The sequence below is a fragment of the Osmerus eperlanus genome, chromosome 4 (genome assembly GCF_963692335.1).
Source record: "Osmerus eperlanus chromosome 4, fOsmEpe2.1, whole genome shotgun sequence".
Classification (NCBI taxonomy): domain Eukaryota; kingdom Metazoa; phylum Chordata; class Actinopteri; order Osmeriformes; family Osmeridae; genus Osmerus; species Osmerus eperlanus.
Genome location: NC_085021.1, coordinates 4209947 through 4282035, shown reverse-complemented (window position 1 = coordinate 4282035; position 72089 = coordinate 4209947). Strand labels below are relative to the sequence as shown.

At 43.1% G+C, this 72089-nt stretch overlaps 3 protein-coding genes and 1 long non-coding RNA gene across 7 annotated transcripts; 3 read left to right on the top strand and 1 right to left on the bottom strand.

Annotated features, from left to right (window-relative positions):
• Nucleotides 1–20792: 20792 nt before the first annotated feature.
• On the bottom strand, nucleotides 20793–22636 carry LOC134018199 (troponin I, slow skeletal muscle-like). The gene is made up of 4 exons (XM_062458084.1): nucleotides 22535–22636; nucleotides 22349–22438; nucleotides 22028–22204; nucleotides 20793–20923 (listed from the first exon to the last, which is right to left on the bottom strand). The coding sequence occupies exons 1-4, from the start codon at nucleotides 22553–22555 to the stop codon at nucleotides 20819–20821; spliced, it is 393 nt and encodes a 130-aa protein (XP_062314068.1). The 5' UTR covers nucleotides 22556–22636; the 3' UTR covers nucleotides 20793–20818.
• A 4535-nt stretch (nucleotides 22637–27171) lies between these two features.
• Nucleotides 27172–28351, top strand: LOC134018198 (uncharacterized). Of its 2 annotated transcripts, none has more exons than XR_009929890.1 (3): nucleotides 27172–27451; nucleotides 27609–27744; nucleotides 27857–28351. It is a non-coding gene; the product is annotated as an uncharacterized LOC134018198 (long non-coding RNA). The 2 variants fall into 2 exon arrangements; XR_009929889.1 differs by having other exon boundaries at nucleotides 27854–28351.
• Nucleotides 28352–50906: 22555 nt separating this feature from the next.
• On the top strand, nucleotides 50907–52082 carry LOC134019519 (zinc finger BED domain-containing protein 5-like). The gene has a single exon (XM_062460478.1). It carries the CDS (start codon nucleotides 50907–50909, stop codon nucleotides 52080–52082), a length of 1176 nt encoding a protein of 391 aa, XP_062316462.1.
• A 6484-nt stretch (nucleotides 52083–58566) lies between these two features.
• LOC134018197 (uncharacterized) lies at nucleotides 58567–61521 on the top strand. Of its 3 annotated transcripts, XM_062458081.1 has the most exons (6): nucleotides 58567–58944; nucleotides 59194–59327; nucleotides 59456–59603; nucleotides 59863–60113; nucleotides 60850–61111; nucleotides 61373–61521. In XM_062458081.1, the coding sequence occupies exons 1-5, from the start codon at nucleotides 58577–58579 to the stop codon at nucleotides 61092–61094; spliced, it is 1146 nt and encodes a 381-aa protein (XP_062314065.1). In that variant the 5' UTR covers nucleotides 58567–58576; the 3' UTR covers nucleotides 61095–61111; nucleotides 61373–61521. The 3 variants fall into 3 exon arrangements, with proteins under 3 accessions (XP_062314065.1, XP_062314064.1, XP_062314066.1); XM_062458080.1 differs by having other exon boundaries at nucleotides 60850–61521; XM_062458082.1 differs by having other exon boundaries at nucleotides 58569–58944; nucleotides 59863–60064; nucleotides 60850–61521.
• Nucleotides 61522–72089: the final 10568 nt, after the last annotated feature.

Below are 72089 nucleotides of genomic sequence, written 5' to 3'. Positions count from 1 at the left end.
GGAAGATGGAGACATTGGAGGAGAACCAGCGAGAGGCTCTCCTATTCAGGCGACTACAGGGAAGACACACTGAAGAGGTGCCAGTGATGGACCTAACACAGGCTGAACTCCAAGACCTTGAGGAGTGCCTTAAGGTGCTGGAGTTGCGAAAGAGAGTGGGAAGTGTTTGGAGATGCCATGAACTATGGCTTATACGCAGCGTTCAACGTTCACATTGGTGCTGACAATAAGTTCTTGACTTCTAATTCCAGACACTGTGATGAAGTGGAAGACGGGACTGGGAGAGAAAGCTGTGGAGCTCCTCATAGAGGAGACACTCAAACACACCCCGGCAGCCCATTCAAAACAAGCCAGGTGAATGAATCATGATTGCAGCTTCCATATCCAACCTTTCACATGGCTATGTGACAAAAATCTAGAATCACATCTTTTTTTGATGATGTATATTATTTTAGATGTGATTTTTTTATGACTTGTATAGCGCCTTTTTACACGTGCAATTATGTTGATAGAACACTAACTTATTTTGTGCTTCATTGTCAGGGCCAACAGACAGGACTTGTAGCGGGGACTGGCAGAAGATTTTAATTCACTGTTTGGCACTTTGTTTGAAATAAAATGACAATGTTACATGGAAATGCTGCCTTGTTTATGATTAGCTGGAGTTAGGCTACACATCACACAAACATAGTCCTCCTAAAGTTGGCTACCATGTAGCCTATTATACAAGAACAAGTAGCATTTTGTGCAAATGAGGTCTGCATATGAACCGCCCCAATATAAGCAGTAGAATTGAGAAATATAGGTTACTTAGTTAACGTTGCAGTTACGGACTGGCAACGTCACAAAATTACGTTGCTAGGAGGTCGCGGTTACGGACTGGCAACGTCGGAAAATGACGTTGCTAGGAGGTCGCGGTTACAGACTGGCAACGTCGGAAAATAACGTTGCTAGGAGGTCGTGGTTACAGACTGGCAACGTCGGAAAATGACGTTGCTAGGAGGTCGCGGTTACAGACTGGCAACGTCGGAAAATAACGTTGCCACGACATCGCGGTTACGGACTCGCAACGTCACAAGATTACGTTGCGGTTACGTTCTGGTGTCCCACAGATGCACGGTCCGTATGTTTGGTCATCGAGTGACGTTGCGGCAACATAAGGGCAACGTAACTGTGTTAGCTGGGTAGCTGACGTTATTGCTAATGTTAGCACACTCAAATATGTTAGGTGCAAGCTAAATTAAGATTTTACTGTTAAACATTATCTATGCATTTTACAAGTAACTGACGCCAGCTAGCTGTTACTTTACTTTACATTCTATGATGCTTTTATATTCGATTTAACAAATCGTTTTTAAATGAGTAATAAAGGTGGAGAGCTCCTTGCTGCATGCTTTCAGTTTTAAATGTTTATAATTTGGAAAACCAGGATAAGAAACGTAAGGGTGGGGCTGAAGCATTAAGAGACAAAAATACATCACCTTCACTAGACAAGGTTTTACCAATTGAAAAACGGCTGTTTATTTTACATGAAGCTGAAAAATTATTTTGCGCTCAAATAAAGGCCAAAACTTTTCGCTCGCGCGTGTTGCGCGCTCGCATTACGTTGGGAACTCCATAACTAGCATCACATCAAACACAGAATGTGGATGCATTGGCAGGGCAGCTGTGGTCTCGTATACGGGGGCCAGTTCTGGTGGGCCAGTCTGGATCAAAGTCCAGGGCCTATTTTCACTCCCAGTCCATCCCTGCCAAGCCCTGATCAACCACCCTCAACCAGCTGTTTAGGGACAGATACACAGCAGAGAACCACCACCTCTCAATAGGTGTTACATTGTGATGCTGCTGTTGTGTTAGGCTATTGGTATTGAGTTATATGTTTGGTAATAAAAAGTTAAACTGGCAAAAACAATCAGTTTTTTTTAGGGGGGGGGGGGCATCATAAAGGAATTATGCTTAGGGCACCAAAATGGCTAGCAGCGGCACTGCGTGTGTGTGTGTCTACAATCGCACCTTCTTTAATAGGTCTTCAACAATTTTCTTGTATTTTTCATTATAACTTCACCAACATGTCAATTGCACACTAATTAATACTCAGCATAACCCGCCAATGGCTTCTTTGATTTAGATTAAGGTTCCATGAAACAAGCAATGAAGCAGTCCTTAGCACTCTTGTGCTGATGGTAATTTGCAAATAGTAGAAACAGAGTGCTTGTATGATGTAGTTATTTGGTCAATAATTAGTTATTAATGATCGGAATTTGTTGGGTAGTTGGCAGTAAAACTGACAGCGTGCATAGTAATAAAGTGCTGTTTAGGGTTAGGGTTTAGGGTCATATTATCTGCTTTGAAGACAGCTACGGTCCGCATTCATCTTCAGCATGCAACTTTGCGCTTTTTCATGCAGGCCATGTTGTTATTGGCCAACAGTCATCAATTATCTGAGACGTACTGGTTAAAACAGTCGGATACGACAGCTGGCGACATGCAGCTTTAGCTATAGTGGAGAACTCTAGAGAGCGCGCAAGTCATCTGACTTTTACGCACGCTTTACGGTTGCCAATGGGTCGACCCGGGCCGCCATTTGAGGAACCCTGCCATAGACTGTAAAAAAGAATGGACGACGCGTCTCTGTTTCCTCCGAATGTACAGCCCAGCCCATTCGTACTTATGAAGGCTAATGAAAGTCTATGAAAGGCTTCCCAAGCCTAATCGTTCGATATGTTTTCGTAATGTTTTTGAATTGAATCACACTTTTTTTGTTCTTCTAATGTAGGCTAGACTTTGCGCTCAATATAAGTGGGGCTCACGCTCCGATCTTGCGGGGACACACAATCATTTCCTGCTGCCAATTAATATTATTTCTGAACCTTAATTAAAACAAGATAGGTTGAGTGTGGAATTGTTTTTTCTCTTGCAATGATCGTTATCTGGTTTCCCCTCGGAAACGAATGAAGTGGCAGCAGGGCCGGCCCAATCCTTTTTGGGGCCTTCAGCAGAATTGATTTGGGGGCCCCTCGGCGTCGCCAATTATTATAATTTTTTCTTTATTGCCGTATTTCTTCGATTAAACTTAGATGTATTATACATTGTTCATTTTTGTGCGCCGTTTATTCGAGGGCGGCGTTTATTTGAAGGCAACGTTTAATCGAAGAAATACGGTATTTTAGGCTAGCTGCGCTAGCATGCTAACGTGTTAGTTCGCTACAGTAATGTTCTTAGATAGTTTGAAAAGTACGGTTTTCTAAATCACCGATTAAGCAAAGAGAAAATGTCAATGTTAGTTAGACTAGCTAGCTCTATCTAATCTGCTTTTTATTAACGCTGATTTGCAAGGAATGCAAGAACAGTTAGATAGCAAAAACACCTATACTAACTACTGTACTGTAACCATGTAAACTAGTTTAGCTTGCTAACGCAAGAGCACCTGCTTCTCTCCAGTTCTTTCAATAGATAATCTAGACAGGCGTTAGCAATAGGCTAGACTGCTATTCGTTTTCTGGCTATTTTTTCGTAAGCTTCCCTTCTAATGCCGACTAACAGCTAGTCTCTAGCTAGCTAGAGTCATTTGCTAAGTAAGGTATGTTGATGTGATATTTGAAACGTATTTAGCTAGCAGTGCACTAGTGGGCGTTTAATCGAGGGCAGTGTTCAATCAAAGAAAAACGGTACATTAAACTGTAATTTCATGTTCTCTTGGTCATTTAGCAGACGCTCTTTTCCTGAGCGACTTACAGTAAGTACAGGGACATTCCCCCGAGGTGAAGTGCCTTGCCCAAGGACACAACGTCATTTGGCACGGTTAGGAATCGCACATTCAAACTTCTGATTAATAGCCCGATTCCCTAACCGCTCAGCCATCTGACCCCTATGAAGTAGGTTTTGGCACATGGCTTTGCATAGTGGAACAGCATATAACCTACCACCAAAATCACATATTCACATTTAGTCATTTAGCAGACACTCTTATCCAGAGCTTATTCACATGCCTACTTTAGATTAGATTACTGTTAATACAGAATATTGTTTTTGGATCTTTATGTAACTTAAACATTACTACATTGGACTCATATTGTTATTCTGTGCATTCAGACATGAATTTGTAAGTTTGTTACATTTAGCCTATGTCTGGTTTGTTACTATGCAATTCAGTGGGAGAGTGCTGGGGGGCTGATATGAATGCAAACTTTAAAGCTATTATGTGTAATCCTGTCACACCCTGATTCGTTTCACCTGTTGGTTTGTCTCCACCCCTCACCAGGTGTTCCCTATTGTCTTCTGTATTTAACCTCTGTTCTGGCAGTTGCCAGATCGTCTTGTGTCTCACAGTTGTTTCCAGCGTTCAGTGTTACTAATGTAGCGGGGTTTGCTCGTTTAAGATTAGCAATACTTAATTTATAATAAAGTATGTAGTTCTTGGGGGCACCACCTCTTATTTGTTAAAGGGACAGAGGAAACCTCATTGAATAATATTGAATAATAGCCTTTGTAATAATCAGTCTAATCTTAAGTAGTGGATTCTATGAAAGTAGGGCAGATCAGATAACGTGAGAGATACGCGAATATTATACACAATGATTTATTTAGGAAAATGTAATTATAATGAACAAATACCAGATAAGTTATGGGTTAGTCAGAGTAGTACAGTGGCTGGATGCTAATGAGGGCGAGCAACACAATGGCTGTGTAAAGCGCGTGTGAAGGGGGGAGGGAGAGAGAGAGTGGGAGAGAGGTAGAGAGGGAAAGGTAGGCCTTTCTAGTAACAATGGACGATGAAGGGCAACTGACTTAACGAGGGTTAAGTTAAAATCATTTGTAAACTACAATCAAACATCAACAATTAAATCACAACATGCCAATATGTCACAAGTAAGAAATATTGCAAATCGCAGTTACTTTTGTCGGTTTGAAGAAAGGAGTCAAAGATCCGTTATGTCCAACGAAATAGAAAACGGAATCTCTTGTCAAGTTCCGGGCGCTCAGTGAATGTGCCGATTGAGAGGAATAGGTTAGAGAGTGACACGTTCACCTCAGTTTAATCCTACGAACAAGCAGGGGTGATTGTACGTTTGGGGGTTTTATGCTCCAAAGAACAGGGGGGGTCCCTGTGAAGGTGACCTCTTTCATTGGTCAGTTACTCCCCACCTGGGCGTCGTCCTGAGATCTGCTCAGGTGTGAAGTGGCTAGAGCCATGAGTTCCGTTATTTGTCCATGGAATGCTTAAACTTCAGAATATAACAATACATGGTTTTGTTAGTATGGTACAATCATTTTGATATCAAGATTGGCTCCGTAACCAGCACAGGCCTTGGCCAAGGCCGTTGCTGGAAAACAACTCCCCTGGAGAGCGCTGAAGCGAGACTATCTTGCTCTTCCCTTCCCCCCCCCCACCGACATCTGTGGTTTGGTCTCTGCCCGGGTCATGACCAAGGATGTCTCCTTGCCAACACAATCTGCATAGGGAGAATCGGACTGATTGTGGCCTAGGTCGAGGGCGCCAACCCAGACCTACTCACACTACAGAGACCTACTCACCTACTACAGATATCACCACTCCCCCATCCAACGCCTTCGCCTGCTTGTTTCCCCAGGGTGGCTGGCGGGTCTGTGTCCAGCGCCTACCATGGCTGCAGGTCCAGATGCTGCTTGTCTACCCCCTCCCCCACTCCCCGTTGCAAGTCTTGTAAATGTTGTTGGGCTTATGTGCTGAGGTTTTTGACTGTTCCCACACTGTACTCCTCTAGGAGCATTGTCTGGGGGTTGCCTTTTTCTCTCCTCCTCTCTCATGTTATGCTGTAACTTTCTAGTTGGCGCCGAAAATGGCTGCCTAGGTAGGCTCTCCTGCCAAAGTAAATTCCTTGTCTGTGCAAACTTTCATGGCGAATAAACACCGATTCTGATTCTGACTTAACTATACCTGAAGGAAAGTTATAATCAAACCTCAATTAAACAACGTTCTAAGTAAATGAGAAAAGCACACATTATAACACATCAACTACTGTCATTGAAATAGTGTCCATGAGCCATGAGCCGTCCTTGAGAATATGTTTGTAAATCCAGAACAGAAAAGTTCTTCCTCAGAAATCCTTTGTCTGAATTCAGAGAATACTGTGGGCCGTGTGGCCTCTGTTTCTGACCCCATGCTGGGCCAGAAGCTTTGAAGCTTCTCCTCTGGGAGATAAGGACAAGGGGGAAAACCCTTTCCTTGTCGGGGGTAGGAGAAGGTGTGATGGTACCGTGTTGGTCTGTTGACTGTGCTACACTAAGTATTCCTGTTTCTAGTTTCCGTTTTTTTTTCTGTCTTCACTGTTTTGATCTCTGCCTGTTTAGCCTCCCGACCACGAACCTGCCTGTCCCAGTGTACCTCTGCTATTCGGCCTGATACCGACCTCTGACCGCCCACCGCCCACGAAGCTGCCTGCCCCAGTGTACCCCTGCCATTCGGCCCCGATACCGACCGCCCACCGACCAACGAGCCTGCCTGCCCCAGTGTAACTCTGCCTTGCTACTCTGTTGCCACCTGTGTTTGCCCCTGGACTACGAGATTGCTTTGTGAACAAATAAACTGTTCTACTACAAACCACCCCGCTTCCTGTTCGCATTTGGGTCCACTATCCTGCCTTTTGTCAGAACGATCTGGCCATGACAGACCCAGCGGAGTTCGATCGCCTACAGCATGCCGTAGCCCACCAAGGGGTTGTTGTGGGTCGTCACAAAGAGGGTCTACGTGCCTCGATGGAGGAGCTTCGGGCACAGAGAGCGCACCAGAGGCTAGCTACTGAGAGTCTCGATCACCACCTGGAGAGGCTAACCCAATAGCTGCCTGTCCCGAGTCAGCCGCCTCTCAACCCCCCATACTACATCAACGGGAGCCCCACTTACCTCCCTTATCTTTGATCTCCAGCCATTGTCCTTTCCCACTGAACAGTCTAGAGTTGCATATCTCATTACCCTGATGTCCGTGAGAGCTCTGGACTGGGCTACCGCTGTCAAGGAACAGCACTCACCCGTCTGTCATAGCCTGGAGGCATTTACAACAGAGCTAAAAAAGGTGTTCAACGTTCCACAATCCAGCAGAGAGGCAGGACATCAACTGTTGCTGCTAAAACAAGGGTCCAGCAGTGTCGCCGACTATGCGATTAGGTTCCGAACCCTCGCTGCAGACAGTTTGTGGAATCCTGAGTCCTTGTTTGATGCTTTCCTCTTTGAATTATCCGGGCCTATTAAGGACGAGCTGGAGTGTTTTATGGATTCTGCTCTTCTCAAACAACTGGGAATACCTACTCGCCCTCTCCAGACACCGATTGAAGCAACAGCCTTGGACGGTCATTCTGTTGTTCGTATAGCTCACATGACCAGGGGTGCGTTTCCCGACGTCGTAAGCCTAAGTTGATCGTAGAGTCCATCGTACGATGGATCTGAGTTGTACGGGCCGTTTCCCGAAGCCATCGTAGCTAAAGAAGCACTTGAAAATCCTCGGAGATTAACGAGAGCTCCAGACCAGTCGTAGATCGCTAAGTGCATCGTAGCAAAGAGACTCAGTGGATATCCACCCCCAATGTGATTCCATCAGTGGAAGTGACACCAATGATGTTTATTGCCCTCTCCTCCTCTGGTGTCAGAGATGTGGCAGAGCTTGGGCCAACACCAGTTTGGCTCAGAGAAACCCTCACTGCTGCAGCCTTTCTTTTTGAAAGACTGGCGAAGTCTTGCCATTTTTTCCTGACGTCAGTTCCCCCTCTCCTGACCCCACTGACTGCTGTCAATGTTTGGGCAATTTCCTCCCACACCTTGATTTTTTCTTTGTTGGTGTGGGCACCTTTGAACCTAGAAAATAGAATTTCGTTGTTTTTTTCAATTTCTTCAATAAGAATGCTAATTTCTTCGGGCTTGAAGCCAGCCTTTCTTTTCTTATCAGACGCCATTGGTCTTTCATAGAATGGTTTGGGCTTTACCTGAGCATTTTTATACTCGTCACGCTGATTGCAGGGAACTGACACCGGTGTAAAACTTAGATGCAGCATAGTTTGCACGTTCACCTTATTGTCTTTGTCTTCATGTAGCATCATACAATGTACATTGAAAAGTACTAAAATAAGTACACTATAATAAATGTAAAGTTTTCTGTAGCGACAGAAAATATTTTTTGTGTGTACCGTAATTCGTCAATTATTTTGGTTAACGCTTACATTTTAAAGTCTTAAATTTGCGTCGGAAGAATCACATTTCAGTACAATGGACAGCGTCTTGTTAAGCGCAACTTAAGAGACACGTACGATGGTTCTCCTTACGAGCATGTTCAGGAAATGCACGTAAGAAATAACGATGGATCGTTATTTTGATCATAGAGAACCCTCGTAACAGCTACGATCCATCGTTATCGGGAAACGCAACCCAGGACACTACACTGCGACCGAAATGGTTGCATTTGCGACCTTTTGAAATGCCATTGCGACCGTAATGGGGCGCAAATGTATCACTGATTATTTTTGTGCTAACCGTAGGTTTTAGGCAATATGCTATGATTTATTATGAGCATTTGTTAAAACGGTAATGTGTATTTTAAGAATACGTTTTAAGACATTCTCTGAGCATTCAACACATCAAGTTGGCTTTAGCCCCGCGACCCCCCCCCGCCCCCCTCCCGGAATGGTGTAGCCTAATGTTGATAAAAAAAAATCAACCTCTCGTCAAGACGCACGCAGCAATCGCATATAGGCTACTCAATCTGATGTGTTAAAATGAAGCGGACAATTCACCATGTACGGAGCATGTGAGTGAGAATGATATGGACATATGAATTTCGACACCAGTGGCTCGAAGAATACCAGTGGTCATCGGTGCCATCACCAGTGTATCAGTAGTATTGCCAAACTTTTTCGCCAGTGCAAGGCGCAACGTGTAGGCTGTTGAAAGGTCTAATGTTTTCGTATCGCTTCAGATTCCTCACTACAGGCAAATGAGGGAATACTTGTTTCAAAAGTAGTATTGCCATGGCAATACTGGCAATACTGATGGCGGCGGAAGTCGGGTGAAGTACAGAGTTAATGTTTATTTGACGTAGATTTAAACATAATAACGTTCATCGACACACAAACATAAGACAATAACACAAAGACAATTCCATACAGCTCCATCTAGCATTCTAGAATGGAACCGGGAGAATCCAGCCCACCAGCACTACCCAGCTGATGGCCCTGAACCCCCAGAACATTCTTCAACAGACCATTTTATAGATACGACAGTTCTCAAAAGTCATTGGTCCATCCTACAGACATGCAGCTATACCAAATCTCTTCTGTCATTGTTTAAATCCTTATCCAATACAGTTGAATCCACATTGTCTTCAGACCAACTGTCTCTTCCCCCCAGGTGACAAGAACTCTCTCAGGTCACCCAGACTTCCCGTCTCTTAGACTTCACGTCTCCTAGTTAGGTGTCATAAAACTGCAAATGGCATCTCTACCAAATGGAGTTGAATCAACATTCATTGTATCAAGCTTCTTAACCAACTGTAAACTTCTCCTAAAACACATTCATTGTACATAGGCCCAAAATTTATTTCACAGGCGGCAATGGTTAAGGAACCAAGACGGAGCAATGCACTGTGTGTACTGTATATTATGTGGGCCTTCAATTGCAGGACTGTCCACAATTTTAACAGCGTCAAAACAATTCAAACACAAAACATTTGAAGCAACACTCAAGCTCACGACGTGCGAACACGGAACACCCCTGAAATCTCGTCTCGGGGGTGGGTTGGGTTGCGCAGCTAAATTTTGGTTGGCCTTGTCACGGGGTGGAACGGGAGAGGGTGGGTTTCGACGCACCGGTTGCTAATCAGGCTGAGGGGGGCTGGAGATGCTTGTTTTTACTAAATAATAAAATTGATTGATTTGGGTGTTGACAATGGTCATTTACATGTGAAAGGATTGTAAAACTAGTTATTCAAGTCAATTGTAGCAAACCATAGTCAACTTTAATCAAATAAAACTTAATTTCCCAACAACAAAATTGTGGCTAATGAAATTACTGATTGGCTAGTAACTTTGGAAAACCACTAGCCACAGTGGCTGGTGAGCAAAAATGTTAATGTGAAGAGCTGCTCTGGGGTATTGAAAAGGAGGTCCACCGAGCGCAGCTGCTGCAACCTGATCCCGGAGGCGGCCCACCTGGTCGTCTGTTTGTACCTGGCCCAGCAAGGGCCAGGGTCCTGAAATGGGGTCACTCCTCTAACCTCATCTGCCATCCTGGCGCAACCCGAACCTTGGACTTTATCCGTCTGCGTTTCTGGTAGTCCACCATGGGGGTCGATGTTCCGGCGTTTGTCTCTGCGTGTACAGTATGTGTCCCCAAAACAAGAATCCACGTCACACCCCATCAGGCCTTCTGCAACCACTTCCTGTTCCGAGGCGACCATGGTCTCACATCTCTCTGGACTTTGTTAGTGGCCTCCCTCCGTCTGATGGCAACATGGTCATACTTACCGTAGTGGATCGCTTTTCCAAGGCTGCTCATTTCATACCTCTACCCGACTTGCCTTCTGCCAAGGAGACGGCTGGTGGTTCAGCACGTCTTCCGAATCCACAGGCTTCCCATTGATATTGTCTCGGACCGGGGACCTCAGTTTTCGTCTAAGTTCTGGAGGGCATCCTGCACCCTTATCGGATCGTCGGTCAGCTTGTCCTAAGGTTTCCATCCCCAATACAACAGCCAGTCAGAGCGGGCCAACCAGGAGACAGTACTGCAATGTCTGGTTTCGGACAACCCCACCACCTGGAGCAGACACCTGGTCTGGGTGGAGTATGCCCGCAACACTCTGCCCTCCTCCTCCATGGGTGTCTTCCCTTTTGAGTGTGCCTTCGGCTACCAGCCACCGTTGTTTCTGGAGCAGGAGGAGGAGGTCGGGGTTCCATCCGCCAAGCTGTTTGTCCAGCGTTGTCATCAGACATGGAAGCAGGCCCGGGCAGCTCTCCTGCGCACCTGCGCCAGGTATCGCCGGCAAGCCGACCACCACAGAACTCCGGCTCCCCACTATCGTGTGGGCCAGTGGGTGTGGCTGTCCACCCGGAATCTGCCTCTTCGGGTAGAGAGCCACAAACTGTCCCCCCGCTACATCGGACCCTTTCGGATTGCACAGGTCATTAGCCGCTCGGCTGTTAGGTTACTGTTGCCTCGCACCCTTCATGTCCACCCTACATTCAATGTGTCCCATGTTAAACCTGTCTCTACCTGTTATTTGTCTCCCGTTCCTAGGCGTCCTCCATTTTCCCCGTCTTATCGACGGCCATCAGGCATTCACGGTGAGGCATTTCCTGAAGGTCCGCCCCTGGAGAGGCTAGCAGTTAGCAAGCTAGCTTTGAAAGGCAACGGTTTTCAGATAATTCGATTGCCGCAGTTGCCTCCAGCGTGGAAAAGAAACACCTGTTGATTCAGTTTATTGACCTCTGTTGATCCAGACGTTTTTAATTTGTTGATGTTTCTACAGTCTTTCTTTTAGTCTTGGCTTTTACTTGGAGGAACACAAGGTTGCTGTTGTTCGCCTTCCATTGAAATGTTCGCTCTGCACAGCAACATTGAAACAAGCGGAGCTGGTTAATGAAGGAATGAGACATAGCGCGTCACTAGCAACACGTCATTTTATGCGCAGGGCACTCCCTACTAATAGGGCGGGGTATATAAGGGGTTCCCGGTATATGCATCGCTAGTGCGACATAGACTTCAGTCTTCCTGCTGCCTCCGCCTCCCCGGCCTCCACCCTTGGTTCTGTTTTCTGTTTCCTGTTTCAGGGGGAATGCGTCGCTGCTCTCTGCTCAGAGGTCGAGACGGTGTCTCGTTGGATGCGGCAGGGAGCCGATGCGAGCAGAACCACAATGCCAAATCAAATGTACAATCGTGTTTTGTATAGTGTGAAATAAAGTATTCGTAAAGTCATACTGAGTCCTCCTGCCTGAACCTGCGCTAATCACGTGTGATTGTCGGCGCAAACACGTTGTGTGGAGGTTTGCAAATATAGATTGATAGACAGGAAGTACATCTTATCATTACATTCGGGCTGAATGCAATGATTGGTCGAAAACAAAATTGTCCCATTGTTGCTATTAGGATGTGAAGAGACCTTCAACTAGTAAAACAAAAATAATTCTGAAAACAACCTCGCTTTAATACAGTGAAAAAAACACTTCTTATTAGGATGACACACAAATACTTATATAGTTTGGGCATTGTTTCCTCTCTGCTGTTATTTGCTGCTACTGTCACGCCTCGCACGTTCACAGAGATATTGACAGGCAGGAATTTGGCCAATAGTTTCTGCAGGCCTCTTATAATTGACCACTTGGTGTGTGAAAAGGCGGGATTTACACAGAGGGATTAAAGAAATGCAAATATGCAATATTAGACCAGATGCACATCATAAAGCAAGTGAAGCCGACATGTTCAAAAATTCTGAAATCCGGTCGGACGCTTCTTTAAGGTCCGAAAAAGAGGACATATCCGGGAAAAAGAGAACATATGGTCACCATACCACTAGCGTAACAATGGGAATTAGTATTTTATTTTGCTTTATTGTGTCATCGATGGTAACAATTTACTTTGTCTTTTACTATCAAATACAGTCAACCTAACCGAAAGGAAATGTATTTAAAGGAAAAAGCATGGGACAGTGCAGTTATTAACTCCTTACAAAAACACAGAAAACATTTGTTAGATGACCATACAATGTATTTTCTGAATGTAAGCAGGATTTGAGAGATACATAAAAATAAAAAATTGGCGGCAGAGCTGGCCAAAGCCTTTCAGGGGCCCTAGGCAACATTTTATTGTGGGGCGCCCCACCACCTCAGGCCACCAATACTATTGACTTATCAAGGCTTGAGAATTTGCACACCTACTATAAATCTTACACACCCATTATCTATTGTATTATGTTTGGCTTTGTTGCTTACATAATGTCAACTGGGCATATTTTTACCCTTCTACGGTTTTTAATTAAAAAAAATAGCTAACTCATTAGAGTGGTCTGGTGTTAATCTGCACGCTCATATTCAAAGTGATATTAAGTGGCATACTGTCCATTGTGTACTGAAAAGTAACAAAATAAACAAGCCAATAATTTACTGTAAGCAATTTAAACACTATAATTGCTTTTGGTTTTAATTCTTTGCTGTGCCAAAACGCAGAGCACGAATAAACTACAATTAAAATCAAATAACTTAAATCCTACAGTGCCTCCTTTATTAAAGATTCCTTCTCATTTAAAAAATACATGTAAAGCAAATGTACAAAATTAATTAAATACTGTTAAGATTATCAAAACTGTCCCGACTCCTATGCTAGATCGCTTTAATCTATCACTTTACTGCAATAATGTTATTATTTAATAATGTTAATAATATTATTTATTTTTTCTTTTCTGATTTGTATTCAATAATTAAGGATTAAAGATTTAACATTAGGTGTAACTCGGAAGTCTGAATTTCCAAGTGTCATTATGGTCGTGCACTACTGTCAAACCGCTGTCTGTGGACATGTTGCTAGGGTGTTAGTAGGCCTATGCGTAAATGATGAGAGGACACAGACAACTAGCCTGTTTTTATCAACTGGTGTCGTTAACAACGGCTATCCTGGCTAGTTTTATATGTCCTCTCATGCCTCGTGCATGTTTTTGCCTTAGATACTCCAACATGCACGTTGTGCTCCCATGTTCCACCCTGCATGTATGCATAGCAAAGCTCTATTCTATGGGATTGCATACGGGAGGTAGCGTTACAGTCTAGAGCTACAGCGCTGCACTGATCAAATTGCGTAATTACAGGCCCTTTCAATAGGTCATATGAGATCAAACGACTAGTCGACAACAGAAATATTGTCGACTTTTTTTTATTGTCAACGTTGTTGATAATGTTGACAAATCATTTCAGCCCTACTGCGGGAGCCCTCTGGTGGCCACGGGGGCACTAAGCAGCCGTTTAGTTCACTATAGCGTCGGGCAGGCCCTGTTTGGCAGGGACCCCCGTCATCATGGGACCCGCTTTGGTAATGCATGCAGGGCACATTGTAGGTGAGACTGTAGGGCACCTCATCTCATTTTCTTTACTTTCTCCATTGCAAGGGTATTTCAACATGTTTTCTCACTTGGAAGGGCATCCAATTTATGAGGTTTTTTATCAGAAAGGAACATCAAGTTTATCCCATTGTAAGGTGACCTATATTGCACTATATCACATTTTATCCACTGGCGGTGCACTTTTCCTTTAGAGGAGCACATTAGTTGGGCACCATATTTTCTCACCTGTAGGAGTACCCTACACAGCACCTCATCACATTTCCTCAACTGATAGGGAAGCGTTTCCCAACCCTGGTCCTCACGGACCCTGTCGTGAAGGTTTTAATTCCCTGCTCCAACACACCTGATTCAAATGTATGGGTCATAATCAAGCTAAGCAGATGCCTGGTAATGATCAATTAATTTGAATTAGGTGTGTTGGAAGTGGGAAACATTTAAAACATGCAAGACAAGGTCGGGAACCACTGGAATAGGGCACCCTTTGGGACACTGTCATGTAGGGGTGGCTTCATAACAGTACCATTGTACTGTAGACCATTGTAAGGGTAGCGTAAGGGGTCCCATTATCGTCCGGCTAGCTCTCGACGCGCCTCATGAATTTTATGAAAATGTAGATATAACCCAAATAAAAACCGTTATTGGTTAGGGTTAAAGCACTGCATCACTTTCTCCATTAGAAGGGCACTCATTAAGACATGTTATCAAATTGTCTGTCTCGAGAGGGCACATCATTATAATTAATTGCATGAAGGGGTATCCTAGAGGGCACTCAATTTTTGCTCCATGGGAATGGCAGCCAATAGGGCACTTGCTCTAGTTTTTGCCACTCTAGAGGGTACTTTAGTAACGCTTTTCCAACCATGGGGGCATCAGGGGTGGTCTCCCCTGTGTCCAACAGTGTGTGCATATATACCCATCTGTGTAGTGTTCTTTGCAAAGTCTTGTTAGGGTTCCTCCGGTAGGAGGGAACCTATTGTTTTTGTTAGTATTCCTATTAATATTATATTTCTCCGTTAAATGGCTCAATAGCTCAAAAAGTCCTTGACCCGATTTTTTCAAATTTGGCCAAATGATACACCAGGTCACTCACTACTCCCAGACCGCTAATGGCCCATGTACGCCCATAGGTGGTGCTATAAGCCACGCCCAAAGTCTACGTGATTTCCCCAGCGCCCCATTATTCCTAAATGCCTGAAAATTGGTATACATGCCTTATTTCTCATGGGGAACAAAAAAGCCTCAAGAACCCATAAGGTCCGCCATGATAGATTTTGCTGTACTGTCCAAATTTGGTTCAACCTTCAAAACCCTTCTCTTCATGAACCATAGATCGAATCGACTTGAAAATTGTTACAGATTTGTAGAATATATGTCTTTCTATAGGGTGAAATTGAATAAGGAATGCAATACAAAATGGCTGAAAGAAGTGTATTTATGTAAATGTCCACATTGCCACAATATCTTTGTGTTAATAAATGAAATATAATTTTGACTGATGGTTTTTCAAACCTTTGTGACTTCAAGATGACATCATTCTGAAGTACCATACGCAATTTCACCTTGATATGTCAATATATGATTGAATTCAATTGAATTGCTCCACAGCGCGCGTGCTACAAATTCTCTGACTCATCCTGCCCCTTGACACTAGGGTGACCACTTGTCGCGCTTTGCGACACCCTACTTGACACACACACACGCGCGAGCTTGGCGAGACGCACACACATCCTTTCTGGAAATTGTGTGCTGACCAAGCCCCCACCCTCTGTTTTTAGCTCCTGTTCCAATTCGCTTCCAATCGCAGCTCGCCGTTACGAATATAAATTATTTTTCGGCGGCCATTGTTGTTTTCAACTGGAATCGCCTGATAGTGTTGGAGGCAGCCATGTTCGGTAAGTCCTATTTTTACACATTTTAAGGTAGAATCAATGATTGGTTTCGTGAAAGTACACTACTCTTGAATTATGGTGAAGGTTTTAGACCTTTAGATCGTGAGTCTGAAGTGACGGAAAACCGAACTCTAAAAGTAGCTACTGTAGCTCTAGGTTTTTTTCCTCTGTGTTTTTAATTAGTGAGTCATTTTGCATCTCGGCGAATTGTTCATCAAAAAGGTTGAGGAGGGCAGCCTTCAGGAGAAAAAGCAATTCCCCACAGACCTGTCGGCTCAGAATTTTGATTTGGGGCGTGAAAGCTTTTGTAATAAGCCTATGCGCCAGGGAGACCGCATAGGCTTTGGCGGCAGCCATGTTTTGGTCGCGTCATGTTCATAAGTTCACCATTTTACAGTTAGGTCTACACGAAAAAGGTCGAGGAGGGCAGCCTTTAGGAGATGTGGGAATTGTGCTTTTAGCCAGATGCTCCGATTATTTTTGTGATTTGTGGACTTGCAATTGGAGTGATACTGCGTCCCGGGGGTACATTGTTTTGACGTTAGCCTCAGAGTCAGGCTCGGCTCGCCCACTGGCAGTGTGTAAACAATTTTGTATTTCACTCAATTCTACTCAAAAAACATATAGACAAGGGCCTGCTAAAGATAGCCAGTATATCTGATTTTTCAAGGCGAGCCTGTTTCATTCGTCATATGCCCTGAGAAAGAGACCTACGTTAGCCAGGCTAGTTTTTCCAATTTCAGTAAGTCAGGCTATTTAAAGGTCTCAGACAGTCAGAATCACTGTTTACAGGCAAATATCAAGCTGGTCTTTTGTCAGATGTGTATATATTGACCAGTTTAGAGCTAAATACTCTTGCCAGAGCCTGGAATCGAACCCGTGTTTTGAGTGACTTTGCATGGGTCTCCATCGGGTCAACACATTTGGATTCAAGTTCAAGTAATGCAACTGCATTTCACAGTCAAAACTGTAGTGTGTATCAAGTGTAGATGGAAAAAGCTTTGTTTTTCACAACTGAACTGACATGGATCCTTTCTTCACTTTTACAGGTCTGGAGGGTCATGCAGAGGCCTGCTCAACAGAGTTCAATAGACGATGCTGAGAGCAACAACAGAGAATGCTGAGAGCATCACAGACCCCTTGCTGGACTATCCCTCTCTAGCTGGACAACTTTCATTCAGCTGGCTTGCCCTGCCTGCCTGCCTGCAGGCCCTGCTTGCCCCTGCCTGCCAGGCCTCCAGAGACAGTCACCCCACAGACACAGTAGCTCTGCAGCCTGCTTTTTTGAGGACATTGATGAAAAAGGACAAACCAGCATTTTTTACTTTGATGAAAGTCTAAATGTTTAATCCTTTCCATGTCCCAGTATGCCAAGCTGCTGACTTTTAGTGTCTTACGTGATTAAACCAGTTCAAGTGCTAGACTTTTGACCTGAATCCAATGATTATTCATCTGAATAAACACCACTCAAGAGAAGTACTGCTTCTTTATTAATAGTATTTATGTATATATAATTGCGCAGCTCCCCGTCAATGATCTAGCACCTCCTCAGCACTTGTATTACAAATTCTCCGGCGCCGTCTTTGCCCAGGGTTGATTGTAACTGGTGTTGGAAAACACATGTAGTAGGGCAGAATAGAGGGACTGGGCAAAGGGTGCTGGTGTGGAAAGTCCCCAAAAACTGTGCAGAATGGGTAGAAAATATTAGATTACATTGTATCGAGGCCCAATTGGAGAAGAAGCTATAGGATATTTACAATTGTCGTAGGCCATTAGATCTGTTTCAGGGGTGTAATTTGTTGGATATGAAGCCCCCACCCTCCACTCCAGAGACAGTTGGTGACAGAGAGGTGCAGACATTAAGTTAAACATAGTCATGCGTTAAGAGTAGAGTAAAAAATACAGATCCCCCCTTTCTAAATAAAGACTGATCTGATTTGTTGATTTCTGTTGCTATGAAAACCAGTTTAGCCAAGCTAACTAACATTGTTTTTAGCTAGCTTGCATTACCATTCAATAGCTAACAAAACATTAGTAAAAATAGCTTGCTAATCAAGCAGAACTTGTTAATGCAGGAGACTCAGAGACCTTAGCGCGTCACTAGCATCTCGTCATATCACGCAGTCGGAGCACAGCTAAATAATCAGCTGTCAGCGCTCTTGAGTACCCAGCATGCAGTGCGGCATGTCAAAAAACGCAAAGACTTGTGGAAAATAGTTCGGTTACAACGGCCATGCGAGGGATTTCAGTTGTTGTCTTCGTTCAGTTAGATGTTTGTAATGTTATTGTTTGTTGGTCACCCTGAGTGTGCATGTCGTGTAGTTTAATGGGAACAGAGAGTCGGCTACTTTACTATCAGAGGCTACACTCGCAAGGAGCTGGATGTGGGCTGTACCCAGGCTGTACCCTAGCCAGTTGCCTATGAGGCTATTCTTGAGATTTACACAAGAAGAAAGTGAATATCCGTGGTTTTCAAGCCATCTTTGAGAAAGTTAGAAAACTATGTTGCGGTTGATATGTATTGATTGTGGGAGGTAATTTTTGGACGACATCTAAACCTCATGTGGCTGCTGCAGCATTTCTGCATTGGCATGACCTGCGCTGGGATAGAGGGAAACATCATGGATGGGGATAGTGTGCGGGCAGATGTGTCTTTATATAGGTTGAAATGGAATGAGAAATGCAATACAAAATGTCTGAAATGGGTGTATTTATGTAAGTGTCCACATTGCCTCAATATCTTTGTGTCAATAAATCAAATACAATTTTGACTGATGGTTTTTCAAACCTTATTGGCTTCAAGGTGACATCATTCTGATGTACCATGCGCAATTTTATGCAATTTTACCTTGAAATGTCAACCATTTCTTAACCTTTGTCCCAAAGCTGACCAAAGCTCATACTCTTCCCTTTCTACTCATACAATCTCAACAGTTGGTGTGTAGCAGAGAGGATAGAGAGACTGACTTGTGACCTTATGCTCATGAGTTCAAATCCCCATTCAGCCTATTGTTGTTGGCCAAACATGAAGTAGTTTTGCTCTCGTTGTCTAAGTCTTGATCTTCTACAGTGTACATGTTTATAATATTTTGCCATTTTGCGGAGGAACCCGCATCGCTGCTTGCAGCTATATTTCTATTATAGTTCAGTCTGTGCTTTTTCCCCAAACAATAATTTGCATAGACTATGGGTGTTTAGACATTAGCCTTTTACTTCGATCATGTCTTGGATTACCATATGGCCCTGTCTGTGATTACCTACCTTTGCCTGCACTTTCACAGTTTTTGAATAACCCATAATAAAAATGAGTCATATTTACTCATGTATGCTGAGACTACACCCTTTGGAAGCAAGTGTGTTGGACTCTGACCCAGTCTCTTTCTCGCAATCTCTCTCTCTCACACACACACACACACACACACACACACACACACACACACACACACACACACACACACAAAGAAAGCAATACAGGGATGTGTGTTAAAGTGCAGACACTCAGACATGACCAGGTTATCAGCAGCATCATAGAGATTGGCAACAAAACTAGGGTAACAAAGATTCAATTGATCTGGTAACACTATCTCCTAGAACTGAAAACTGTTCATGTGTGTCTGACTTGCCACTTTTCTGCAACAGTACAGTGTTAATGTCAGTAATGCTGTTGTTTCATTCTTTGTGTGTTCAAGGTGTGTCTCCATCTATTGCATGTGTATCTCTGTAAGGTTGTGCAATGAAAAACAAAAACTTATTGTACACAGAACTGATCTCTTACAGTACATGGCTAATTTACATGGATACACACATACATTGGATGGAGACACACCTTGAACACAGAGCATGAAACAACACACACACTCAAATAAAGAAGGTGTTTTCATAGCTGACAGATAGCACACATGCAAAATCATTCCAGAAGTGTTAGTCAAAGTGGTTAGTTCCATGTATTGCATCATGTTGAAGATTCTGCATTTCACTTTCTCAGAACCTGACGTTTGCCAGGAGAACCTATCTCATCACCAGGAGATTTGCATGGACATGGACAGGGCAACACACACACACACACACACACACACACACACTGTATGCACATGGGGTATTTGCATCCAACCGAATTGCAGGATAAGATGAGTTGTCTATACAGGAAGTATTCTACAGAGCAATTGCTTTATGACCATAGACATAAGACAGAGGCAAACTTTGTTCAGGACATAGCCTCACCATTTGCTTAGATTATAAAATATTCAGTCTACATAGTGTAGAGGATCTGAAATGTGTATATAATGTAATAAATAATGCATCATTTTAAAGAGGCTTTAATGTTTGAAATTAGCATTTGGCCATCCATAGAATCTATTCATTTTCATTTCTTATTAAGGTATTTGAACCTGTGGCATTTTGATCTACAGTCAAATGCTCTACCACTGTACCTATTCTCGTATAAGATGTCTTCATCCACTGAGTAAATAAAAAGGAGGAGAGCTTAACAGAACTTCCCAGGACTTAATGATGACAGACATAAAAGAACACAAGATCATCTCACTTGTGCATACAGTCTAATAAAATGTTACACTATAACCACATGAGCACTGTAAATGTGAAGAGCTATATAATATACAACATGATACATACATTTCTGAATCAATGTCAGAGTGAAATTAGGCTCAAAAAAGCACTTTACTAACCAAGCTTGATGTGATAGTATTAATATATATCTCTTGATTTGCTAATGTTTGAAGAGAGGTCAGAGAGTGAGATGAAGTAGAACAGGTGAAAAATGCAGAGGATTTATTTATTTTTTATTTAGGATGACTGATGATGCAGTATAACCCATGTCAAATTGTTGCTTGGCTGACGAGCTTCACTGGGCAGGGCCCTTGGCAGCGTCAAACATTTTTTTCCTGCCCTCCATTCCAGACATGGCCTTTACGTTCTTTCTCCAGTCGCTGTCTTCCACTGGCCTCTTCTGTAGGGGTAGTGTATAGAGAGAGAGAGAGAGAGAGAGAGAGAGAGGGGGGGGGGGGGCAAAGAGAAGGTGTGTCAGAGAAGGAGGAGCAAGGTAGTAGGAAAGAAAAGGGAAGAACAGAATGAAAGAGATGGGGCAATGGAGAGAGAAGAGAGTGAGGGAGAAAAGAGAGAGAAAAAGGGAGATGTAATATCTGGTAGTTCCAACAACAACAAAATGTGCCAAGTAGTTATCGCCAAAGCGTAAATAAACTTTGGTTTGCTTTTACATTAGGAGTCCACCATTAGGCATATTTGTCAAAACCTTTACCAGTGTAATCCCTAATGAGGAATCCCCCTTGAGAATACAATGTATTTATGCTAGTCTGATAAGTTTAGAGGGCCCCTGACACATACACACACATTTTGACCCAACCACTTTAATGGCAACAAAAGCTGTTCTTTGGCCTGCAATGCTGTCATTGTCCTTCCTATACTCATCTAAGCACACAGCCTCCACCCTGCTAGAGTATAACTGAGTATAAATAGCTTTATTATCCCCACTGGGGCCATTAATTTAGCAGTAAACAGTTAAAAAGCATAAACAAAATTAAGTCACGAGACACATGCAGCTAAAATAACATACTGTTTTACTATCTAGCCACAACATACAAAAATGTGTCGCTTTCTCTACCCCCCTCTCTTTTCCTCTGTCATTCTTTCTCTATGTTCCATCAGCTTCCACACCCTTCAAGTGTCACACAGCCCTCTGCTCTCCCTGAAAGAACAGTGACTTGTCTTCATTCTGTGATGGAATATTCCGTTCCTGTTTTTCTGTACTGCACAAAAACCCTAAATAATGACTTCATCATTGCTTTCTAACCTCAACCTCTCTCTTTCTTTCATTCTGACTTGCTTTCAGTTTTTCTTTATCTTTCCCTCTTTCTCTTTCTTAAACCTTCTCCTTGGAATGGGCTTCTTTATTTACACAAATACTTCAGACCTGTATCATAATCTGAACTCATGACTCTGAAAGGTCTGACTTGCCTGGTTAGATTTACAGTGTGTGTGGCTGTGTATCATGCGTATATCTGAGCTCAAACCCAATATGTGGGTAACCAGTCACCTTCTCTGTATCCTCCTTCTTCACAGACTTGAGGTTGGTGCATAGATCCATGGACACCTTGTGCTTAGAGCCCAACAGGGAGCGCAAGATGGCATCAGCTGACACACGCACTCGCCGCAGGTTAGGCCTCTTGAACTTCCCTCTCAAGTCCAACACCTTAATGTTCAGATCTTTGATCTAGAGGAGATGAAATGGCAGAGGGGGGGAATATAAATTAGGTTAGAAGATGAGAGGAGAGAAGATTGGGTCTTTGTCTTAGACCCCCAGTCCCATATTTTCCATGTTCTTTGTGTGAGTATATTCGTATGATTAATAGCGTACCTGTCGTTTGTTGAGTGTGACTTTGGCCTCAATGTCACACCTATCCTTATCCACCACATCTATCTTTGTGTGTAGCTCCCTGCATAGGTCCTACACACACAAATATGTGAGAGAGAGAGGCAATTGTACGGGTATTAGGAGTTTGGTATGTGTACACGTGTGTCTGTGTTTCTTTGTGTCTATTACCTGGAGCTGGGCAAGGGTCATACCCCCAGTGTGTAATGGAGGGTCTTTCTCTGCCAGGTACCTCTGTTTCTCCTCCTCCTTATCCACAATCTATTGATCCAGGACAACAATGACAAGTCTATCATAATCATGTTGTTCCATTTCTGTACTGCAATTAGTGATAAAGAATGAATGAATAGGAATTATTTTTCTTTGGTGTGTAAACCACCTGTTTCAGAGGCCGGTCTGTCATTTGATTTTTCAGCTGCTTCTGTGTGGGCTGTGCTATCCTCTAGTGGAGAAATGTCAGCCAGGCTTAAACTCACCTTCAGCATTAGCTTTCTGGAAGCTGAAATCTTCGACTTCCTCTTGGGAGAGAATAGAAATACAGTCAGACAACTCCATTCTGTTCCACTGATACATATTTATGATGTATTTGCTGAAACAGTTCTTGACAACAAAACTGTAAAAATGTTTAAACCTCTTTCTTACATCCTGTCTGTAAAGGGAGACACATAAGAAATGTCAGACATCAAAGAGATTGAATATCCAAAACAAATTATTATTTTACGTTACACATTGCCTATTATTAGGTTAGAAATGAGCTTCAAGATCAGTTGTAATGAAAAATGTTTCCTTGTCTGTTTTCATAGGCTATTTTGTGAACTAAAAAACCTTATGGAATTATGGGGTGTAAGAGGGTATTGTTGGTTTGAATGAACTAATGTGATCAGAATGTCTAATGCTTATTATTATTAGCAGAGGAATCAAATCAAAATGTATTTCTATAGCCCTTTTTACACGCAAGCATGTCACAGAGGGCTTCACATACGCCCATAGAACTGTCCCTCATCCAACCTAAACCCTCAAGGAAGACAAGGAAAAACTCCCAGAAAAACTCACTGCAGGAGAAAAAATTGAAGAAACCTTGGGAGGAGCAATTCAGTGAGGGATCCCCTCCTCCAGAGACGGTTGGTGAAAGAGAGGAGCAGAACACAGGCTTAACATAGTCATACAGCAGGGGAAGTGTCAATGGGTTTTGAAACATCAAAATCCATTGTTCAACTTGGTAGATGTAGGAAGGGACCGGGAAACGCGCTGTTGCCCGTCATGGAGACTGGTTTCCGGTTGGCGACCAGGTCCAGCGTTGGCAAACCGACGACCAGGCAGGTGCTGACAGCACCCCACCCCACACCACAGGGGATGTGTGGAGGGGGGACAGAGAAAAGAGAACAGGGATTAGAGAATGCCAGGAGCAGCTAACAGTTACAGTCATATTAGAATGAAATCCCCACCGGTCGAGTGTGGACTAGTGCAAAAAAAGGGTATTTGATGCAGCCCTAGACACTAAGACAGCGCCAGCCCCCCTCGGTTGGAACATGAAATCGGTTCCAGGGGAAAGAACTCTAAAATAAGTTATATTTATAAAATAAGGGTGAGAATGCCCCGTCCCCCGTTGTCACCAACTAGTAACGGAAACTATAACAATAACATATAGAAGCTTTAATTGCAATTTAAAAGTTACATGTGATACACACAGACAAACACACACCCCAGGTTTCCATAGAAAGTACATACACACATATTTATCTTTAGCAGTCATAAAATTGACTAAACAAGAACGTTTTTAACCTAATTTGGAATGTCAAAACAGTATCAGCCTCCTTAATTGAGACAGGTAATTTGTTCCAGAGAAGAGGTGCTCTATATGAGAACGCACTGCCTCCAGCAGTTTTTTTCTTAATTTTGGGAACCACCAGATAGCCGGTATCTTGAGATCTAAGTGTCCTTGCAGGGCGATAGGGTGCAAGGAGACCAGAGAGGAAAGTGGTGCCAATCCATGCAGTGATTTGTAAGTTAGTAATAGAACTTTGAAATCAGCTCTGGCTTGGATAGGGAGCCAGTGTAAAGAGACGAGAGTAGATGTTATGTGATCAAACTTTCTGGTTGTAGTTAATAATCTAGCAGCAGCATTTTGCACCCGCTGTAAAAAAAATTAAGCAAGTAATTGGGAGGCCAGAGAACAACACATTGCAGTAGTCCAGTCGGGATGTAACAAATGTATGTATTAGCTTTTCAGCATCATCCTTTGAGAGGAATTTTTGTATTTTGGCTATATTACATAGATGGAAAAATGCAGTTCTGGTAATTTGCTTAATATGGTACTCAAATGAAAGGTCTGGGTCCATTGTGATTCCTAGATTTTTTACCAGCTGGCTTTGAGAGACTTTGACGCCGTCTAAGGTCAGATTGGATAAATTATTTCTGTATTTTTACCGAAAATTTGAACCTCTGTTTTATCTGAATTGAGAAAAAGGAAATTTGCTGTCATCCAAGTTCTTAACCCAGAGACACATTTTTCCATAGCATGTGGTAATTCTCCAGGCTTTATAGACATATATAGCTGAGTATCATCTGCATAACAGTGAACATTTACCCCAGAGCTTCTAATTATGTCTCCTAAAGGCAACATGTAGAGCGAAAATAACAGAGGTCCTAGAACTGAACCCTGTGGTACTCCGTATTTTACAGTGGAACTCATGGATGAGCAGCTATCATAGTGGACAAATTGTGATCTGTTAGATAAATACAATCTAAACCACTGAAGTGAAATCCCAGAAATCCCAACATAGTTCTCCATACGTTCCAGGAGAATCTCATGATCCACAGTGTCAAAAGCTGCACTTAGGTCTAGGAGAACCAGGACAGAGATAGAGCCGTCGGAGGCTAATAGTAAATCATTGACTACCTTGGCTAATGCAGTTTCAGTGCTGTGGTGAAGACGAAATCCAGACTGGAGAGGTTCGTAAAGCTGATTTGAGGACAGGTGCTCAGTGAGCAGTTGTACCACAGCTTTTTCTAAATTTTTGGAGATAAATGGCAAATTTGAAATTGGCCTGTAGTTGTTAAGCAGGGATGTAGTGGGGGCTAAACGCACGTAAACGGCGTTTACGCACCTCCCAAAATTCGGAAATAGCGTTTATCCACCTCTAAATTGCAGAAATTGCGTTTATCCCCCTTTAAATAGCGTTTATGCGCGTTTACGCACATATAAATTCCCTGCGCCTCGTATTCTGCTGTAGGAATAATCCGAAATAAATTTGGTGTAACTTTAAAACACCAAAGACTAAATTTCATATTGTTTAACATATAAACTCTGTAGTCTGAATCATTTCATCTGCACTGTATGGTCTGTGACCCTCCAATCAATGCGTTGCGGCGGCGGCGGCGACACCAATCAGGATCCACGAAGTATGTACACACATACACGTTGTGGATTAGTCTACCTGTTCGGAATGGATTAATTGGCCATGGCAATCAGGCGATTTTTGAAGAGACCATCGAGTGCTCCCACTCCCACAGATGCCCGAAAAAGGCCTCAAGTACAGAGTAAGATCAATTCACGTTTGTAAACGTTGTTTTGGTTTGCACAACATCGCATTAAGACAGGGACAAACGGCTAGCCTACTATTATTAACGTTCTTTTAAATACGATAATGCAGATACAAGCCAACCTTACCGGTTCCATCCAAATAGGCCTAATGAAATGTAAAAATAAATAAATAAACAGGGTTCTCAAGCCTCTGTGAAGGGGCTGAAATGCATGTTTCTCACGGTCAATGCGTGGGGGGGGGGGGCTTGACGACCCTGTAAATAAATAAATAATACAATTCATAGTTTACCCACCTCTATTTTTACCACTACACCACTGTTGCTAAGATAACCTAGCCTGGTCCTAACCAGACTCTCGTACATTGCATTTGTACAGAGTCTGGCCTCGCTCCATTGACAAGCGTTGACTTCCTTGTAGGCGGGTACTCTGTTGAAGTTTAAAACTATTGGATCTGACCAGAGCCACTCTGATCTGCCATAACCAATCGCTAGCGTTCGCCTTAGCCAATTCCTTCACCACTACTGTAACAGAACTAGCTGCCGTAGCAGGAAAATCAAACTGTTCCCGAACCCCGTGGGGAGGAGGGCCACAACATCATGGCCACCAACAAAACTCTGCAAAACTTGTTCTTGCCCCGGCTTTAGCTGTTGGATATTCGGCAGCGTTACCACAACGGACCGAATGGCTTTGCTCGTATCTTTCTCCGCCTCCATTACGGAACTACAACACAAACTAGCGTGACATCCACGTCATCGTTCTCAGCCACTCCCTCTGTTCGCTGATTCGCCGGTAGAAAATCAACCTGAAAAATCTGACTTACGTACCTCATGGCCAGACCTATGTACAGAAGCAAAAATAAAATTGAGCGGAAGTACGTAGGAGGGCAGAGCCAGGCTAAAGATAACCTGGATCCAGGTTTGTTTTTTTAAGAAGGTGCTTAATAATTGCTTGTTTGAAACGTTAGCAGAACTACTTGGTCGTTTCCTTCTCAGCGTGAGAAATACAATGTGTGGCGTGAGAGCGTGTGAATTGGTTGAAATGCGAGAGAGTTGGCAGCCCTGCTACAATAAAAAAAAATATATAGAGATATAGAATTCCACCCGCCAAAGTGGCTAGTAAGACTGACTGCTTTACCTGCCACAGACGAATTCTACCCGCATTTGGCGGATGGGCGGGTGCTAATGTCATGCCCTGCCTACATGTCATATAGACAGAGTCTGCCACAGTTTTGCGTCCGAGCCTGTAGGCAAAAGCCAGACTCCTAAAGGACTCTCTGGTGGCAAGGAATCTGTAGGAAAAGAGATAATTTGTTAACTGGTGTGCAACATACATGAGTTATTGTTACTGAAAAAAAAAGTATGTTATTCAATTATCTGGCAATTTATGTCAACAGTTGTGAAGTGCCAAGGTCGCTGGAGGGACCTAAGGGACCAATAAAAAAAATAAAAAAAGGTTCAACCACGGAGTGGATCGGCAGCAGGACCAAAGGAGTGGAAATACTCCCAAGCCCTTTCCTTCCTTGTTCCCCACCTTCAACCCAGGAGGTACAGGGCAAACACTGAAAGGCAGTGATGGCACACTGATACGCACACTATTTTACATATGGCACAAGTTCCAAAGAACTGAAATGTTTTTCTCATTTCAAGAATCAGCATACATTTACATGACTATAAATGGTTGTGCATTTAATTTATGTTTTAGCTCTAGAAGCAGCCTAGACCAGGTTGATGTGGATGATTGGGAGGCATTGGACCTGAGCCATGGAGAGGATGTGCGGGATGAAAATGACCAACAGTCAGCTGATCAACATTTTCAACCTGGTTCTTCAACCAGCAGGGTAGGGCTGTGCAATTGTTTTCCAAATCTAATAAATAATTGTGTTAAATAATTGTAATTTCAATGATGATTAAAATAATCGTGATTATCATTTATTTTCCATAATCAAGCAGCCCTACAACAGACCTGCCGCGCGCAAGAGGGTCTCAGCACCTGCGGTGTCATTGGAGGATAGGCTGCTGGCTATGGTCCAGGAGCCTCCACAACCGATGTTCCATCATGTGCCACAAGAAAAGGATGAGATGTTGCATTTTGCCCTCAGTCTGGTGCCATTGTTAAATAAATTAAGTGGCAGGGGTAAATTAAGGGCAAAAATTGCCCTCTTAGAAAGTCTCCAGGGTGTCCATGACCTGGATCAAGGGCACCGGCAGGCGCAGATGCAGGGCCCTGGTCTAATGACATGGGATCAGACATCCCAGAAATCCCACCAGAGCCACCCGAGTCAAGGATTGTATGCACCACACTCGCATGCACAGTTACACAGGTACAGACCAAGAAGTGAGGAGACTTGGGGGGAATGTGGTGAAAGTACTGTGCCTTCACCCATCCCTCACTTTACAGACCTATAGATCAATAAATTGACTTTGTAAATCATTATTTCCTTTGTGTTTCTCTGTAACTTGTCAACACCTAAGCCCATGCAGTTTGTCTGAAATTAATGGAGTAAGTAAAGGCGGTGCAATGCCCCCCTGGGCCTTGAGCCTCCAAATAGAAGCCCATTGAGGACCACCCAGCTCTCTCCCCAAAACCCCTTTAACAGTGTATTTTGTCACTTGGTTGTGACATTAACAAACATGCTACCAAGAGCTGTAAATATAATGTCTACACACATAATGAAACTATTCTTTTTACTAGTTGCCCATGGATAATAATCATGGCAAAGGCTGGTGTGTTGGCCTACCTCAGTGTAACCACAAGTATTTGCTTTGGTTCGACTGCCAGTCTGTAATTGGTATCCTGTCGCTGGAGATCTGCACCAATAAGTGACAGGATGTGGTCCATCTGCGATGGTGTCATTCTCAACTACGCTCGATGATATTCAGAGTTAAAACGCAACTCCTCCACCAGGTTGTAGAAAGCCCCTTGCTCTCGCCTGCGCTGGTTGATTGCAGTCACCCAAGTTTGTTTCTTCTTTTTTATTCTCTGGACGATGAGAAGTAAGGCAAGTGCCTTCCGCCTATTCACTGCAGGCACTGTAATAAAACAACTCTGTTGAGGTTAGATTATTCAACAACGCAAAGCTTTCATATATGCTAGCTACAACTAGCCTCTCTGCAATTCCAAAGTTTAACATAACTTGCTATATAACCTACTTAGTCAGACTATATTATCTTGATCTTTGATGTGGAAGCTGAAAACCCTAACTATTTCATTTGCAACTAGTTAGTTTGTATCAAATGGTTTAGCTACAGTATGTCCGTTGGTGGTTGCTTGGTAACTATGTCTGCTTTAAATGTAATGTTACACAAATCTTGTTTGATTTAAGGGTTACTATAGACTTCATACTTACCCATGTTATTACTGTGACCCAGATGAACGGGTGCAGATGAACTTTGGCTTATAACATAAATAAACAAAAACAGAACGGATTCATCTTAAATGTAAATCTTTGACGTGTATGTGACGTCTTTGAAGTGTGATCAGGCTTAAACATGGTGTCTCACACAGGGTGTGGGAAGCAGGCTGTTCTTTGTGTCTCTATCTCTTCATTTTCAGAAACAACCTTGAAACTGGGTGGAGACGGCACCCGAGCAGGTGGGACGCGTAGGCAAGAACAACTCCCTGATGCACGAGAGAACAAGCTCAACCCTCTTTTCATCTTTCTGTTTTAATTGCACTGTATAAATATATGCTGGGGAGGGAAAGATAGCCAGTTGGACTTCGTGAACCAGCCCAAACTCTGTTGCAGGTAGGGAAACGTAGACAACCCCAGAGCTCTGGACGTGTTGATTTCTAACTGCTGCATTAAATCTGATATTAGCGACTCCAGACCACTCTTTCTAGAACACAGATTTGTGTCATTGAATACCATCATTACATATTGGAATAGACACAAATAAATTAAATCCTTCACTCTTATGTTTGAATTAATATAAATCAATATTCATAATATTTTTAACATGGTTTTCCAATTGAGTTTTTTTTTTCAAATCCTCTCAATCCTCTTAAACTTCTTCAACTTTCAAATCCTTCTTCTTCCTCAATCTTTCAGCTACAGCCACCATTTAAACTTTAAAATGTTGACAAAACCCAAAACTTTTTTTTATTATTATTCAGCTTTTTGATATCTATTCAACTTTTTTTAATATCACTGATTATGTTTTTTTAATGAGTTTTTCAAACCGTTTCGGAGATTTACATGGGTGTGTATGTGGAGAGCCTAGAGTTCTGACTGAAACGCTTAGAGTGGAGGGGAGCTTCGAAATCTTCAAAAAATATTTATAGTTTGCCAGAATTGCCACAATTTTCATTCTTCATGCTTCATTTTTGGATCAATAGATAGCTAATTTTGTGCTGGTCGTAGACAGTTGTCTGTGGAATCCAACAGATTTACACATTTGTTCAGAGCCCCACCAGATTGAGACAAAGTCTCTCCCGCCTCTTCAACGACTCATAACTCCCGCCTCTGAGTGGAAGCCACGCCCCCTACGCAAAATCGGGGCCAAAAGTCTGAAACTGAAAAACAGATCTGAAAAAAATAAAAATAAACTGAAACTCAAAAAAAAATGTTAAGCCGTAAAAAAAAGTTTAGAATCTGAAAACATTAAATGTGAAACTATGTGAAAATCTAAAAGTCAAAAATGAAAATTAATAACTTTAATCAAATTTTTATTCAACTTGAAAAAAAAATTGGTAAAGTTTTTTTTCTTTGAATTCATGGTTTTATTTTTCAAGTTTTTGACCAAAACGTACATTTTCAATGTCAAGCTTTAGTTTTTCAACTAAAGATTATTTTTTTCGAATTAACAAAACATTTGGCCCTGATTTAGCTCCATAATTTCACGGGAGCTTTTCCAAAAAGTTGCGATGAAAGTTGCGGTGTTTTTTAGGTGTTTGTTGCGAAGAAATTGCGGGAGCAAGTGAAAGTTGCGATAAAAAGTTGCAAATTTCCCTCTTTGTAATTTTACATTTAGTCATTTAGCAGATGCTCTTATCCAGAGCGACTTACTGTAAGTACAGGGACATTCCCCCAAGGCAAGTAGGGTGAAGTGCCTTGCCCAAGGACACAACGTAATTTGACACGGCCAGGAATCGAACCAGCGACCTTCTGATTACTAGTCTGATTCTCTAACCGCTCAGCCACCTGACTCCCTCCCATTTTAATTGAGTTATTGGTTGAAAATTAAGTAATTAACAAACATTCATCAAAGAATAAAACCATTGAGAACATGCCAATTTTCATTAACGGTGTGTTTTTCGCCTGGAAGTCTCTAGAAATCTGGCACCTTATTGACCGAAATTAAAAAGAGTGAAAGAGTTCACAGACACCAGAATGAACGCGTTCACAGTATCGTTCATCAGGCAGTAATACAGTACGTTCAGTTCACGTTCACCAAAATTATCAACGAGTTCATGAACTTTTGTTCAATGAACGCGTTCAGGCGCAACACTGGATTTAACCCCTACTGGAGAGAGTTGTGGGAGAGGACGATGATTGGTCAAAGTTGCGGGAAAATTGCGGTGATTGGTTAAAATTGCAACGTCGTGCTGAATTCGCGGGGAATCGTTGAATTCGCGTGAATTGGTGCGATCACAACATCGCAAATTCCTGGAGGGTCTGATATTCAGTCAACTCGTCTCATTAAAAGACTAAGAGCACCTACTAATTCTGCAGATGCTGCTAATATCTTGTTCGACATTCCCGAGACAGCAACGCGCGCAGGTAGAAAACTATACGTGTTGCCTTCCCGGTCTGTTAAAATTCGATAGCACTAGCTATCGAAGGAGTGAAAACTTTAAATCTTAGAGTAGATTAAACTGGTTTAAATAAGCCTAAATACAAAACTTTGTACCTAGTAACCAGTATAGCAACCATGACAGTTTCCTGCTAGCACGCGTAGATATCTCAGGAATTTAAGGTCGGCATGGCGACGGACGCGTCCTTGCATCAGAATGGCATTGTGACATCAGGTAGGACACTATTTGGCCCTAGAACACTATTGGCCTGACAGCACAATTGGATTCCCTGGATCAAGACGAGTTCAACACACCCTATGACGTCAATTTCCGGTTATATAGATTTTCCGCCATTTCCGGTTTTATCAAAAACCTTTGAAAGCCTACTCCTCCTTCAATTTTTTTCCAATTTTCCCCATAATTAGCACACATCATCGTCAGAGCAACCCTCGCTCAGGGATTATTTATATATTTGATTTTCAAAACCATTTGTCCGGTACAGCCAATTAATATCGGCAACAAAGCAACCAAACAGGAAGTTGGGTCAAAACTTGGTATGTCACATGGAGGACACTACAACATGTTCCCATGTGCAAAGGCAACTTAATATCTTCAAAAATGATTGAAATAAAGGAAATCTAATTTATCGCTAACGCTAAAATGATACTTTACATTTAGTCATTTTAGTCATTTAGTCATTTCACTTTACACATTCGCCGTGCAAAACTGATACTCTGATACAATCACAAGTTCATATGAAGACTCTTGAGAATGTTTTGTACACAAATCTGAGAAAAAGTTGAATGTAAGATGAAAAGTAGATTTATTGTGAATATTTGAAATATGCATGCTTGGCTAATTGCTAGGGCTTCTTCCAAATGAGCTGTCTCCCTCTGCTCCCCAGCAATGGCGCTCTAAATTCTCACACACACATACTGGACCCTGACACACGCGCAAGCTTAGGGAGACGCACACACATTTAAGGGTTTCTGTAAAGGGTGGGCTGACAATGCACCCACCTTCACTCATTGGCCTGTACCCATTTTGGACCAGTAGCCATTCTGTGGCTAGTTTGGTCACATCTAATTCTACTGTTAAAAGAAACAGAAGGTCTTCTTCTTCAGAACTTATTTATAAAGTTGAATCAACCAAACACAGCTTGGTCATTTTATCGTCTTCTTTGGCACAATTAAACTAAGGACTAGACTTTTAAGAAAGCATGACCCAAGCAATTTGGTGAGGGAGGGTTCCTCCATAAACAGTTGGTGACAGAGAATTTCATACAATAACTTAAACATAGTCTTGCATTAAGAGTAGAGTCAAAACATAGAGTACATGTGCTAATGGTTGTAGAAACTCATTACTCTGAGTTGGTGCATGTCAATTTAGGCAGAAGTCCATGAGTGGTGACGTTTGACAACCTCAAACATTTACATTTAGTCATTTAGCAGACGCTCTTATCCAGTGCGACTTAACAGTAAGTACAGGGACATTCCCCAGAGGCAAGTAGGTTGAAGTGCCTTGCCCAAGGACACAACGTCATTTGGCACGGCCGGGAATCGAACTGGCAACCTTCAGATCACTAGCCCGATTCCCTAACCGCTCAGCCACCTGAGCAGCATGAGTCTGCCACTGGGCATAATGAAAAGGCTATTGTCTTGATTTGCAATGCAGCTAAGGGAGGTTCTAGACCATGGGATGCCAAGCTGGGGCCAGTTGTACTGTTAGAAAGGCCAGTTACATTAAACATTATTGTTGTCATATAGTTTTCTTCCCAGCATTGCAGGCACTAAAAGGCAAAAGCAGTGGTGGCCAGAAATGTTTCATGGGAGTGGTGGAAAGTCCACCACAACATAGTCATGCGCTAAGAGTAGAGTAAAACATTTTGACAAAATGTGTAAATCAGTAGCGGAGGGGGGTGGGGGCGCCGTAAACCCCGGGCGCCACACCCGAGGGGGCCCCGCGATCTATGATTTATTTTTTTCATCATTTCTCTTTGGCAACAAAACTTTGAATGTGTCCATGGTAGACAATTTTACTAAATATAGTTTTTCCATATAGTTGTGTGCAATCTCTTCGCAAATATATCAGATTCCTTCTTTGTAGGTGAGATTATTATTGTGGCGCATTGTTCCTGGGCTAGTTGTATGAACAAGGATTATCGTGATCATCAGGTGGTTTTAGTGTGTCATTCATTCCTGTTACTCCATCAAGCATGGGGATTAACTAAAAGACAATTTTACTAAATATATATACATTTTCAATTTGTTTACATGACGTAGAGACGTAGTAGACGTACAGTAGGATAGATGTTGAGTAAACTTTCGCAGTTTGAGCATCGCTTTGCTGATTTCAGGAGAATGGCTGAGGAATTTGCTGTGATGAACCCAAAACATTTTTGTCACCCTGATGCTGCTCGGAAAGTTAGAGCGCTTGCGGAGTTCTATTCGGAATATCTGTCTAAGGCCGATGATGTGGTTGATGAATTTGTTACACTTCGTACCAGTGTACGAATTACGGGGGGGTTTGGGGGGGTCTGACCCCCCTGATTAAGGCTCGGTCCCCCCAAAAGAGGTAAAAAACACAGGTCGGGGGGGTTGATACATTTATATATCGTTCTTACCTGTAATCGTAAATATTACAATATATTCACCATATTCATTCAATAACAGGTTGGCGATACACAGAAATGTTGACTTTATGGCAGGGAATATCACACACAGTATTACACTGACTGCCATAGTCAAAATTCACTCAATAAACACAGCGCGAGTGACCAGTGCCCAATACAACTCAAGAAACACCATGCGCGAGTTGACCCCTCCGATTATCATTGTATAATTCGCACACTGCTTCGTACTATAGGCTACCGTGAGCTGAGCATGGAAAAACATGAACTAAACACACACAGCCTACCATTTCTCATTGACAACAACATGGACCGTGCTTTCCCCAACCTTGCTATTCTTTATCGCATTTAGGTAGGCCTACTTTACAATTCCGATAAGCAGTGCTAAGGCAGAGTTTGTGTGTTTGTGTTTTGACCTGTGTGTAGGCTATGAGTTTGCTGGTTTTGAGAGATGCACAATACATGTCAGTTCGAAAAAGAAAATGATTATAGTCTAGTGGAATTTTAGTTCAATCATAGCATGCCTGTAGGTGGTCAACTGCAGTGCGCGTCACGCGCACGTGTTGCATATTCTGTTTTTTTTTCATGGGGGCTTGGTTTCGCGTGTAGCTTGCCCAAATTGTTGCTGAAAGAATTGTTATATAGGCCTATGTTTGCTTATTATTAGTTGTCACTGTTAGGATGACTATAGGCTACTGTCTTTAACTTCATTTTAGGGGGCTTATGACCTTATCGTTGAATTTGAATATAGTGTATTTGGTAAATGGATAGATCATTAAACCCATGTTATGCATGGATTGTGTAGGCCTACTGTGTGTGAAAGATTCTAATGAATGCTGAATGCGAGGCTAGTGGCCTAGGCCTACATTTTGTTCGCACATTAGGGGCTATGATGACTGAACACATTTATTATATAGGCAAATTTGTGCTGTCCCCATAGAGGTTGCCATTGGTTACTTTTTATTGTTATATTTTATTGCACTGCAAAATGTTAAGAACAGGGGGGCCCCCAATCAGTTTCCGCCCCCCCTGAGACACAACCCTTGCTCCGCCCCTGGTGTAAATGGATGTTGAAACTCAGTGCTCTGAGTTGGTGCATGTCAGTTTAGGAAAAGGTAGCCTTTTAACCTCTAGGTAAAAAAAAAAAATCTAATATGATTGGAACTCTCTCTTTTAGTTGGATTTGACATGTAGCAGACATTTTATTAATTTAGCAAACTCTTTGACTCCATAAAACAGTACGGTGTGTGATACAATATGGTGTAAAAAAACTGCTGTCAGATTTGCCAGCTTGGATGTTATCTTTACATATATATTTACATTTACATTTAGCAGACGCTCTTATCCAGAGCGACTTACAGTAAGTACAGGGACATTCCCCAGAGGTAAGTAGGGTGAAGTGCCTTGCCCAAGGACACAACGTCATTATGCATGGCCGTGAATCGAACCGGCAACCTTCTGATTACTAGCTAGATTCCCTAACCGCTCAGCCACCTGACCCCCCACAGCCACCTGACACCCCATATATAGGTTCTTGTGTTTACAAACAATGAGGATGCGCACGCAGCTTCAAGGCAGAAAGATCCGTACCATTTCACCTTTACTGTATATGTTCCCGCCACCCCCCCTTTCTGAATAATGTTTGATTGATCTGATTTGTTGATTTCTGTGGCTATGAAAACCAGTTTAGCCAATCTAACTAACATAGTTTTTAGCTAGCTTACATTACCATTCAATCACTAACAAAATATGAACAGAAATAGCTTGCTAATCAGGCAGAACTGTGTTCCATCAACGTAGATTAAGGAAAAGCCAGACTTATTTCGTCAAGTCTCGCTTACTTCAGCGAGAGTTCCATTCCATTAAGGTGGATTATTCTAGTTCTAGCTAAGTAACCAAGGAAACTTATACCTCTGAACTAGCCTGCTCCGTGTCAGGCTAGTCGAGCTAATTTAAGATGTGTTGCAAATAATTTCAAACAGGCGGAAACAGAATCTCAAAAGACAGTTCCGTCGAGTGAATTCCAACTTGCCAAGCAATTTTGTTCCATCCGTGCATCCCATAAGTGCAGACTTTTTTTCTCACAAGTGCGTCACTTCCCGGCCGTGACAAATTATGTTGTGTCCCTGGGCAAGGCACTTCACCCTACTTGCCTTGGGGGAATGTCCCTGTACTTACTGTAAGTCGCTCTGGATAAGAGCGTCTGCTAAATGACTAAATGTAAATATTACGCAGTCGAAAGACAGATAAATATTGTAGCGTCAGTGCCCTTGGATACCCAAAATTTAGTGCGGCATACCAAAAAACGCAGAGTTGTGGAAAATAGTTTGGTTACAACAGCCGTGCGAGGGATTTCAATTGTGTTCGTTCAGTTAAATGTGTGTAATGTTATTGTTTGTTAGTTAAGATAATCCTGTTGGTCACCCTGATTGTGCATGTTGTGTAGTTTAATGGGATCAGATAGTCTGACCATGTATAAGTATTGCCGGGCCGCTGTACCATCACAAGGTACACTTGCAAGCAGCTGGACATTAGCTCTACCTTGGTCCATTTGCCCGCATTACTGTTGTCAGTTGTGTTTTGACTGAGATGCTAGAGAGAGGTTAATTCAGGGAGAGTTTCTATAGCCATGGTTTTCTAACCAGTCTCGGGGAACTTTGAAAACAGTGTCGCCGCGTGGGGTATTGTTTTTGGGCCACTTCTAATCCTCATGCGGCCGCCGCATAAATGCCAAGGCATAAAAGCATGGATGGGGAAAGTGTGTGGGCAGAGCAAGCAGTAGTAGTACATAAGTAGTACACACTTCCTTTAGTAAAGTGTATCCTCACTTTCATAAAGTTATTGTTGTAATGAAAGCTTTTAAAGAATGGATCTCTGCATGATGGGCCGGACCAGAGCACAGGTGGCCTGACAGAACACACTTCAAAGTTCAAAAGGGTGGCATTTTGACTCTGTCAGGCCAAGATGTCTGAAAGTTGGTACGCATGCCTTATTGCTCATGGGGAACAAAAAAGTCTCATGAACCCATAATGTCAGCAGCATGGATTTTTCTCTACAGTGACAATTTGTGAAGAATTTCAACAAATGACTTAAAATCAGCCATTGCTCCAATTGTCTTGAAATGTTGTGTACATGTATGAAATACATGTCTCTATCATGTCAATTTTGCAAAAGTTTGCAAAGTTGAGGAGGAACCCGCCATTGCTGCCTGCAGCTATATTTAATATTATTGAAATGTCCTTATTTTTACAGTGATTTATTGGGGGGGACAAATCATATTTTTCCCAGGTGGGATTTCCGCCTATGGGTGAACGTGTGGTCATACCTGATGCGCTAAGGACGCGTTGCCTAAACTGCTCTCATCTTGGGGTGGAAGGATGCCTACGAAGGGCCAGAGAGTGCGTATACTGTCCTAGTATGAATGACCAGATCAAGACCTATGTGACCAGATCAAGACCTTTGTGGCTATCTCGTTGTTATGATCAGTGACCTATGCACTTTGTAAAGCTCTCTCTTGGAAGTCGCTTTGGATAAAAGCGTCTGCTAAATGAATAAATGTAAATGTAAATGTAATGTAGCCAAGTGTGACATTTGCAGGTCAGTGGATTATAAGCAACACAAATAAACACTGATCTCACATGAAATGCCAAACAAACGGGCTAAGGTAGGCACAGATCTGTTTTCTTTTGACAAGGACTATCTTATCTTACTAGTAGATTATTACTCAGATTTCTGGGAAATAGATTATCTGCAGACACAAAATCTACAACTGTGATAAGGAAACTGAAAGCTCACTTTGCCAGACAAGTCATCCCTGATATTGTCACCACTGACACCACAATACTCGCCAGGGGAGTCAGGTGGCTGAGCGGTTAGGGAGTCGGGCTAGTAATCTGAAGGTTACCGGTTCGATTCCCTGCTCTGCAAAATGACGTTGTGTCCTTGGGCAAGTCACTTCACCCTACTTGCCTCGGGGGAATGTCCCTGTACCTACTGTAAGTCGCTCTGGATAAGAGCGTCTGCTAAATGACTAAATGTAAATGTACTCATCACAAGAATTCCAAAGATTCAGCGAATGGTGGGAATTCCTGCATAAGACTTTGTCACTTAGACACACTCAGAGCATGGCAAAGTGGAATCAGCCATCAAAACAGCCAAGAGACTTTTGCACAAAGCCAAAATGGCTGGACAGGATCCTTACCTTGTTCTACTGGATCACCATAACACACCATCACAAGGCCTGGAGACCAGTCCAGCACAAAGACTTTTCAGTCGCCGCACCAGAACACTACTGCCCACGAAAGCAAGCCTTCTGCAGCCAAAAGTCGAACGGGCACAGCAAGGACTTAGAAATAACCAACAACGCCAGTGTACCTACTACAACAGATCAGGCCAGAGATCTGGGCACACTGAAGCCAGAGGACTGTGTGCAAATACAGCCTTTTGGACCTCATACTCTCTGGAGATTAAGCAAAATTAGGCAAAATTAGGCAAAGAGGGTTGTGCATGCGAGATCCTATGAAGTCCAGCTGCAGTCTGGTGGTCTTCTGCGGAGGAATCGCAGACACCTAAAATGTGCACACGGACAGATGCTCAGTGAGTCGATGAACATAGAGACTGTTGTTGTTCTTCCACAGACTGTTCCTGAACCACACATAGCCACAGAGACGGGTGGCACAGACTCACCTGATAACAAGGTCTAGCCTGTGACCTCAAGGGCTGGTTGCACAGTAGTGAAGCCACAATGCTTCATAGACTTTGTGAACTAATAGGTGTGGACCAAACATGGACTTTGGGGGGGACTAATGGAAAGATAAGTGAGAAAAGCACGTTTTAGTAATGTGTGTAGTTATAAGTTTAAGACTGAAATAGGAAATAGTAGCACAGAATCCGTGTAACTTTTCATAAAAATTTTAAAAAATTGTTGTGATTTGATTTTTGCAAATATGAGTGAATGTTAACAAGGAATATCACTCCAATTAAGTTGTGAAGAGGATTCGTTTTTCACAGTAACAGTAACGAGTTCTGTCATTCAGAGATGATTTGTATTATGTTCATTTTTTGACAGTTCAACAGTCAAACAGTTTAAGAAAGAGAAAAGAAACAAAAAGAGAAAGGATGTAGCAATTGTTGTGGGCCGAAAACTGCATTAAACACCCACTCTAACCTATGTGGCAGATTTAGACAGTAAGACATAAGGTCGAACTAGTTGACCTTAAAATGTGTGGCCACTAAAAGCATAACACTAGGATAACATCAGTGATGACGCAATCAGGTAATCAAAGTGATCGTCATCAGAGGTCACAATATGAACATTACATATTTGAGTAATGGCTCTTTCGCGGACTTGCTCCGAACATGTCAGGCTGACCTGCTCGGACAGGCGCAAGCACCAGATAGCGAGAGATTAACTAAACAGCAGATAGACTTTGTACGTTCACTGTGGATAAGTACCGGTCCGGACCGAGGCAAACTGACATTATTCTGATTAAGATCAATACATCCTCACAGACAGGTTCAAGGTACAAATTATGGGACTGCCTATCGACTGTATATAATGACTGAATTCATGTATTAGTTAGATCTTCTCTGGCGAAGAGATCTAAACTAATGTAACCGTTGTTCTTGTGACAATAAAGACAATCTCCATTTGAACTCAGACTCAGCCTCCCCTCTCGACATTCTTGATGAATCATTATGATATTTGACATTATGATGCTAGCTGTTCCGCTCACATCAACGTTAACGTTAGTTTGAAGCTCATGATTCGTACACAATGTTTCTGGTTGGACTTGGACATCTGTTGACGTGCCTGGCTCTGGCACACGCATTCTTTTAGTACCTTTTGTCAGTAGTATTAATCTATCAAGCATTGCACAGTCAGTCGGTGAACAAGTTTAAGAAAGCTTTATTGCTTGCGGCCGGCCCACAAGGAGACAAAAACATCACACGCCATTGTGCTACAAAGTTTGTCTGCTAGCAAGTTGTGCTAGCTACCTATTTAAGCAGCCCCGCTCTTTACAGTCATTGGTTAAGACAAAGGCATGCAAATGTCCCATGGCTCTACTTCATTGGCTCCTTGCATAGACCTGGCAGGCGTGTGTGCGCGCGTGTTTACGTCATCAACCCTGATTGAAACACAACAACAGGATCTCCGGTCCTGTGGTCGTAAACTCCTTCACATAGGTGTCAACAAATGGTCACCAGACCTTGCGTCTCCACCTATAGTCCTTGTCACAAAGTATCTCCTTAAAACAACCAAACCAACCCCCTTCTTCTAAGTCCTCAGCCCCAAGATAAGGGTCCTGTATGTTTACCCAGAGTTCAGATTTGGGGTTAGACCTCTCTTTGCACCCAAGGAATACTGAACACAGAATCATTCTTATACAGGATAAATGTGTTACATCTTCAATTTTTCCAACACCTTTCTGAAGCCACGCTAACATAACGACTTACAAACCCTGAAACTAGACACACTTTCTTAGTTTCTAGGTTTCAGCAGTGACAAATCTGTTACGAATTTACGCAGGCATCAGACAGATTTTTCGAACTAGCGACCGTTAAGAAGCGAACTTCTGATAGGGTGGGCCGTCAAGATCTGAGGTAAGTCAAGTAGTCCTAGTGCCCTCTGGGTAGTGTAGTTTATGTAACGTTAGGGTCGTTTCCAATCTCTCTGACACTGATGCTTTCTCTGTCAGTGGTAGAGTACCGGGCCGGCTACATGCAAGAAGTAGCGATACGCAAGAAAAAGAAGCCACCTCCCTGAAATGACTGTCTGCATGTTGGGATGTCTGTAAGAGTAAAATGTAGAAGTGCCGGTACCGCGTACCGGTGAGTACCGGCCCACTTCGAGCACAGCCCAGAAGTCACCGCATAAACACACGCATCTCAAATCGTTCTTCTTGCAAGACCGTTCTTGCAAAACGCTTGGCAAGAATGTTCTTATCAAGAACACAAGTACGTTCTTAGCGTTCTTCGGATTGATAAACCCTGGAGGAAACTAACATCAGGTCCAGCAAATCATTCCTAAGTACCGTTGTACTCCCGGAACTGTAAAGGTGGAAATTCAAGTGGCACTGTGTAGATCTGAGTAGTCAAGAGATGTGGTTTTAATACAATTTATTTAGATTATACAATTACGTAATATTAAACAAAGCTTTGCTGATCAGTTATTACGAAGGAGGTGCTAGCCACAGGTCGTTCGCAAGAGTGATGAAGAACAATCATAAAGCTTGTGCTTTTATACACTTAAAACAGATGCCCTAATAAATGATCAATTCATCAATGCAGTGGTCTCTGTGATTGGTTAACACTGGTCAGTGACAGTTAAAACAATATAACCCCCCAGGTCAAGATACCAAAGTCTTTTGATGTCACGGCTCTTTCTCTAAATGGGGACAGTAAGGATACCCTTAATGAAACACAAACAGGACACAGGACACAATCTCCTTGGCCAAAAGGTCAGAGCTGCTAGATCAACTGATCCATCTACCCTTCTCCCTTTAGGCCACAGAACTCAAACATCCCCCAACCTCCGTGCCCCTAGCTTCTCAATCAGGCATCATAAACCAACATCATAAATACCTTAAGACCAACTGCAACATCCATTTGTTTAAACACAACCTCAGTCTATTAAAAATACACTCTTAGTAACTATATCAAAAAATGCCATCACAGAACAAGTGCGTCTTAAGCTTTTTCTTGAAGGTGGGGAGACAGTCAGTGTCTCTGATGGAGGTGGGGAGGTGATTCCACCACTGGGGGGCCAGACAGGAGAAGAGGACCGGGCGCTCATTGTTTTGTTGTTCTGTGCTATGTAATTGTAGTTGAGATATTGTTGTGGCACTGTAGTTGAGATACTGTTGTTTTTGCACTGGAAAGAACTGTTCTTCTAATCTTTGATTTGCTGCACTTTTTATATACACCTTAGATAAAAGATCCTGTTAAATGAATAAAATGTAAGTCACCCTTCATGGGGTTGTCTGTGGGTGTGTGCGTGCGTGTGTGTCTGTGTCCACAGTCGCTATGGCACATCAGATGAGTTAAAGCAGCTGATTGACGTGGCCCACTCCCTGGGCATTGTTGTGCTGCTTGATGTGGTCCACAGCCATGCCTCCAAAAACACAGAGGACGGCTTGAACCGCTTTGATGGATCAGACTCTGTTTTGCAATTCAAGTATTGTTATTTAGTTACATTTGTTTTGTTTACAGTTACAGTGAAAATTGAAAACAATGTCACGAGTGGTCAATGAATACAAATTATAAGAAACATCATACATAATTCCTACCCCATTCATCGCCTCAAAAACCGAATTGCTTTCTTAAGCATTCTACCTCCACCGACAGGCTAACATTTGTAGCTACACATCACATTGCGTCCTCTAGTAAAAAAAAAAAAAAAAAATAGGTTGTTTGGGTACACTTTGGTGTCGCTAGAGGAGATCTACTGGTCTGTTACAGTAAAGAACCAAAGCATTGGGCCCAGGGTTCTAAATGAACTTTTTTGATCACCAGCCAATCAGAATTTCCACTAGCCAAATTCTTTCCGGTGAAAATAAGAACAATTATGAGTTTCACTGAATGCATTTGATCATTTTATTAACATTGTTGGCATGAAAAACACAGAAAATGAAGTAAAATGAAGCACAGAAGTATGATGCAAGGGTATGTGAAATCACCAACACGTGACTAAGTAAGGACACGATTTATTGTAAATGGATAAAACGTCCATTCGCGTCATGATGAGATTGACTCCTTCCCATGCATTTACAGTAACGTTTTGTCCTAAGCAGGCATTAATTAAACTGATCTAATATAGTCTTTATTAAGAACAGTGTATTTACATTAAACTAGACTGTGTCAGTAAGCAACATAATTTTTCTTATGCGTAGACTACATGCGGCAATCCTTACAAAACATGACAACATTTTCATTGTCAAACACAAGCCATTCCCGACCCGTCAGCCATTTGGCATTACATTTTCTTTTCTTCGTTTCTCTAGTGCTATCAATATCCTCATCCCCTGCCTCGTTCCTCTTCTCGCCCCCATAAGTTTGTCCTAACCACCGCCGCATTAAGTAAACTTTTTACTTTACTTTACTACTCTAGCTAGCTCTTATTACCTCCTATGATCCGCTATGCTTCGTTTGACTTCTTCCTTGTTTTCTGGTGGACGCTCCGTTCGTTTCCACGGTTTCTCGCGCCGGTTTCACTTCAACTGCGCGCAGCCAATGGGCGTATAAAACGTTATCACGTAGCATTACGGCACAGTGTTCATGGGAAACTTAGGAAGTACTGCCAGGGGGATAAATGACCGAGAACCATGCCGAGAGCCTCATGTATCATTCATCTAATGACTCATGTATCACCGGCCAAACTGGCTAGTGAGTTTTTATTAACACCCGCCAAAATGAAGTAAGAGCTCTTAGTAGGAGCTGTTAAATGAAATCCTTTCCATTCTTATCCCCAACACCTACTCACATAAGAGCAAAACAGGCCTTCAGATATGATAGAAATCTGAGGCCGTATTCAAAAAACATTTGATCTAACCACTAAGAGTTCTCCTAAATAGCAGTAAAAGTTCTTCGCTAAGAATTTACTCCCAAAACCTATTCACAAAGCTGTTGAGACCAACTTTTACTAAGGAATCGGGAGAAATCTTAAACCAAGAGAAAGGTTAACCTTGTTGCAGTGGATGATGTCAACAATCTTACTATGTCCACAGTGATTGGCTGAGAGAGGAGAGGTCTCTGTCAGTGATTTTGTCATAGAGAAGTTCTAAAACGAGATATCATGTTGCCATATTCAAATAAAGATAGAAAAGGTTTTTATGTTCAAATCAAGATTTTACATGTTAGGCTAATTGTCACTAATTCAACAAGTAAATGTCCAGCTAATTATCAGCCTCTTACATGTGCATCTCGTAAACAAATAGTGAAAATGTGTCACGGCCACAGCCGTGCCCCCCCCCCAGTTTCAGTTTTTTGTCCTGCCCTAGTGTTTCCCTGTCATTGTCTTCACCTGTCTCGTTAGCGTCATTTTGTCCACCTGTGTGTCGTTTGGGTGTGTATTTAGGTTTCTGTTTTGTGTCCAGTCTTTGTCTTGTCCTTACAATACCTGTCCCTGTGAGTGCCCTATCTTCTGTCAGGGTGTGAGGAGGGGTAGGACCCAAATGCACGAGAGATGCGAGGCATGGTCGAAACAAGGGTTTTAATTCTCAAAAACGGGGAACAGATAGGGCACAGGGACAGGTAACTCACAGGGACAGGTATTGTAAGGACAAGACAAGACTGGACACAAAACAGAAACCTAAATACACAGAACCAAACGACACACAGGTGGACACAATGACGCTAACGAGACAGGTGAAGACAATGACAGGGAAACACTAGGGCAGGACAAAAAACTGAAACTGGGGGGGGCACGGCTGTGGCCGTGACAGTACCCCCCTCTCGTCCCACAAGGCCGGAGCAGGTCCGGAGGTCGGCCCGGAGGCAGGACAGAGGGCCGGGGAAGGTCCGGGGGTCGACCCGGAGGCAGGGCAGAGGACCAGCGCAGGTCCGGGGCCCGGCCTGGAGGCTGGGCAGGGGGTCGGGGCAGGTCCGGGGGTCAACCCGGAGGCAGGGCAGAAGGCCGGCGGCCCGGAGGCCGTAGCAGGTCCAGGGAACCACCCGGGGGCGGGACGGGCACAGGGGACGGGCACAGGGGACGGGCACAGGGGACAGGAGGCGCCTGGGAGCGCGGACGAGGGGGCGCCTGGGAGCGCGGACGAGGGGGCGCCTGGGAGCGCGGACGAGGGGGCGCGGACGAGGGGGCGCCTGGGAGCGTGGGCACGGTGGCAGGCTGCGGCCAGGAGTCCTCGGGCGGAGGAGGAGGGGACCAGGAGTCCTCGGGCGGAGGAGGCGGCGGCCAGCAGTCCTCGGGCGGAGGAGGAGGCGGCCAGCAGTCCTCGGGCGGAGGAGGAGGTGGCCAGCAGTCCTCAGGCGGAGGAGGAGGTGGCCAGACGTCCTCTGGCGGAGGAGGCGGTGGCCGGGGCACAGGGCAGGACCGATGCTGGGGCACAGGGCAGGACCGAGGCTGGGGCACAGGGCAGGACCGAAGCTGGGGCACAGGGCAAGAAAGAGGCTGGGGTACAGGGCAAGAACGAGGCTGGGGCACAGGGCAGGACCGAGGCTGGGGCACAGGGCAGGACCGAGGCTGGGGCACAGGGCAGGACCGAGGCTGGGGCACAGGGCAGGAACGAGGCTGGGGCACAGGGCAAGAACGAGGAACAGCCTCGGTGGTCTGGGTGCTGGTCGGCGCAACCTTGTTCGTCCGGGCGCAGGGCGGCACAACCTCAGAATGAGGCAGGGGCACAAGGCAGGATCGAGGCAGGGGCCCAGGGCAGGACCGAGGCTGGAGTCGGGGTTCAGGCTGGGGCTGGAGCCGGGGTAGGAACCCGGACTTTGGGTGGGCCCTCCGCTGCAGGCTTCGGGGTCCACCAAGGGCAAGTCGGGTCCCTAGGAAAGGGTTCAGGGAACTCTCTGCTGGGTCCATTTGTGGTCTTGTCCTTCTGTCAGGGTGTGAGGAGGGGTAGGACCCAAATGCACGAGAGATGCGAGGCATGGTCGAAACAAGGGTTTTAATTCTCAAAAAACCGGGGAACATATAGGGCACTCACAGGGACAGGTATGGTAAGGACAAGACAAAGACTGGACACAAAACAGGAACCTAAATGCACACCCAAACGACACACAGGTGGACACAATGACGCTAACGAGACAGGTGAAGACAATGACAGGGAAACACTAGGGCAGGACAAAAAACTGAAACTGGGGGGGGGCACGGCTGTGGCCGTGACAAAATGTATAAAAGCAGCCGTGTAAATTGTTGATATGGGTTCTGGAGAGGGCATTTTTTGTTTGATGCAATGTTCTTTTGACAGATGGCTGAGATATACCTGTATACCTAGTTTGTCTGCGTTGCATAGCAGCATATTTCCTGTGGCCAAGAAGTGTAGAGTTGTCAAAAACCTTGATCTCTGGTGTTATTGGGTTGCTTCTTTAAGTGACTGCATCCCTGATTAACTCTACAACAATCATAATACCCTTGCGATTAAGGCGATACCTCTTTAAAAGCACATTATCACAAAATGTTTCTAACATGATTGTGTTCCAAGGCGGATTGCAAGCAACAGACTTAGAATTGTTTGTAACTTGGTTTTAGTGATTTAGGAGTCCTTTTGACAACCCTTACCTCACACAGATTTATTATCTGGTTATAGCACTATAACATTTTGAGAAATACTCTAAGAACAACAAAATAAAATTGTCCTAAAATTAGGACTTACACGCTCAGTTTCCCCTAAATTGGCAAGTTAAGAGCTACTTTTAGCTTTAATAATGATAATTTAGTGAGCAAAATATATAGTATAGATAACTTTTATTTTCACTGTAATAATAAGACTTTATTATATGGCACATTTCATACAAGAATTGCAGCTCTAGGGGCTTTACATAGAATCAATAAAAACAATAATACAAGTGATAAAAGTAATAATTAAAATAGCAAACAATAATATAACTGTAATAAAAGTAGTAAAACCCTTCTGCGATAAAATTACTTAAATGCTTTGGTAAAATGGTAAGTTTTAAGCTGTCTTTTAAAAATGTTTAGCGTGTTTGCTTCCCTAATATTTATGGGTAATTTGTTCCATAGTTTGGGGGCGTAATTGACAAAGGCCGCATCACCAATCTTCTTGTGACTGCTTCTGGTGACCTGTAATAGGCCTGCATTTGATGATCGCAGTGTTCTAGCTGGTGTGTAGTTTATAAAAGAGTTAGCAATGTAGCTTGGTCCTTGTAGAGCTTTGTATGTGAGGAAAAGGACCTGAAAGTCAATTCTGAAGGTAACAGGGAGCCAGTGTAAAGTAGCTAGGACAGGACTAATGTGTTCTCTCCTTTTAGTTTTGGTTAACCCTTGTGTTATCTTCGGGTCATTCTGACCCATCAGTCATTGTGACCCACCGTCGTATTGCGACAAATTTACCTCATAAAAACAAAGTGAAGCATTTTCTTTTAACTGTCGGGCTGTCTCAGACCCCCCACATTGGAATGGTTAAAAGAAAATTATTTGTATTTGTTTTTGTATTGGGTAAAATTGGGTAAACACAACGATGGTTCGTTATGAACCTTTGGGTCATGTGACCCGAAGGCAGCACGAGGGTTAATAATCTGGCTGCAGAATTTTGAATGAGCTTTAATCTTTCAGTGGTTTTCTTGGGAAGACCAGTGAAAAGTGCGTTACAGTAGTCCAGCCGGCTGGATATAAAAGCATGAATTAACTTCTCTGCATCATTTTGGTTTATGAATGGTCGTACCTTTGCTATATTCCCCAGGTGAAAGAAAGCTGTTTTGGTCACTTTATTAATGTGAGAGTTGAAATTCAAATCTGAGTCCAGGATTACACCGAGACTTGTCACCTCTGGTTTAAGCCAGGGGGTTAAACCTCCTAGATTCTTAGTAAGCATCTCTGTTTTGGATTTGGGGCCACATAGTAGGACTTCAGTTTTGTCTTCATTTAATTTAAGAAAGTTATCATTCATCCATTTGTTTATTGCCGACTGTCACGGCTCACGCACAGAGGTAGACCCAGATGCAGACTCAGACACAGCAGGTAGCTTCCAAAACAATAGGGTTTATTTAGGCAGAGTAGTCGTGGACAGGCAGGTGATCGGTGCACAGGCAGGCGGCGAAGGAACAATCCGGTATCAGGTAGAGTAGTCGTGGACAGGCAGGTGATCGGTGCACAGGCAGGCGGCGAAGGAACAATCCGGTATCAGGTAGAGTAGTCGTGGACAGGCAGGTGATCGGTGCACAGGCAGGCGGCGAAGGAACAATCCGGTATCAGGTAGAGTAGTCGTGGACAGGCAGGTGATCGGTGCACAGGCAGGCGGCGAAGGAACAATCCGGTATCAGGTAGAGTAGTCGGGGACAGTCCAATCGAGGTCTAAGCACGGGAAGTTTGAGCACAAGGCAGGAACAGAACAGGTAACAGGTACGCGGGAACGCTCGGTAGAAACACACAAGACGAACTGGCACAGGACAAACATAACCCAATGGACTAAATACCCCACTAACGAGCAGACAAGACGAGACACACCTGGAGGGGGCGGGGCCAAACAAAACAGCGGAACACGCACACACAGACGTGACACCGACAGGCAGTTGGTAATGGATTTGATGGCCGGTGCATCGTTGGGTTCAGTGGATATATATGTTGTGTGTCATCCGCATCGCTATGGAAATCTATGTTATGTTCTCTGATTATGTCGCATAGTGGTAACATATAAAGAGAAAAAAGTAATGGCCCTAAGCAGCTTCCTTGAGCAACCCCGTAGCTGTTCTCATGTATCTTAGACCTATGGTCTCCTAAACTAACATAAAACTTCCTTCCTGTGATATATGATTTCATCCAGTTTAATACACTATCCGTGAACCCAATAAGCTTTTCCAGTCTATTGATTAGAATGTCGTGATCAATGGTATCAAATGCTGCACTGAGATCTAACAGGATAAGGATAGAGACTTTATTTGCATCAGAGTTTAGTCTGAGGTCGCTAATTATTTTGGTGAGAGCAGTTTTAGTACTGTGATATTTACTGAAACCTGACTGTGAGACTTCCAGGATGTTATTTTCTTCAAGAAAAGAATTTAATTGGACTAATACTATCTTTTCCAGTACTTTACTAATAAATGGAAGGTTTGATATTGGTCTGTAATTTGCAAGTATACTGTTATCCAATTTGGATTTCTTCAGTAGGGGTGTAAGAGCCAAATATTTGTATTGTAATGGTTATGGCTGTACACTGGGTGGCGCTGTTTGGCTCGGCTATATGAGCCAGGGGGAGACAGGTAGAGCCAGGTGTTGACCCCGGAAGGGCAAATGGTTTTGACCGTTTCGGCGGAGTATTGTCTCGTGTATATGTCTTGTTTGCACCAGCCATCCTGGAATAAAGGGTATTATCTCCTTAGCCGGCCTTTGGACTTATTAAAGACGAGCACCAGGTAAACCAATAGCCGCCTAGCGCGTCGTACCAGAGCCTGGGGCAACACTACAACAGCGCAGCATTGGGCTGGCTGTCATAAGGGGCTTTACAACAGCTGTTGTGAAGGCATCTGGGAAGACGCCAGTTCTAAGGGATGTGTTTATAATCTCTAGCACCGGACCTGAGACACTATCAAACACTCGCTTAAAGAATGTTGTGGGTATAGGATCAATATCTGAGGTTGTGGAGTTAGATTCGCTGACTATTTTGGAAAGTTCACTTAGTGTGATACATGTAAATGTGCTCATGGTTATGTTGCTGAATCTACTGATGTCAGTTTCATCCCCACTATTAATAATACTAGCTCTGATCAAAGTTATTTTGTTCTTGAAGAACAAAGCAAGCTCTTCACATTTAACTGCTGAGGATGAAGGGAGGGCAGGGACAGTGTTTAGCAGCTGGTCAATGGTGGAGAAAAAAAATTCTGGCATTTTCTGTAATAATAATGGAGAAATATTCTCTCATTGCTAGACGGATGTTTTGTTATAGGTGGTTAGTGTATCTTTGTAGATATTGTAGTGGATAGTGATCTTTGTTTCCCTCCATTTTCTCTCTGCTGCACGGCATTTTCTTTTAGTTTCACTAACATTTTTATTTCTCAGCCATGGGGAGGTTCTGCTTGTGGACTTCTTTTTGGTTTTCAGTGGTGCAACAGAGTCTAACACAGATAATAGTGCATCATTGAGGTTCTCTACCATTTCATTCAGAGAACATTCATGATTAGTTGGCTCATATAGAGAAAATTGTTCAGAAAATTTCATAGCTCTATCGTCTAGATCAGTGGTTCCCAAAGTGGGGGGCGCAGAGACATTGCAGGGGGGGCGTGGGCCGGGAGCGCGGGCCGCCGCATGGAATGAATGAATCATTCGATAAGCATAAGCATAACATTAGCATAACATGGACAAGTTTTTGACAGGGTTTAAACGAAAAGCAGGATGAAGCATCACCAAATGTGCTTCCAAAGCAAAAGGCAAAGATTAGAAAATATGACGAGACATATCTTGTCTTTGGCATCACCTGTACAACGGTGGGTAATGAGGAGAGACCGCAGTGTGTTGTCTGTCTCAAAGTGCTAGCTTGTGACAGCTTGAAGCTGAACAAGCTAAGACGCCACTTGGAGACAAAACATCCAGAGCACAAAGACAAACCAGTTGAGTTTTTCAGACAAAAACTCGTAAACTGCCGTGCACAACAGTCTCGCTTTACTAAAGCTGCATCTGTGCCGGCAAATGCTCAACTCGCCTCATACAAAGTTGCCTACCGAGCGGCACAGTGTAAAAAGCCGCACACAATAGCGGAGGAATTAATACTTCCCTGTGCTATGGACATGGTTTCAACAATTCTTGATGACACTGCAGCCAGCAAACTAAGGGCTATTCCTCTGTCCAACAACACCATCGGCAGGCGCATTTATGACATGTCAAAGGACATAGAGGAGCAGCTTAATGATAAAGTGCTAGCAGCCGCTTTTCTCTGCAGATGGATGAAGCCACTGACAGTAACAAAGACTGTTTGTTGATAACTTACGTCAGATTCATAGATGGAGATGACATGAGGGAGGAATTGCTTTTCTGCAAACAAATTACTGGCAGAGCCACAGCAGAAGAACTGTTTAAAATCATTGACTCTTACTTGAAAGAGGCCAATCTGAAATGGGAGGACTGTGTGGGGATCTGCACAGACGGGGCGCAGGCAATGGCTGGGAAACGGGGAGGGCTGCAAGCGCTCATCAAGCGCGTCAACCCCAATGTGCAGTGGACGCACTGCATGATACACCGCGAAGCACTGGCGTCTAAACAGCTGAGTCCTGAGCTGAACGATGTAATGACTGACGTCATTGCTACCGTCAACTACATCAAAACACGACCTGTCAAAGCCAGGATTTTTTCGGCACTGTGCGAGGAAATGGGCTCCGACCATACAGCTGTTCTGTTTCACAGCGAGTCCCGATGGCTGTCACGTGGGAAGGTGCTGTCCAGGGTCTTTGAACTGCGAGATGAAATCAGCATCTTTTTGAAAGAAGAGGGCAATGATCTTGCCCACAAATTTTACTGTAATAAGTTCCTCATGAAACTTGCATACCTCAGTGACATGTTTCTGAAACTCAATGAAGTGAATTTGCAGTTGCAGGGCGCAAATACACACATCCCACATCTGGCAGATAAAATCACATCATTCACCAGAAAACTTGAGATGTGGCTGCATCGAGTGAAAGATGGAAATGTGGACTCATTTGAGAACCTGAAATCATTCATTGAAGAGAACAAACTGCAGAACACAGTGATCCCATGCATGGATGCACACATCTCTGCCCTTCAGAAACATTTCCAGAAATATTTCCTGATGCAGGAATCCAAAGAATATGACTGGATCCGTGACCCCTTCAGTGCAACACCACCTGCCGACTTCAGCACATCGGAGGAGGAACAGTTAATTGATGTCACCTCTGATTCAACAATGAGGCTGCAGTTTCAGTCAAAGACACTGGCTGCATTTTGGATTGGAGTGGAGAAAGTTTACCCACTGCTAGGTAAGAGAGCCCTGGCCATACTTCTTCCTTTTGCCACATCCTACCTATGTGAGATAGGTTTTTCTGCTGTGGCCTCAATCAAGACAAAATACAGATCAAAGCTGGACATTGAAAATGAACTCAGAATGGCAATCTCAAACCTGCAACCCAGATTTGAGAAGATCTGCAGCATGAAGCAGGCCCACACCAGTCACTGAAAAGATGTTTTAATGTTTCATGTTTTAAAACCCATTTTTGCAGAGACACAATTTTTGAAAAATGCATTGATAGCAATGTTGAATATTAAAAAAAGAAACCTGTTACACTGAACATAATTACACAGTTAAGATGCTTGAAAACAGTTACAATTAAGATAATTACATCGGTTTTTGCAACCTGTGGCTTATGGCAGTTTACATTTATTTGTTCAAAAAAGGTTGAGGTTTGTATTAATTACAATGTGCAAATATAAATAATAAACTGCAATGGAGTCTGAAAACAAAATATGTGTATGTGTGTCCTGTTTTTTTGTGGGGGGGGGGGGGGGGGGGGGCGCGAAAAAAAGATTTATGTACCAAAGGGGGGCCCAGCAGAAAAAGTTTGGGAACCACTGGTCTAGATGTCTTTTTTGGACTAAGAATTCTTTTGTGGTTTTTGTTAGGATGATTTCCACATTAAAAAATATACAATGATGGTCTGAAAGGGGTAGATCCGTTATTGAAATATTATTGATGTTTAGTCCAGTTGTTATTACTAAATCTAGTGTGTTTCCGTGCCGGTGTGTTGGGTCTGTTATGTGTTGAGTTAGGTCGAGACTGTCGAGGAGATTTAAGAGCTCAATAGTTCTTGGGTCTGCTTTATTTACTTGGATATTTAAGTCTCCGTTTAAAACTACTTTGTCATATCTAGTGACACATAGTGATAATAGTTCAGAGAATTCTTGTATGAATATCGGCGAGTGCTTGGGTGGCCGATATATAATAACAAAAAGTATTGATTCGGTTTTGAGCTCTATAGCAAGATATTCAATTGATGTAAATTCACCTAGCCCAGTGATTTTGAACAACAGTTTAGATGAGAAAATAGCTGCGACTCCTCCACCTTTTTGTTGATTTCCTAGAAATGATGTAAATGACACCCTCTCAAAAAGTATAGGCTATTACTATTAGCATATCGCGCTGTGCTTGGATCTATCTATCACGTAATGAGCAATGAATTCGGTTTCATGTTAAATTCTGCTAATTATTCTTGCACCTTCCGCAACAGATTGTTGTCGTAAAACGGACAAGACATGTCTGTAACAGACTTCCTGTATCACCTCTGCTTATATAGTCGCAATCAAATCTTGTTTACATAAAATAAACCTGCTCCCGAGCAGGTTTAAGCTAAAGAACTTGTTGCTATGACAGCAAGTCCAGAATGAGCTTCAAAGAACCGAACAATCCAAGATAATGACAAATCGTCAACAATCAAATCCAGCTAACTGAGTGACGTACGGAGAACGGGCCCCTGATCATTAACTATAACCCTAACCCATGGTCACTTGCCAACAATTTTTTTTTTACAAACATTAATTTATGTTTTCAGGCGTTTTGCAAATGAAATCTAACGTTGTTTTAACGTTAGCCAACTCTGATATTTTATAGTCCGCTCAGCTCATAGAACCAACACCGGCTTTCCCTTGGCTGAGCTATTAGCCCGAAAGCTAACGTTATGCTAGCAAGATTCAGAGGCAATAACATTGTGTACGGTTGACAAACAGTAAATATAATTTTACAGTATGTTTGACAATAAGATTTGCTAGCTAACCAGCCATGTCACTGTCCCAAAATCAATATCAAGATTTTCACGAACAAAACTAGTACTAGGCTACAGTACGGCCGCAGCCTGTGGAGCAAGTTGAATAGCTAATGGATGTGAGATGACCACATCAAAGTTGACATTTTATCCAAACAGTAATTATAATTTGACAGTAGTAATTTAACAACATGACTAGCCAGCTATCGAGCCATGTCATTGTCCCCAAATAAAATCAAGATTTTTAAGAAGAAAATAATTGGCCATGTGTAGAGTTGCTGCTACTGTCGTGTTGGCCGCAGCCTGTCTGCAGTAGATTGACTTGCGAGGTGAATAGCGAATGGGATATGAGATGAGCGGTTACGTGACACTGACACACTACATTCAGAAAAGTAACATTTTTCAAATAGGTTAAAATACATATTGAAGTCACTCATTGTTGTAAATACAAGTTAGCTTGTTAAAGTCTTTCAAACTTGTAAATGGAGGCTTTGATTCCGTCCTGATTGTTATGGTTACTTATTTCAGACACTTTCTACAGGCTCATATACTATGTAGCCAACGGAATAATTTAGAACGGTGAAAAGACAGTTTTGCTGCAATTACGTAGTAGGTGTCCGTTATCACCCGATAATGGACACCCCTGCAGCCAATCAGAATCGAGTATTCACCCAGACCATGGTATAAACGATGGCAATGTAGAACAGCGGACAGATTCGATATTTGATCTTTTGTTAGTTATGGCCATTCTAGTGACGCTACTGTCATCATGGCTGCTAATAGAACGGCGAAACCAGGTCACATACAGTCTAATAACTATCATTCATTACCTAGCTACAAACAAATGCTTCGTAACTGAAGAGTATTTACTTTTTATTGCCGATATTGACAACAGAGGTTAAGGAACTTGTCTTTAATCAAAAGATGGTCTTCGTTTTCAATTTGAAGCAGTAGATCTAGCTTATGTAGGAAATTTTCCATTGCATCCTCTCTCTAGCTTCACGCCTGCAGCCAATCAGAATCGAGTATTCACCCAGACCATGGTATAAACGATGGCAATGTAGAACAGCGGACAGATTCGATATTTGATCTTTTGTTAGTTATGGCCATTCTAGTGACGCTACTGTCATCATGGCTGCTAATAGAACGGCGAAACCAGGTCACATACAGTCTAATAACTATCATTCATTACCTAGCTACAAACAAATGCTTCGTAACTGAAGAGTATTTACTTTTTATTGCCGATATTGACAACAGAGGTTAAGGAACTTGTCTTTAATCAAAAGATGGTCTTCGTTTTCAATTTGAAGCAGTAGATCTAGCTTATGTAGGAAATTTTCCATTGCATCCTCTCTCTAGCTTCACGCCTTCGGTTATTATTCAAGCTCACGGTGTTAATACAGTCTGTAAAAATACCACTTTGACACACTCGCAAGAAATGATCCGCTGGTTAGATGTAGCATGATCTTATTATTTAAGTATAAAAAACTCACCAGGGACAACGACAACATTGGCAACCCTGCACTATGAATTATTATTTTGATGTCATCTTAAATTAAGTGTCTGAACAGGACTGGGTGTGCAGGCACACATGATTAGTTTCTCCTCCGTCTTGAACCTCAAACCTAGATTCTAGGTTAGAAATGTTGCCAGTCTGTTGCCAATTACCAATGGTTGCTACGTTTTTCCAGCAAGTTCAAGTCATTCCAGTGTTGTCCTTTTACCTTCAAATTCGTTCAACCCAGACTTCAGCAACTGTTTTTCTGCTAAATTTTCACATTTTCCTGCAGCTCATCTTTCTGAATTTTTGCCCTTATTGTTTTGCATTTTTCTTCTTCTTTTCTTCTGTTTTCTGCCTTCATCTTTCATCGGTCCTTTCAAAAATACCTTTCACAGCAGTACCTTCCAACTGCCAGTACTTTTGCATTTTTCTTCTCTTTTCTGTACTTTTCTGCCTTCATCTTGCTGCAGGTCCTTTCTAACATATGTAAGATAGTAGCCTTAAGAAGGCCTGTAGGGGGCAGTTGTTGTACCTTACGAGCCACCGTAGTTAGCACTTGTTCTGGGTAGGTCGCCGCGCTTATTTAGAACTGTTTGTGCTCCGTTAAGGTAGGCAGGTTAATCGGGGGCGGGTACCATAGAAGTGTGAATATGTTGATCATTTGTAATAATACCTCATTTGTTCATATGTTGGTTATTAAGTGTATAGTTACAGTGAGTAGGGTCAAGTACTACAAATTAGTTTTTTTATGTACTGGTGTACAAAATTGGTTTGTACAAAACTATTGTGGCTAGCCGGTGGGATAGCATTAGCTATTCTGGTAGAGTGCTATATTTCAGTTAGCTTCGTTAGCTTCTATTTATTTTACACTGTATTATTTTTACGTTAAGATCGTTTGTTTTGTGGATTTATTGTTAACTGAAGAAAGTAAGAAAAGAACTGTTTGTGCTCCGTTAAGGATCGAACCAGCCTTCTCTATGAAAATAAACACCGATGGTCTCAGCCACAATCCTCTCCGCACTAAACCCCTAACATCTAACACAACGCAGAGTATATCAGCAGTGCCGAGGGGCTCGACTAGGCGGCAGACGCGCAGAGGGAGTGGGTTACACATTCATTTCAGGACTTTTGAAAGTCTTTTAGCATTTTTCTTCTCTTTTCTGTAGTTTTATACCTTCGACCAGCTCCAGCCCCTTTCAAAAATACCTTTCAGGCGCTTCAGCTTATAACTTTCTACAAAATTTTCACAATTTTCCGCTTTTTTAGCATGGTCAGCTATCCCCATTCAGGTTTTCAGCATTCTCACTGCTGTTTCGCATGTACGCCCATAGGTGGCGCTATAAGCCACGCCCAAAGTCTACGTGATTTCCCCAGCGCCCCATTATTCCAAAATGCCTGAAAATTGGTACACATGCCTTATTTCTCATGGGGAACAAAAAAACCTAAAGAACCCATAAGGTCCGCCATGATAGATTTTGCTGTACTGTCCAAATTTGGTACAACCTTCAAAACCCTAATCCTCATGAACCATAGATCCAATCGACTTGAAAATTGTTAAAGATTTGTAGAATACATGTCTTTCTATAGGGTGAAATTGAATAAGGAATGCAATACAAAATGGCTGAAAGAAGTGTATTTATGTAAATGTACACTTTGCCACAATATCTTTGTGTTAATAAATCAGATATAATTTTGACTGATGGTTTTCCAAACCTTAGTGCCTTCAAGATGACATCATTCTGAAGTACCATACGCAATTTCACCTTGATATGTCAATATATGATTGAATTCAATAGAATTGTTCCACAGCGCGCGTGCTCCAAATTCTCAGACTCATCCTGCCCCTTGACACTAGGGTGACCACCTGTCGCGCTTTGCGTTGTGTCGCACAGCATTTTCACCCCTTGTCCCGCACGTCCCATATTGAAAATGCTGTGCGATACAGCGCAAAGCGGGACAGGTGGTCACCCTACTTGACACACGCGCGAGCTTGGCGAGACGCACACACATCCTTTCTGGAAATTGTGTGCTGACCAAGCCCCCACCCTCTGTTTTTAGCTCCTGTTTCATTTCGCTTCCAATCGCAGCTCGCCGTTACGAATATAAATTATTTTTCGGCGGCCATTGTTGTTTTCAACTGGAATCGCCTGATAGTGTTGGAGGCAGCCACGTTCGGTAAGTCCTATTTTTAAAACTAAACTCGAAAAAGACTGCAGCGACGCGAATCGCTTGCCATCGCTCGCCTTCCCACAGTTCACCACGCGCGGGGGCGTATCAAACAGATTAATGTAGAATTGTAGTTCTCTAAAGTCACTGTTGTAGTTGTCATGGCCAAGTGTGCAGACTTGGATTTACGTACTCGCAACATCGATCAAAATACAACTTGTATACAAAATACAAAACTGTTTAATAGACATACACGTTGACATGTGTAAAAACGTTTTATTATAGTACTCAAAGTCTCTGCTAATCTGTCGATACGACCAGGGAGTTCCAGCCGGGCTTATAGTAGTAGCCCGGCTGGAACTCCCTGGAACGTAACTTTGTTCGAGAGTACAAAGTACAAAAAAAACACCAGGAGCACCGACAACGTCGGCAAACCTGCGCCTGGCCTCATTCTTTTTATTAATGTCTTTGTACAAATACAGAGACGTATCGTACAGGACTGGATATGCAGCCACACAGGCGATTAGTTTCTCCTCCATCTTAAAAACTGAAAGCTAGAAATGTTTACCATGGTTGCTACGTTACGAGAAACAAGAAAACACTGCCATTGGCCATCGCTAGCGAAAATCGCTCCTCATTTGCATAAAGTTGAGAAAATCTCAACTCGATCGCGTCGCGTCGCTACCCACAATGCACCACGCAAGCGATTCGCCTGGCTCCATTGAAAATGAATGGAAAACATGTTGTCGCTCGCATCGCGTCGCTGCAGTGTAAACGCACCGTAAGCGGTTTAGCTAGCTAATTTTCAGGCTAAGATAAAAAAACGCCCCTCTTTTTGGTTCGTGGAAGCAACTTTCGATAAATCACCATAGTAACATATCAATTAGCACTAACCTGCTCCAGAGCTATGGAGGACCAAACCTGCCATATTTACAAATGAATGAATAAATAAATGTCCACATCCATGTATTTAGACAGAAATAAATGAATACATGTATTAATTAATGCACAATTGTCAATCAATAGTTACTTATAATTTACATTTATTTATGTATTTATTTGTGTATGCATTCATTTATTCATTCATTTATTTATTCATTTATTCATTCATTCCTGTATTTCTTCATCTCAATATGTTAATGAGATGTGTCAATCAAAAATAGGTAGGCAGTATTTGACACACCATTGGCTAATCGTTTTCAACGCGTTGTATTCGATTATGTTAGCCTTACATCCATCCTTGCTGTCATGGACGACATAAAAAGGGCAATTGCCAGAGACTTGGCCAGGCTGGCCGATCTCGTTGAAAAAGAAAATGTATGTCCCGACGTCCTACTGTTCCGTGTAGAGGCTATAATGGCAAATATAGGACTTGTAGCTGCTGAAATGGACACAGAGTTAGACCCACCTGTTCTTGAAAACTTGGAACGCGTTGCACACAAGATAGGAGTCTCAAGTGACAGCACTAGCAGGATCGCGGGACAACCTTTATATCCTTTGCCCATCAGTGCCCTTGAGTCATACCTACTATCGGGGTTAACAGCTGTTGACATTGCTCGATTGTTTGGAGTTAGCGAAAGAACAATTCGGTGGAGGATGGCCCACAACGGAATAAGGTAATGTTGAATGAACCACTTACTTAGTTAGCTAGTTGATCGAGTAGGCCTTCAGGCAGATAGTCAACCCACCCACCAGTGCAATAAAACTCGCAAGAAGTTAATCTCAGCCTAATTTACGTTCCCTAACCACTTAAAATCTAGTGCAAGATTGTCATTGTTGAGAAAATCTGAAGTGAATATGCCACTGTAACATTGGATCCACAACCAACTCATGAATATTAACTCCAAACTCTATGGAATATTCAGAGTCTCTGACTTGAACACTAAAATGGATGATCAGCAGTTGGATGCCATGGTGACAGAGATCCTACAACATCACCCCAATACAGGGTACAAAATGATGATTGGCTATCTCAACTCTCGGGGCATAAAGATTCAGAGTAAGTTCATTATTGTTTATTTATAATCCTACAGATAGACTGTAGTTTTCCTTAAATTTAAAGTCCACAAAGTACCACTATAAATAATAGCCTTTTGTTTATTTAATTGTTTTTGTCTTGTTTTAAAGAACAACGTGTACAAGAGTCCATGCGCCGTATTGATCCAGAGGGTGTTGTGGTGCGCACTCTCATGTTGCAGACAGTGAGGCGCAGACGGTACTCTGTACCAGCTACAAACAGTTTATGGCACATAGATGGAAACCATAAACTAATAAGGTACATAAAGCTTGCCCAGCCCTTGTGTGGCTGTTTTGTGTTGTCTTTCTTGTGATGTGCTTTGTACACCGCAAGAGTTTATAATTGTGTCACTTTATAGTACATCCTATTGCACTTCTATTATCCATCACTGTTGCTGCTACCCTTTTCTATTAATTGAATGCATGTTTGAGGTAAACTATAGTTTACACATTGTTCTTACAGTGATCTTATAAGCATTTGTTCAGCTTGTTAAGTAAGATGAAATATTTTGTTTCAGATGGCGCATTGTTGTGCATGGTGGTATTGACGGATTCAGTCGCCTCATTGTTTACCTAAATGCTGCCACCAATAACCGTGCCTCAACCGTGCTGGATTGCTTCAGACAAGCAATCCATCTCTATGGTGTGCCATCTCGTGTCAGATCAGACAAAGGAGGAGAAAACATTGATGTGGCACACTACATGTTGACCAGCAGAGGGGTAAACAGAAATTTTCTCACATTTCTGGAAGAAGCGTACACAACCAAAGGTATTCAGAATCAGAATTCGGTTTATTCGCCATGTATGTTATACAAACATGGAATTTACTGTGGCAGGGAGGTGCAAACACTAAACATATACGAATCTTAAATTAAGTAAAGGTACAAAAGTTTTAATAATTTAATAATTGTTACAATAATAACAATAACTAAACAATGTTTAGTTATTGTTATTATTGTAACAATTATTGTAGTTATTATTATTGTATTACAACTAAACAAGAACTAAACAATCTAAGAATAAAACAATTTAAATATAAAATAAAATCTATATAAAAATAAGAAATTCAAAGCTCTGTTATATCATGCATCTAAACATTTATGCATTTTAGCAGACGCTTTGCGAAAAGACTTTTATCCAAAGCCACTTCCAAAAGAGAGCTTTACAAAAGTGCATAGGTCACTGATCATAACAACGAGATAGCCCTAAACATTGCGGGTAGACAAAACATGAAGCATACATTGTGAAACTAAATAAGTCCCAAAGGGAAGAACCATAAGAGCATGTAGTTGAACAAGTTACAGTTAGACAATTTAACAACATGAACCTCAAAGTGCAAGGGTGTACCTGTGGGAAAACGCCAGCAACAAAAATAAAATACACAGCAATTACAATAGTTTTAAGTCAGTTACAACAAAAAGCTGCAACAGTCTTCTTGCTAACCTATTAAAATTCAAATACATCTAAATGTTAACTGGTAATTATTTAGCTGTTATTTTTTACAGAATTGAGCGCTTGTGGAGAGATGTTTTTGGAGGGGTACTTGATCTTTTCTACACCCACTTCTACAACCTGGAGCATGAGGGCCTACTTTATCCAGATGATGAAGTTCACCTCTATGCACTGCACTGGAGCTTTCTTCCACACATACAGAGGCACCTTCAGTTCTTCAAAGATGGCTGGAACCACCACCGACTCCGGACCGAGGGCAATCAGTCACCTCACCAACTCTGGACTCGTCATCAACTAGAGGCAGACCCCTTACAGGTTTGCATGTGTTATGCATGTTTAATCCTTGCAGATAGGAGTTATTTGTATTACTCTATAGCACTTGCATTAAACTGATTTAGTAGATTCTCATTTTTCTTGTTAGATGACACATCCCCACTTAATTTTGTACTCACTAATTTGAGGACTCACGGTAATCTGCATCCTCTAACCAATATATTTCTACCTTTTCTCAAACTCTTTAAAGCCCCATACAGTGTATTGTCGATTTACATTAAGTGATTAAAATCTTTCTATTAGGTCGATGTAGAGTATGGCATCGACTGGGCAGGTCCATTCAGGCCTCGTTGTCAAGGTGTCATTATACCTGAAGTGGAACTTCGGCGCCCACTGACTGAACAGGAAGTTGGGAGGCTGCCAAACCCAGAAGGTTCTTTCTCCAATGTGTTGGATGTTGAAGTGGAATAATATCACACTGCTGTAATTATGAAAGATGGAGAATGATTATGGATTATATTACTGATGTATGCCTTGTAATCACCTTTGTACTTTTATACTTTTATATGTTACACTACTGGAAAAGCCTGATGCAAAGCCATTTTGATTGTTTAGTATTTCCCCTAAGATATAGAAGGAAAATTAAGCCCCAAAAGAGTTATTTTTGATGATTGGAGCTGGGTGTGAAAGAAGGCTACAAGATTAGGTTCCCACCATAGTAAACAACAAGACGCCCAGTGTGTCTGGCCATCAAGGTCAGAGCAAGTCTAAAAAAAATAGGGGATTTCTCTTTGCACTTGTAACTTGAAGCCTCTAGAGAGAGAGACCAATAGAGTGTAAAATGAATTATGCATTTGTGACAAACAATATTGTACCAATAGCAAATATACAGAACTGATAAGGTTTTGATATAAAAGGTAATGTCCGGAGAATATTTCTCAGTCTGATTCAGCAGAATTTGGCTCACGTTTGAAAGGAATCCCCCTGTTTGTATTGGATTCTGATTAAACACGTTGCATCAAACACTGGAAGTTCTTGTGCTGTTTTCAAACTTAGAAAAATTAACCCAAGGACTTAGTACTTTGATTTTTTTCATCAAATTGGCGACCACAAAGGGACAAGGGGGAGAGAACCGGTGGTCCTGTCCCGGAGGGGGGAGCACCTCAAATAAACGCAGTGGCCACTAAAAAATAAAATAATAAATTATAAGGTAAGCAGAGTTTTTCTTTTTAGCATCTGCTTAATTCTGTGCGTTTCTGAGGTGTGAATTCCGCCCGGGCCAGATAGCTGGACTCCTCCTTGTCAAATACCCTATTTCTTAAAAAACTGGATTAATAAAGTTTAGCGCACGGAAAACGGAGTTTGATGCAAACATTTGTATGTTTATATGTATTTCGTATGTTTTGTTAAAAAGCCATGGCGCGGAAAGACTAAATGATTAATATGTCACGCTCAGCTATAATTTGCTGGCTTCTCGCTTGTTTAATATTCGCACTTGGTTTAATCTGGCTTGCCATAGCTGCAAAACGCCGAGAGTAGAAATACAAACACTGTGTGATCAACTTTTGCTGAGCGCTTGACCTGGAGCTATCTGCGCGCAGCGCGCTGGAGGGCATATTCTTGTGAGCGCTTTTAAGGCTTGTACGGGGTCGTCCGTGTGTAAAAAAAGAAAGAAGTATAGTTTAGTGTCTGAAATAATATTGATTTGATTTCCCTGAGAAGCAGGGAGGAAGGACATTAATTCGTGTATGGTGTAGTATGCGATTCGTCCTCGGAGCAGGTTAAAAAGCTCCGCTATCAGATGATCTCCTGAGGGTTTATTCAGGAGATGGGTAACATCTGAAAACCGCAAAGTTATAGATAAACGACGGGTGAATTGTTGAGTGAGAGCCGACGGAAAGCTCCGTTTCAGTGTTTCATGAGTCTGAGAGTTCCCAGTGGGGGGACATACAAGAGGTGGTTCACTGGAACATTTGAAAACAGAAATAATTGTGTGGGGAGGTTGTCTGACCTTCGGTGTTCAGCTCCCATCTGTGTAATTATTTATCTCTACTCGCGGACCCCTCCGGTCTCCCCCTCCTTCTCTCTCTCCCACTCGCTCTTGCCACCAAGCAAGTGGCCACGCCCATCTTGCTCCCCCTAGCTGAGTTGAGACCCCTCCTCTCTCCACCCATACCTCCTCTTCTCACTCCTGTCTCCTAATTCCTCAAGTACCCACTCCTCCCCTTACTCTCTCTCTCTCTCCCACTCTCTCTCTCTCTCTCTCTCTCTCTCTCTCTCACTCTCTTTTTCCTGTTTCATATTACCTTACACCTACACACACACACTCTCTCCCACACACACACACACACCCACACTACTCTCTCTCTCTCTCTCACTTTCACTCTCTTTTTCCTGTTTCATATTACCTTACACCTACACACACACACTCTCTCCCACACACACCCACACTACTCTCTCTCTCTTTCTCTCAAACACCCTACTCACGCTCTCTCACCTGTCCTCCACACACACACATTCACACACCACACATCTACACCCACACCCACACTCACACACTCACTCCCACACACCCACACTCACACACACACCCTCACTACACACACTCTCTCCCACACACACACACACACACACACCATCTTCCCACTCTCACTACTATTCCCAGCTCTGTCCTAAGACTGGAGTAGTCTCTCTCTCTCTCTTTCTCTCTCTCGCTTTCACACACCCTACTCACGCTCTCTCACCTGTCCTCCACACACACATTCACACACCACACATCTACACCCACACCCTACACCCACACTCACACACTCACTCCGACACACACACACGAACACACACACACACACCCTCACTACTCTCACTCTCCTTCACACACACACATTCCTCCCTCTCACACCCCCCACACACTCTCACACACCACCCAACTACACACACACATACAGTTAGGTCCATAAATATTTGGACATTGACACAATTTTCATCATTTTGGCTCTGTATACCACCACAATGTATTTGAAATGAAACAATCAAGATGTGCTTTAAGTGCAGACTTTCAGCTTTAATTTCAGGGTATTTACATCCAAATCAGGTGAACGGTGTAGGAATTACAACACATTTGATATGTGCCCCCCCCTTTTTAAGGGACCAAAAGTAATTGGACAATTGGCTGCTCAGCTGTTCCATGGCCAGGTGTATGTTATTCCCTCATGGGAGTTCGTTATTTCATTGACAAGGAGCAGATAAAAGGTCTAGAGTTCATTTCAAGTATGGTATTTGTGTTTGGAATCTGTTGCTGTCAACTCTCAATATGAAGTCCAAAGAGCTGTCACCATCAGTGAAGCAAGCCATCGTTAGGCTGAAAAATCAAAACAAACCTATCAGAGAGATAGCAAAAACATTAGGTGTGGCCAAATCAACTGTTTGGTACATTCTTAAAAAGAAAGAACGCACTGGTGAGCTCAGCAACACCAAAAGACCCGGAAGACCACGGAAAACAACTGTGGTGGATGACAGAAGAATTCTTTCCCTGGTGAAGAAAAACCTCTTTACAACAGTTGGCCAGATCAAGAACACTCTCCAGGAGGTAGGCGTATCTGTGTCAAAGTCAAAAATTAAGAGAAGACTTCACCAGAGTAAATACAGAGGGTTCACCACAAGATGTAAACCATTGGTGAGTCTCAAAAACAGGAAGACCAGATTAGAGTTTGCCCAAAAACATCTAAAAGAGCCTGTACAGTTCTGGAACAACATCCTATGGACAGATGAGACCAAGATCAACTTGTACCAGAATGATGGGAAGAGAAGAGTATGGATAAGGGAAGGAACTGCTCATGATCCAAAGCATACCACCTCATCAGTGAAGCATGGTGGAGTTAGTGTTATGGCGTGTGCATGTATGGCTTCCAATGGAACTGGTTCCCTTGTATTTATCGATGATGTGACTGCTGACAAAAGCAGTAGGATGAATTCTGAAGTGTTTCTGGCAATATTATCTGCTCAGATTCAGCCAAATTCTTCAGAACTCATAGGACGGCGCTTCACAGTGCAGATGGACAATGACCCGAAGCATACTGCGAAAGCAACCAAAAAGTTTTTTAAGGCAAAGAAGTGGAATGTTCTGCAATGGCCAAGTCAATCACCTGACCTAAATCCAATTGAGCATGCATTTCACTTGCTAAAGACAAAACTGAAGGGAAAATGCCCCAAGAACAAGCAGGAACTGAAGACAGTTGCAGTAGAGGCCTGGCAGCGCATCACCAGGGACGAAACCCAGCGTCTGGTGATGTCTATGGGTTCCAGACTTCAGGCTGTCATTGACTGCAAAGGATTTGCAACCAAGTATTAAAAGTAACAATTAGATTTATGATTATGTTAGTTTGTCCAATTATTTTTGGTCCCTTAAAAATGGGGGGGCCACATATAAAATGTGTTGTAATTTCTACACCGTTCACCTGATTTGGATGTAAATACCCTGAAATTAAAGATGAAAGTCTGCACTTAAAGCACATCTTGATTGTTTCATTTCAAATCCATTGTGGTGGTATACAGAGCCAAAATGATGAAAATTGTGTCAATGTCCAAATATTTATGGACCTAACTGTACACAACACTCACTCACCCTCCCACACACACACACACACACACACACTCTCCCACACACACACACACACACACACACACACACACACACACATTTCTTGCTCTCTCTGTGTTTTTGCCTTTAGTCGCTTTCACTGTTTCATTATCTGCATAGATAAGAGAAGATAGAGGCGGTTGTTAACGAGCTGGAGCAGAGGCATCAGAGGCAAAGTTTTGTGCAAAGTATTGTTCATAAACTAAAACAAAATATTATTCTTGAGCATTTCAGAAACCGGAGACATCCATTGATTTATGTGACATTTAATTGATATATTGAATTAGAGCAATAATACTCTACTCTATGAGTTTTCTCCGCAGGGTGTCCGGGCTCTCCCTTAGAGATAGGGTGAGAAGCTCGGTCATCCGGGAGGGGCTCAGAGTAGAACCGCTGCTCCTCCGCGTCGAGAGGGGCCAGTTGAGGTGGCTCGGGCATCTGATAAGGATGCCTCCTGGACGCCTCCCTGGTGAGGTGTTCTGGGCACGTCCCACTGGGAAGAGGCCCCGGGGAAGACCCAGGACACGCTGGAGGGACTATGTCTCTCGGCTGGCCTGGGAACGCCTCGGGGTCCCCCAGGAAGAGCTGGTGGAAGTGGCCGGGGAGAGGAAAGTCTGGGCCTCCCTGCTTAGGTTGCTGCCCCCGCGACCCGACCCCCGGACAAGCGGAAGATGATGGATGGATGGATGGATACTCTACTCCCCGCTAACCCTAACCCTATTTTGATTAATACAAATACACACACATATTCAGAAAAGCTGAGACTTTTCAGCTGATAGACTCAAAATTTGGCAGATCACCAAAATTACTAAATCCAGACCCAAGTTTTTTCCCTGGCACATCCTGGCAACAAGCATTATATAATTGGGTAGATTTTACAGTCTGGCCCAGAGTTTTGGAGCAGACTGCAGTAGCCACTATCCAACCAAACGTGCCAGTAGGCCAAACAAATAGCAGTGCGGGATAGGCCAGCCACATATCCATCGCTGAGTGTTACCGTTGTTCCCAGTGGGTTAAGTGAAGGTAGGACGGTGGGATTAAAATAACCAGACCTCCAAGAAATAATAGGCAAGAAAGGCTGGTGTAGTACCCCAGGCCTGGCTTCAGTAAACCAACTGGGACAACTAATGAGCTATTTGGTAGAGATAAAAAAAATCAGGGAAACGGACGATCAACTTGGGTTTTCCAGGTCCTTGGTCAACAGAGCAAAACAAATTAACATGGGGATCATTCACAGGAAGTATAGTGGGAAGGCTATGGATAGCCTGGTGAAAGTTCCAATGGAGCTAATAATAAAACGCCACCCAGACAATAAAAAGTTAATTCAACGGTTTATGAAAAGATGGCATGCTCGCAACTCACTTTGACCGAAAGAAGGATCCTTTGATTTGGCGTGCTGTGAGGAGATGGAGGTCAATATAAAACACCATAAATCTGAAGACCACAGCGACAAGAGATTGGGCAAGAAGACTAGGGAAAGAGAAGTATTGAATTGGTTTAGAAGGGAGGGACACAGACGACAGGTGGCCAGAACAGTGCGGAATATACAAGACGAAGGAAAAGAGAAGACAGAGAAAGTAACCAATCCTACAAAGATAGGAACAGAGGAAATACAGGAACAGAGCCCCACCGCACCAGCGTGGCCTGTGGAGCCACCCCCATATTTGGACAGTAAAAACCCATTCAGAGTGGGACAATTTCCACTCCTGAACACTGACCCTGAGGGAGAGAAAGTGAAAGGACAATTGAAAGGAGATTTCACTTTCACTCTAGACAAAGTACCAGAAATCTACACTGGGTGCAGAAAAGTAGAGATATCAAACAGAAGAGAACTGGTCGAGACTGGCATGGGACAAGAGGACAAGAATTCAACATGCAGTAGTGAACAATCACAAGACTATCTAGACAGACTGGAATACCAGAAGAAAACTGCAGAAAAAGCAGAATTGGCGGTTTTGGCTGACAAACTAAATTACCTGGAAAAAACAATAAAAGAATCCACCGAAGAAGAGTGGAGAAAACAAAAACAGCATGACCATCAAGGCACCAGACAAAAGGAGTATGAGGACACTGACGCAGCACCTCCAATGCCACAATCAGATCCGCCATTTGGGACACGCCCAAAACAAAAAAACAGAGATCAATCACTAAAAGAGTGGGGCAAACAAAAATGCCAAGACTGGGAGGATTCAATACACAGAATGGAGAGTGAGATACACAACCTATCAACAAAATTAAGAGACCACAGAGACAAGATGTCAACTCCCAGGTTAACGCCTGAGGATCAACCAAACGAGGACCCCCACAGTGCATGGCAACAGTCCAGCAGCAGGGGGGTAATGCATCTAAGCCTAAACGGCATGATAACTCCACAAGACAGTGGAAGTGGAGAAGGCCTTAAACGGAAGGTAACAAAACAAGAAGAACGAACACAGCAATGGGTGAGAGATGGAGGAAGATTGGGGAGAAGACTCAGCCTAAGTGACCACCTGGAGGAAAGAGAGGCAGAGGATAGAAACAATCCAGTCCCGATATACCCCCTAGTGGTAAAAGGAACCGGACAAGATCCCTTGTACGTACCATGGTCATTCATGGACATGATCGGCCTGGCAGGAAGGCTGCCTACGCTCACTGATGGAGCTAACAAATGGATAACAGCAGTAGAAGAGAGCACAGCAGGGGTGACATTGGCTCTGGGAGACATAAAGGCTCTGCTAATGCACACGGCCGGAAAACAGATAACGGAAGAAGTTTTCCATAGTGCACACCTGCCAAGAGTGGTGACCGGAAATCAAGTGGACAGTGTAGGTTTCGGAGGTCACCGCAACCTAATATGGGCAGAGCTAAGAAAACACTACCCAGAGAAGATGGATCCCTCCAAGCTAGATGGCGTAATGCTGAAAGACGACGAATGTCCGACAACATTTCTGCATGATTTTCAACGCAGATGGAGAGATGAGACTGGGGGTACCTGGAACACAAACAACACCACCCAGAGACTGTTTATGCTCATGGTGAAAAAAGCAATGCCACCAAATGTACAAAAATGTCTGGATGGTGTAGTAGGCCTGATGAAAATGGACTGGCCATTGTTCTCAGAACATATAGTCCACCATGTTGATAACAGCAGAAAAGAAAAACGAGAAGCAGATGAACTGAACAAACAGCTTGTCAACAAACTAACACAACTACAACTGGGAGAACTGTGCAAGCAAAAGAAAGACAAAGCCAAAACACAAGCCCCAGTTGTAACAGCACATGCCCAGGTTTACGAGAACCCTACACTCCAGGCCCCAGTGGTGCTCCAATCACCACCCCAACCTCCTGCTCCAGCAGGGCCAGTGCAGGCAACACCAATCAATCCCCCAGCTCACGCCCTGCCACCAATCCATGTACACATTAGCTCCTCAAACTGGAAGGGTAGGGGTGGATCCACGCAACGTGGAGGGAGACCCCGTGGAGGAGGAGGACGAGGCCCACCCCAACAGCAGGACAGACAAGTGCAGTCCAACCCCAATCCAACAGACAATCGGCAAGCAGGGGTGTGCTGGAGATGCGGACAACAAGGACATTTCAAAGTAGACTGTCCATCAAATCAGTTTTTGGCGCCAGCTGCAGACTGGCAATAGAGGTGCCCAGAAAAGCCTGAGGGGGAAAAAATGTCGCCAGTTATCTCATTACAACCACGAGAAGAACCCACCATATCAGTTACAGTGCAAGGCCGAGAACATGCCTTCATGGTGGACACGGGAGCGACGTACTCATGTATTGGAAAAAATGGCTTCAATCTCCCCCTCTCAAGTTCATCCATCCGAACTGTTGGCTTTTCTGGGAAAACACAAGTAATACCTCTTACGGAGCCACTCACGATGCAAATCGAAGGAAAAACCATTGTAGCGCCTCTTCTGTATTCGGCAAACACTCCCATAAATCTATTAGGAAGAGACATTTTATGCATTTTAAAAGCCAATATTGCGTGTACCCAAAGTGGCCTGCGAGTGGAGTTTCATGAAGATCCCACAACAAACCAGATAATGCCAGTGATGGTAGAAAAAGAACTGCAAAACGTTTTAAGTCCACTAATGAATGCAACAGCAGAAAACTCCCACAGCCAGATGCCACCGCTGGTATACTGGCTACAATTGGTCCCACAAGAATCTTCACTGATCCAAACATGGAAAACATGGGAACCGTGGGCCCAAGTATTAGTAGGAAAACCGAAACCACAACACATGCCGTTTCACTGTACTCTTCTATATGACGAACATCAAAGCCACACAGACTATGCTGACTGTTGGATAGAGTTGATCAATAAAAAACAGTACTCTATCATCAGCCAGGATATTTTTGTGGGCCCTGAGGGAGCCGCCGCAGCTGTAACACTCCCACCAGATTTGCAAGAATGGTATCAAATCCAAGATTCTGCCCCACACATTACACTAATGACAATTGAAGGACATAGGACTAGAGAATTAGGACCAATGGTTAAAGCAGCTTTACATGTATTAGAATGGAGGCCCACAAACAATAAGAACATACACATATCCCCTGACACACGTTTTTATAGAATTTCTGCAAAGAATTATAACGTAGGGATAGCAGAGACAGTGATACTGAACATACAAACACCAACCAAACTATGCTTACTATCAGAACATGAAGATTTGTTAGGACAGGTGCCCCTGTCATTATGGTCAAAACATAAGACAGATGTAGGTTATATAAAATCAGCAGAGCCCATACATATAAACGTAAGGGAGGGAGTAAGATTACCCTACCAGACACAATATCCACTCCGACAACACGCCATAGACGGGATTAGACCCACCATTACGGGTTTAGTGAACGCAGGAGTTTTGATAGAAACTAAAAGCCCCTGCAATACACCCATATTTCCGATAAAGAAGCCGCATTCTAATGATTATCGTTTGGTACATGATCTGCGAGCAATTAACTCCATTGTAAACGTTCCAAAGGCGATCGTGCCCGATCCACATACATTACTCACAAATATCCCACCAGGCACAAAATGGTATACAGTTATAGATCTCTGTTCCGCATTTTTCTCAGTGCCTTTACACCAGGACTCACAATATCTGTTTGCTTTCACCTATGAAGGTAAGCAAATGACATATACTCGTTTACCCCAGGGATTCCTGGACAGCCCCGTGGTGTTCAATCGGGTGTTGACTCAAGACCTGCAAAATCTGCATGTTGCCAGTACCGTATTACAGTATGTAGATGACATTTTAATTTGCAGCAGCTCGAAGGAGCAGTGCGAGAGAGACTCTGTCACAGTGTTAACACAGCTGGCAGAGGGAGGTCATAAAGTCAGTAAAGACAAGTTACAGTTTTGTCAGACGACAGTAGATTATCTGGGCAGGAGGCTTAGTGGGGACAAGAGACAGATAGCCTTGTCACAGATAGAAGCCATAGTCAAGGCACCAAAACCTCAGACGGTAGGGCAAATGCTTACCTTGTTGGGAATGGCGGGATACAGCAGGCCGTGGATTTGTGATTATGCCCTCAAATCAGCACCTTTGCGAGCCCTCATTAGGGCTGTAGGGCAGACTAGTAATGCTGCTACATTGCAGTGGACCGAAGAGGCGGAGGGGGCTTTTTTAGCTCTTAAAAGTGACATGCAATCAGCCCCCGCCCTTGGCAATCCCGATTACTCCAAACCATTTCATCTATATGTTGCAGAACGATCTGGATATGCTACTGCAGTACTGTTACAGGACACGCCCATAGGGAAACAACCATTGGCTTATTACAGTACAAAACTTGACAATGTAGAGGCAGGACTGCCACCCTGCTATCAGGGATTGGCAGCCGCTGTCTTTGCGTTCAAGAAAGCTTCCTCACTGACAATGGGACACCCAGTAACTCTGTACACGTCCCATCAACTACATGCCTTACTGACAAGCCCACGATTTGTGTTGACACAGGCCAGGAGAACTGGCTACGAGGTGATACTGTCTGCCCCTGAACTCACCATACAAAGGTGTGACATAGTAAACCCAGCAACTAAGATGGTGTTGCCAGTAGATGGGACACCACACGATTGTGTCCACGACACTGACGTCTTTATGCGTGCACGCCAAGACCTGCACAACGAACCAATCGCAGCAGACCTCACATTGTTTGTGGATGGATCTTGCTTTAGAGATGCTGTGGGCAATCATGCGGGCTACGGCGTAGTGCAGCTCAAAGATGATGCCACATTTGAAACCATCCAATCTGTGAAGGTTGATCAACCATGTTCAGCCCAACTGGCTGAGATCAAAGCTCTTACAGCAGCATGCCTGTTGGCAAAGGGTAAGAGTAAGTAAGTAAGACTTTATTTATATAGCACATTTCATACAAGAATTGCAGCTCAAGGTG

What these genes read in the sequence shown, in the direction of transcription:
- LOC134018199 (XM_062458084.1), bottom strand. Translation starts at nt 22,555, where the DNA reads ATGACCCTTGCCCAGCTCCAG. An exon ending in TGACCCTTGCCCAGCTCCAG is followed by an intron (nt 22,439 to 22,534) that starts GTAATAGACACA and finishes TTGTGTGTGTAG; the next exon opens with GACCTATGCAGGGAGCTACA. An exon ending in AGAAGGAGGATACAGAGAAG is followed by an intron (nt 20,924 to 22,027) that starts GTGACTGGTTAC and finishes CTACCCCTACAG; the next exon opens with AAGAGGCCAGTGGAAGACAG.
- LOC134019519 (XM_062460478.1), top strand. Translation starts at nt 50,907, where the DNA reads ATGAGGGAGGAATTGCTTTTCTGCAAACAAATTACTGGCAGAGCCACA.
- LOC134018197 (XM_062458081.1), top strand. Translation starts at nt 58,577, where the DNA reads ATGGACGACATAAAAAGGGCAATTGCCAGAGACTTGGCCAGGCTGGCC. An exon ending in ATGGCCCACAACGGAATAAG is followed by an intron (nt 58,945 to 59,193) that starts GTAATGTTGAAT and finishes TGGAATATTCAG; the next exon opens with AGTCTCTGACTTGAACACTA. An exon ending in GGAAACCATAAACTAATAAG is followed by an intron (nt 59,604 to 59,862) that starts GTACATAAAGCT and finishes ATTTTGTTTCAG; the next exon opens with ATGGCGCATTGTTGTGCATG.